A 72089-nucleotide genomic window follows, 5' to 3' on the forward strand; every position below is an offset into this window, starting at 1 on the left:
GCCATTACAAAAGGGGAACAGAGCTTTCCAAGAATATAAATGTGAGGAGGAAATGAGCTATTTATAGATGCAATTTTGTTTGTAGAACAATGTATTATATGATAATTAAAAGAAAACAGCTATCAAGTTTATCACAGAAATGCTAGTATTTTGTGGTTGAACATTTTATCGTGTGTGTTTTGGGAAAATTCACATTTTTCCCTGACAATTACAAACTAAACTAAATCGATGTTTTTGCAAATAGAAATAATAAACTCATACAGATCCACGTATGGTTTTGTTAAGTACCAATATTATCTTCTATGAAATTGACAAAATTAATTAATTAATTTCTCTATTCTCTCTGATTTGAATTCAAACCGTAAAATAGTTAATTTGGAAAATTATTACAATTCACAAGCTAGGGAAGGATTACGGAATTTTGTCATATGCAGTAAGTTTAAAATAAAATACTTCATTATTTTTAAAGTTACGACTAAATGAGATAAGAGTGCACATTCGATTGGCCTTCCGTGAATTGTCTGCACCATTGTCTGACCATACTATCACTCACACATCCGGTCTGCACACCTCACATGATTCACTTTCATTTAAGTTGTTTGCTTTACAGAGAAGAGAGAAACAACATATAATACCGAGAATGTATAAGGAGACTGATAAATTACAAATTGTATTTCTCAATCATTCAAGATTGTTGACCCTTGTTGGAAAATATCCTGTGGACTTGTAATATAACAACAACTTAACTCTTTCATATACGTGAAACAATTGAAATGTACAAAAGAAAGTGTCATATTTCCTTACATTATCAATGGGATTTCTGCTTCAGTACAGTATATCCAAGTGAAGTACTGTGAAACTGACAACATGCAGTTACACCATTAAGACTGACAAAAAGGGTATGTAGGTATTAGAAATTTAACGCAAGGAATGTATAGAATTGCATTTTATAGGTACCTGATTTAGCTAATCACACATTAAAACAGGAACACTCTAATAATAAAAGCTTCTTAAAGTTCATATACGAGGGGCATCCTGAAAAAAGCTCCAATGGTGCCTATACGCAGCACTAGTGGTCGGAGAGCGACACACACACACATGCAGACAGGAAGAAGTGGCATGTAGCTGTAATCTGGTACAGTTGCAATGCAGCCGTTTTAGGACAGTTCTAGGTTAAAGATTGTCCTGGAAAACCTGGAAAAGTCAGGGAATTTCATTTCTGTTTGTTTGTAGCCACCCTGAGTAAGTTATTTTCTATTATTTCTCACCCAACAAATACTGCTGATATGCATCCCATGTGACGGAAGGTGCATGCTCGAATTCCGCCAGAGTTGCACTGCTTTTCTTGGTGTTGCAGAACATTACATTAAAAAATGAAAAATCGTGTGAAATGGCCTTCAAACTTTTATAAGTGGTTTTGCTCATTCCATCTTTACTTTTTCTAAAAGATCTTCAAAACATATACTTTTTCTTTCCGTGACTAATGTAACATTTATATGAGGCACATTCAGGACCTTCCAAATAGCAGTTAGCAGCACAAGATTTCTTGCATTAAGGAATTTACACACTCCATGTATGTCATATTATTTGCCCAGTAATACATTTTAATTTTTATTATTAACCCCATACAGCTGAGTACACGCGGGCCCTTTGCATCACTTCAGGTGAGAGATCTTGGACCACTCCCTGTACATCCCATCCCTTGAATGTACTGAATTTCATCTCTTTGTTTAACTGAAGAGGTTTCTGGCAGGGCAAGGATTTGACAGCTACACTGCGGTAGAGATAGTTCCGGTCTTTGCTGTCAGACACATATACCATGGGCATACAAAATTTAGTGCCATGCTATGACAAATGCCACAACAACAGTGGTGATTATGCCGAAAATTAGGTTAGGACTCACTGTTACTAATGCAATAAATTACAACTGATATTCTTGTTTCATTTATGCCTGATCGGTAGGGACCTTGATATTTACTTGTTTTTTTTTTTTTTTCAAATTGGTGTATTTTCTTATTTTTTATTTTTTACTATATGGTGTTATTTTTCCCAAAATTCACATTTTCATTTTAGCGCATTTTCTGGCAAATATCTGAAATTATACCTTCATGGTGTTTTTAAACTACTGTTTCAAATTGTAAGTCACATGGCTTATGCCTCTTCGTGAGTGTTTGATATCTTGAAAGTTATTTTGGGAAAGTTATTTTCCATTCCCCTTTTTTAATTTTAAGGTAAGGATTTTAGATAATGGAATTTCCCCCATATATACTGAAGGGTGCATAATGACCATAAGTGGCGACGCACCCAAAATTGGAATTATCTTTTTTTGACTTGTTAGTGTTACGTTTCCCAAAATTTGAGTTTTTGTTTTAGAACATTTTTCTGCCAAATATACTGAAACTTAATACTCCTATGGGCTTCTAAACTATTATTTTAAATTGTAGGTCACATGGTCTACGTATTTTCGTGACAGTTTGATATGTTGGAACAGAGTTTTGAGGAAGTAAAAGTAAAGTGCTGCCCTGCACTTTTCCATAAAGGTGTATAGGGGTGTGGAGTTAGGGCCCCACACTTTCTTGATCACGGCTGAAGGTAGGGGTGATGTGATCAGCACCATGCTCCTGGCTACCTTTATCCCTCAAAGTTTCCTCAAGGTACCAGCTTCATATGATGCTGGGTGGGCGCAGAGCAGTTTGAATAGATGGAGAACATCCCGGTTCTCCCTGCAGAGAAGAGGGGGCAAACTCCAATTTTGGTTCTCCCCGGGTCTCTCACAAAGTAGTCAGATGCCCTAACGACTGAGCTCCATTATTACTCGCTCGACAAATGCCCATGGTGAGCACTTAGCTTGGTAATTCAAAACATATCTTGTGCGACAAATATGAAGATGTGGCTCCCGTGTGACGGTAGATATGCACTCGATCTCCTGTTAGAACCCTGCCACTTTGCTCTGTGATGCAAATGGTTTTAATAGAAGTTGAAAAAATCATGAGAAATACATGATTTAATGTGGCTGTCGGAATTATTCCATGTACGTATAACTCTATAGTTTACTCTTGAGTAAAATGTTGACTTGCATGTTCTATGTACACAAACATGGCCTAGAAAAGACAAGAATGTTGGATTTCATGGAATTTTTTGTTGTTTTAGGACATTTCTTTTTTAAAAAAATCGCTGAAAACGCCAACAATTTGCATTTTATGCCAAATTCGCATTATTTCGATATTTCGAACGGGCGAAAAATGTGTCCAGACATCACTGCACATTCCTAAACATAACTTCGCAGCAATTACCATTTTTTTCACGGTTTTGGAGTTTGCGAAAAATCAATGTTCCTAATAATTGGAAATTACTTTCTGGCCACCCTTCATATAAATCAGTAGATGGAAAGTGAAAATTTAGCAGGGCTGGCAGAGAAAAGTCAATTCTTGAAGAAAATGATTTGCTTTTATGATTGAATGATTCGAGTAAATATGATATTAAAATAATTACATATTTATTATTAGTATTTTATTTCATAATATTGGACATTAAGCTTACTCAGTGAGAGATAAATGACCATCTCTTATGAGTTTAAACAGACAGGACAGAGTGGCGTTAATTTCATTGCAATACTAGTGTTGCAGTAAATTTGAGATTGGGAGCATGCACTTGCCAATTTTTATAATGTTCACCAATGCAGATTTATGTTTTACTTTTTCGTGATAGTATTCAATATATACATTTTGTTGGATTCTTCTTGATATCTAAGAATAAACTTTGTATGTCATTGTAAAAAGTTAAAGAAAACCTTCGTAAACACTGCTACATTAAATAAGGTGAAGTGAGCCAGAAGAGTAATAAAATTCCAGCAGCATATTTGCAGTCTAAAGCTCTTCTTGTTTATGCATGCAATTTTTGTTGGATGTTGCAGTCCATGCAATTTCTGTCGCATGTTGAAGTGAGATACTTTGTCGGGTGGCGATATTCGACAAAAATCGTATGTATCAATGGAACCTATTTGTTTCCATGTTCCTTCAGTTTACCCAACAAAAATGCCTGCCTTACTATGACGTCCGACAACTATCTGACGGCGCCACCCGCTCTTATCCCCTCCATCTGTTGACAAGTCCCCTTACTACTCCCATACAGGCAAGAAAAATGATAATTCAATGCATTTTCCACGTAATATTTAGAGGCTTAACCTTTACTCCCCCGATGATACCATATGGTATCACCAGAGTAAGGTCGTACTTGCCCGATGATACCATATGGTATCATGGTGCTGATTACGAAATGAATGTGCTTTTTGGACCTTCATACTCTTATGTTGGGGTGGAAACTCTGACACAGGTCTGGAGCAAGCCTGGGAAATTCATATTGATGACCTCCCCCTCTCTGCAACATATCCATGCCACATTTCCGAACAGAGTTTCACATTTTGGCTCATTATTAAACTATTTTGGCACCCAGGAACATGAATAATAACAAAATTTGGAGTGAGCGAGACAGGAGGCTTCCTCGGTTCAGCGTTCTGAATTGTACATGGTTGCATGTTATGATGTTTTAGCTACAAAACAAAACTTATCCGAAGTACATTGCTCCCATAGTGCCCGAGAATTTTCCTCCAAAAATGCAAATTACCTATTTTTCGTAAAAATATATACGTATATAGATGGGAGAGGGCCTATATATCGGCAACCACTCCACCTGGCCTGAACAACCACCCTCACCCACCTTCCCTCCCTAGCCATCCCAACCCTCCCTCCCAACTCATCCTACACACTCACAGTTTACGACGAGCCTGGTGACGAAACAGTGTGTATTTTTCGTTCCATGCACCGCTTCTTCTTCGATGGGGACCTGGCAACTCTGCAGGGCCCCAACTTCCGGTTCCGTCTCTTTCTCCTCACACCGATGATGCTACGAAGTTAGCAAAAATTTTGAATTTTTCTACTGTCCGGTGAGTGTTCCCTTTTACCTTCTTTGATTTTTGCTTAGCCTTTTTGACCCTCTTTGCTTTTATCCATTATATATATATATATATAAATCAAAGAAGGTAAAAGGAAACACTCACCGGACAGTAGAAAGATTCAAAATTTTCGCTAATTTATAGCATCATCGGTGTGAGAAGAAATAGACGGAACCAGAAGTTGGGGCACTGCAGAGTTGCCAGGTTCCCATCGAAGAAGAAGCGGTGCGTAGAACGAAAAAACACTGTTTCGTCACCAGTCTCGTCGTAAACTGTGAGTGTGTAGGAAGAGTTGGGAGGGCAGGAGGGGGGGGGGAGGTTTGGGGGGGAAGGTGGGTGAGGGATGGGTATTACTGGGTGGCCTTGTTCAGGCCAGGTGGAGTGGTTGCACTCATGGCTGATATATAGGCCCTTTCCCATCTTTTGCGAACAGAGGTGTTGGCTGGTTTGGGTAGGAGATGGATGATCGCTACCAGGAAGCAGTCGTTGAAACTGATGTTGTGGTGGTTGGTGTGGACGGCGACAGTGAAGTCCAGGTTGTGGGTGGAGGAGCGGTGGTTATTGATGCGGAGGTTGAGGGCCGTTGATGTTTCCCCCAGGTAAAAATCACCACAGATGTTGCAGGTGAGGATGTAGATAAGGTTTGAGGCATGGCAGGTCCCTTTGGGATGAAGGGTAAATTTGCCAGTGGCCGTGTGCACCTGGAGGGTGAGAAGTGATGAGGATGGGGCAGGTCTTGCACCTGGGGTGGTTGCATTTATGGGCAGGGGGGTGTTGGATGTGTGGTGAAGGAGTGTTGTGGACCAGGATGTTTTGGAGGTTGGGGGGGCATTTGAAAACCACCCTGGGTTTGTTGGGAAATATGCTTTTGGTTTCAGGATCACTGTGGAGAATTGGGAGAAGAGAGTGCAGTGTGTGCCTGATTTTGTTGAGGTGGGGATGGTATTGGGTGATGAGTGCAGGTGGGTTGGTGGCAGCAGGTTTCTTGGTGGTAGTGGTGTGTGAGGCAGCTCGGGATATTTGCTTGGTGACAAGGATGGAGGGATATCCACGGTTAACCAGGGCCTGGTGTAGGCGGAGGTTATAATTCTGGCGGGAGGTGGGTGAAGTGTTCAGGCGCTGTCCCCTGAGGGCCAGAGAGAATGGAATGGCTTTTTTGGTGTGGAACGGGTGGGAGCTGAAGTGTAGGTACTGCATGTGGTTGGTGGGTTTTATGTGGATGGAGGTAGTCAGGTGTCCTCCCTCGATGTGCACGTCCACATCTAGGAAGGTGATCTGGTTGGGGGAGTGCGTCCAGGTGAATTTTAGGGAACGGAAGTGGTTAAGTTCGTCCAGGAAAGCTGACAAGGATGGTTCTCCATGTGTCCAGAGCATGAAGATGTCGTCGATGAAGCGGAGCCATAGGAGGGGTTGGAGGGGTTGGGTAGCCAAAAACTCTTGCTCAAGTTTGCCCATGAAGAGGTTTGCATAGGATGGGGCCATACATGGTTGCATGCTCTGATGTTTTAGCTGCAAAAAAAAAAAAAACTTATCCAAAGTAGATTGCTCCCATAGTGCCAGAGTAATAACTATTTTCTGAGCAATATGCAAATTACCTATTTTTCGTAAAATACAGAGTTTCACATTTTGGCTTATTATTCAACTTGTATGGCACCCAAGAACATGCAACATGTTTCATTCTCTTTGGAAACGTCCATTCTTTGAAGAGAATACTAATAATAGCGGGAGAAGAGGGGGCAAACTCCAGATTTCTATGGGGGTTTTTCATTTAAATTTAGGGGTCGCCCCCCCCCAAGCCCCCCTTCCTCGGTCCGGCATTCTGAATTGTACACGGTTGCATGCTCTGATGTTCTAGCTCCAAAATAAAACTTATCCGAAGTAGATTGCTCCCATAGTGCCCGAGTTATAACAATTTACCTCCAAAAATGAAAATTACCTATTTTTCATAAAAAAAATCACATTTTGGCTTATTATTCAACTTGTATGGCACCCAAGAACATGAAACATGTTACGTTCTTTTGAGAAGTGTCCATTCTTTGAAAAGAATACTAAAGTTCGCGCCCTCTCCCCAAAATAGCGGGGGAAGAAGGGGCAAACTCCAGACTTTTGTTTTTTCTATTGAAATTAGGGGGTCGTGCCCCCAAGCCTCCCTTCTTGGGTCCAGCGTTTTGAATTGTACATGGTTGCATGCTCTGATGTTTTAGCTGCAAAACAAAAGTTATCCGAAGTAGATTGCTCCCATAGTGCCCGATTTATAACAATTTTCCTCCGAAGAGTGTTCGAATTTAAAATTCCCGCCGAGAAGCCTGGGCGAGAGAAATTTCTCTCTCTCTCTCTCTCTCTTTCTTTCCCTCTCTCTCCTGCCATCACTGGTTTCTGGCGACGTGGTTGTGTTGTGCATAAAAGGGGCCTAAAAGTTGAGGCCGAAACTTGCGAATGAGATTTCCTGTTCCCGTGCAGTTCTACAACGATGATGATGATGCTGCTGATGATGATGATAATAAAAAAAAAAGAAGGGTCAATGAAGACGAAATTCCCTGACTTTTTTTGACACCTCAAATTCCCTGACTTTTCCCGGTTTTCCAGGTCTGTCGCCACCCTGTTACTGAGCACTGCAAATCCATAACATAATTTTCATCTCGCTTTCTACTATTACAGAATAAATAAGGTGGTTAAAGAGTGAAAGTTTTGGGATGCTAAACACAATGGAAAAAGAGATGGGGAGGTGGCATGGGTTGGAGACTTATTGCTTACACAAGAGGATATTTTCCTCTTGGTCCACATAGCAACAGCTTTACGACCTACAACTAAGAAAGCCACTTCTTGAAACTGGATTATACTGCACACTATATACAAGATATAATTTTTTGTCACTTTTACCCATCAAAAACCAAGGTGCACATTATACACGCATGCTCACTATATGCACGTAAATACGGTATATGTCCATTTATGGTCATATCCTTTCCCATATAAAATGCTCTTGCAATTTACTGTATGTACTTAAGTAGTGTCAAGTTTCCCACTTTCAACAGTAGGCCCAGTCCAGCATAGACACCAAAGAGGCACAAGTATTTGCACATTGAGATGTTCATGTCAAAAGTCCTTAACAATATTTAGGTACTTAACAAACATTCTTTTGCATAATATCTAATTTAATATCCATAAAATGTTTACAGAAACTTAAGATTCTTCCAAACGATTTTATTTAAATTTTACAGAAATTGGTCCACTGATGACACATTCTCTGCTAATGTTACATTTTTCAAAACTTATGTAACATTATTTTAAACTAGCAAATAACCTTAGAACTTTGGTGAAATTAAAGCATGAAATGAAATATATATTGTATATTCTGGACACACATTTTCTCAGTTGTATTATGAATAATATTCTGGCAAAATAAACTTTTGTTTAACACTTTCAAACATTACAGCACATAAAACTTTCACAAACTGAATGCTACTTTAACTTGACTACAATCCAACTGTGCGATAAATTTTGGTGCATTACAACCTACCCTATAGAAATCAAATTTTATCCTATATATATTATCCTACACTTTCAAAGCTTATGTACTGTGCTAGCTAAAGAAAACAATGTGTTATGCATAGTTTATATTATACACAAAAACTTAAAAAGGCAACACAGTATGGAAAAATTCACTCCAGCTCAAGGGTAGATATAACAATGGGAAAAAAAGTCACACGACACAGTACATGCACCTTATTACAGATTTACAATTGTGCTGTTTTCAGTCTTCTCACAATGATATGTTTTGTTCTCAAGACAATTATGAACAGGGGCCAAATATATTAACAATTTGCAACAAATACTAATTGACTAGACATTATGATGATGTGTTGAAGAATGCTGCACATTTTGGCAGAGGAAGGGTATGATTACATCATAAACAACCAATTGCTAGCTTACAGTTGAAAATTCAATGACAGCAAGAGAGGGGCTTTCTCTTCTTGCTCAAACTGTTAGTATTTAATATTCTCAGAAAGTTCAATGTTTTCCAGATTTCCTGAATTTTCAGGTCCTATTTTCAATCCTATTTGCATTGACATAGCCAGGCATGAACTCACTGGGCCTAGACCCCTCCAGAAATTTTACCAAATTATCTAATATTGATAACTGGATTGAAAGAATTTGCTTTTCGTAGTTTGATTAAATTTATTTAACATCACATTTCTGGTACTCTTGGCAATGGGGATGAATGGTGATAAGATAAAATGGATGAAGAGACAATCAAAAACATTTATGGATGACCCAATACGAGGCCCACAAAGGATTATACTGCTGTGATGCCAGAGCCTCCTCAGTCTGCAAGCAAGTATTTGAAGGTGTTTGCAAAGTTTTTTGTGATACATACAGTGCTATTCTTGAAAATTACACTTTCATTATTTAGACTGATAATTCAGTCTGGAATCAACCAACAATGGAAAAAAGAAAATCACAACCAACTAATGTAATGCAGGGTCAGATTTAAGACTAAACCCAGTAAGTTGTCCTGGAGGTGCATACATTTGGAGCCGAAAATTTATCATTGATCAATGCAAACGTGCTATCATTCATTCTTTTTATTTTTGCTTCAATCTTTTTCATTTTTAACTTTCCACTGATCTGTAATTTGCATGTAAGGTGTTTTGCATGTGCACAAATAAGCATTAAAATTGTTCAGATGAATTCATGAAATCTGGAAATATTGAAATCTAAATTTCTAAATAAGCAAGTAATAAGCACTAGACCTAATTAACATCTGATTACATCTCATTACACGAAGCTTCAGGCAGATGATGAATGACCCATCTAGTTTTCATTGAACACCGAGTCCTCTGGCATCAGATCAACCTATTGGAGATTCAGCTACAGTCGCCACTGTTGAATCGTCAGCATCACTTTGAAAATCTGTAGGTGGATGGAAACATGATAGTAAAAATTACATTTCATGCAATAATAATAATAATAATAATAATAATAATAACAATTAAAACATACGAAATTATAAAATATCCCATTTACATGCGCATGAAATCACCACTCCTCATCACTGAGCAGATAATTAAAGTAGGAAAGCAATTGACAATTTTGGTGTGGAGAATGTATATCTGTCCTTGCTGTATTATGCACTAATCATGGACAATGTAAATATATGTTCTCAGTTTCTGAGTGAACATGGAAATGTGTATGTATTTCTATTTTGTTCATTGATTGCTTTCTGCAAAGTTTGACATTTCAGTTCATAACTTGCCTGAATGAGAGCAGCAAAAATTCTGTTTCATTTTACTTTCTGTGCTTGTGCATGTGGTCTGTGTACTTTCTCACATTTGGTGCAATGCACAGTGATCCAGAATGCCAAAGAAGTCTGTAAAAATAGAAATGTTCACTTTTTGGTAAGGGCATAAAACATGAACACTTCTCTAAACAACTAAATGCAGCATAAAACTGTCAAGAGAAATTTCTCTCTAAATTGATTATTTATTGTTGTCTTCATGAAAATGGAATTTTCAGACTATATTCTGTACTTATTATTAAGACCTGTAGCAATATTTTTTCGCTGGACAATAACAGTGTGCTAGGCAGACTCACAACTTCTCAGTAATGAAGAGAAAGAGAACAAACATTTGAATTAAAATAAAATATAACATTTTCAATTTTTACTTGAAAATGCAAAAGTAATCTTGAGTGAACATAGCTTTCGCTGGTATTTCATGCAACGATTCCTAAATCAAAGGATACTTCAAGGTATTGCGAAAATGGTAATTCAGAAAAGTTTTGCTACTTTTGACAAATTTACCTTATTTGTGAACATGTGCTCCACTGTTAATGGGTCAGCTGGCAACGCTGAATCAAATGTGAACAAGCATGTGCACGCTGTGCAATGGGAGGTCTCTGATTTTGCTATCAGCTAATGCTTAATACATATAGCAGTAATGCAGTGTAACAGTGGTTTATCCAAACACCCCCTAACGCCCTCCAAACTTTCATCAATGCTCTCCCTATATACAGGGTGATTCTAAAGGTATAGTACAAACGAAAACCACAGATACCTCCCATGAAATAGAGACGAAAGTTCCCCTTCCACTTTGCCGAGAGATGCCTCCGTGAGGAGCTAGACAACGCCGAAAACGTGTGAAAATGAACTTCACACCTCTGTACAGCCAGTACCAGTAAAGATAGAAAGGCGGAACAAACGAAGTCAAAAGGAACACCAAAGTCGCCCATCCGAAAAACACTAGGCGGCAGCTGCGCAACACATGCACATGGGGTTCCACAAAGGAAATAGGAGTGTCCCGCAAGACAAGTGAAGGGAAAGGGTAGCGATCGACAACGGTAGGGACAAAAGAAGCAATGAAGCATGAAGTAACAATTACACAGCGGGAAACAAACACATGCAGCGCGTGGGGAGTCCCCAAACACAGTGGGGAGACACCGCAGCAAGAACAAAGCACAGTTCAACAAAAGAGAAAGGGGACCGGACGGGGAATGGTACCTGTCAAGGAGACAACAAATGCAGGACGAGGGATTCCCCGTAGCAGCACCGAGGGGATGTCACACAGAGGTCGTGCGCCAGCAGGACAAACACAGCAACTACGGGCACAGGAGGTTTATTGCCACGCAAAGGTGCACTTACAGATAGGAATAGTACGTAGTACGTAGTCGTACCCCGGACTGACGTTGTTACAAAAGTTGCTCAAATTGACGACCACCACATTCAATGCAGGCATTGCAGCATCGCAGGAAATTCTGGCGAACCCTATCAAAAATCCCTGGCATGGTACACACCTCGGCCGATGCTGCAAGTATCCGCGCTCACAATGTTTCCTTGTCAAGCACCGGGGTCTCGTAGACGAGTGTTTTCACATGGCCCCACAAGAAGAAATCCATTGGTGTGAGGTCAGGCGAACGGGTGGGCCAGGGGACGGGGCCCTCTCTGCCGATCCAGCGCTGTGGGTAGGTATGGTGCAAAAGGGTTCGCACTGTGCCATCAAAATGTGCAGGCGCTCCATCCAATTGAAACCACATGCGATGTCGCACGTTGAGGGGTACATCTTCTAGCAGCTCTGGAAGGACTGATGCAAGAAAGGTGTGATAGAGGCGGCCATTTAAACATGGTGGCAGCAGGTATGGACCGATAATCTGTTCATTGATGATACCTGCCCAGATATTCACTGCAAACTGGGTCTGATGGTGCACCTCGACTGCTGCATGTGGATTTTCATAATCCCACACATGGCTGTTTCGGCAATTGAAGATGCCCTCACGGGTGAATGTTGCCTCGTCCGTGAAAAGCACATGGCGCAAAAAACGGGGATCGTCGGTACAAAACTGCAACAGTCGTTGACAGAATTCCACACGTCGTGGGTAATCCCCAGCCTGCAACATGTGGACTCGCTGTGGATGATAGGGATACAGCAGATCATCATGAAGGACACACCACACTGTCGACTGTGATACTCCCACTGCACGTGCAATGCTACGGGTGCTAGTGGACTGTGTGTCTTCCACGCAAGCAAGTACGTCCTCCTCGACCGCCGCGGTGCGCACATGTCTTGGGTGACCGACATGATGGCCTGCACGTAACACACCCGATTCACCAAGGGTACAGTGCACGTTCGAAAACAACCTACTGTCGGGTTGTCGCCTCTCCGGATACCGTCCGCGATAAAGGCATGCAGCTGCTCGGCCATTGCCATCTGCAAGGCCGTAGACAAAATGCATGTCCCTCAGTTCTACAAATGTGTAGCGTTCCATGGTACGGTGAGGATAGTGCCAATTATGGAATACTGTACTGCAGTGCACAGGTGGCACACACACACACACACTGGTCACAACGGCTTCAAAACAATGTACTCAATTGTCGTACGTCAAGCACACCACCACCGCACCGGCTCTTTCACTGACACGCTCCCTGACGCTGCACTTCCAATCAGCCCACACGTCCGCACGGCGCTGTGGTACAATCAGCTGACGTTCCTGAGCCACCCGTGCCTGTGCTCTTCACTATCTGACCACTGCCGTCAGGTGGGGCCATGTACTCTGGGGCCTTGTCATCGTGGAACACATGTAGCGTCCTTCATTCTTGCCCCATTCACCCACAACACGTACTTCATCCGTCTTGCTCGAGCCGACGGGGAGCACTACGTACGATCGTGTGGTGTTTGTGTACACCAATGTGGGGTAACCCAGCAGTTGAACAGACGTGCATACCCCCACGTAGCTTCATTACACGATTGTCCCACGCAGTTTATCTGTCCAGCCTTGCTCGGCCCGGTCTCACACCCATGCGGTGGTGTGAGGCCACGCTTGGTTTCGGAGCAGAAGGCTGCAGCCGAGGAGGGACTCGAGTTGTTCGGCTGGGGTTGCGCTCGGAAGCAAGCAGCCGCGTCAGGTCTGGGAACGGTGGACCTTGGATCGGGATGGAAACATTCCAACCTCGTCCATTAGTGTCGTCCACCGTACGGAGTGGTGGGGTCCGTACGACACTCCAGCAGCCTTTCGCCCGCTCCCACCTAGCGATGTGCCTCTGGCTTCATTTCTAAGAGGCTGATTGGGCCCCATCACAACGTTTGTTACAACGTCAGTACGGGGTACGTGGTCCTATCTGTACGTGCACCTTTCATTAGCAATAACCTCCTGTGCCCGTAGTTGCTGTGTTTGTCCTGCTGGCGCACGACCTCTGTGTGACATCCCCTCGGTGCTGCTACGGGGAATCCCTCGTCCTGCATTTGTTGTCTCCTTGGCAGGTACCATTCCCCGTCCGGTCCTCTTTCTCTTTTGTTGCACCGTGCTTTGTTCTTGCTGCGGTGTCTCCCCACTGTGTTTTGGGGACTCCCATTGCGCTGCACCGCCAGCGCCGCCATTTCTGCCCCGAACCATGTACGCGTCTGTTGCCTGTAGAGTGTCACGGACCACTTTGCTTGCATTCTTGGTGTGTTTTTACATCCTACGTCGTCCTCTCGTGGTTCTGCAACCCCGCACTACTTTTCTCGACTGCACTGCTTCAGTCATGGTGTTTGTTTCCCACTGTGCAATTGTTACTTCATGCTTCATAGCTTCTTTTCTCACTACCGTTGTCGATCGCTACCCTTTCCCTTCACTTGTCTTGCGGGACACTCCTATTTCCTTTGTGGAACCCCATGCGCATGCGTTGCGCAGCTGCCGCCTAGTGTTTTTCGGATGGGCGACTTTGGTGTTCCTTTTGACTTCGTTTGTTCTGCCTTTCTATCTTCACTGGTACTGGCTGTACAGAGGTGTGAAGTTCATTTTCACACGTTTTCGGCATTGTCTAGCTCCTCACGGAGGCATCTCTCGGCAAAGTGGAAGGGGAACTTTCGTCTCTATTTCATGGGAGGTATTTGTGGTTTTCGTTTGTACTATACCTTTAGAATCACCCTGTATATATTTCAAAGACTTGTGCTGTGTAAATACAAGTATTGCCCAGAAGCAAAATTACTTCGTAAGTCCAAATTATCATTACTTAAAAGCATTTTATTAACAACACCTTTATTGGTTATACTAATTGTATTAATTTTGAACATCTTTATTGTGTTTTGCAATTGCTAAAAATTAGAAAAAAAAGAACATATTTAAATACCAAACTGCAACCACAGATAAACGTTTATCTGTGTTACAATGCAGGAGTGCACGTATTGTGAAATTTACACAGGTAGTGTTTCCACAGTCCTGTGGGGAAAACTGATGAGGGCCCCCATAGCTGATTCAAGGTCATGACATTCGGTAGTTTGTCTCATGCACTCACTGTTTAAGATGAAAAAATATTTTAAAATCGCTTGGGTCATTTTTACCCATTCACATGTATTTAATGGTGGTGGTGCATCATAGAAATCCATAAAACAGTCTCTATGAAAATTTTGATGAAGATAGGAATGATCAAATTAAGCATTTGTTTCATTCATGTTAGATTCTAAATAATTTAAATATCGCTGAAGATTGTGTTAAGGACATTAGTGTTGAAGTGACGCTGTTCTGCAACAAGTATTTTAAGGATATGAAAATTGTTGCCCAATAGAATATACATTTCTCGAAAACAATTTAAGTTGGCTTGAAAAAAAAATGGGATATTTGTAGTTGCTTTATCTTCTACTCTATGCACTCAAAGCAGATTGTCAGTTTTGAATAAATAAGTGAGAGAAGTAAAAAGCGATAAACTGATTAACCTCACCGTAAAAATATGTCCTATCATTATTTTTATTATGATTTAATCTATTTCTGGGAATGTATTTCAGTCTTCCAAGTGTGTTGTTTAGCACCACTGTGGTCCCAAGTGTGTATTGAAATGGGTCAAATATTATACTTTTTGTATAAAAATAAAAATAATCTTATGTGAACTCTGTGGACCCAATGTGTCCATCTTTCCTTAAAAATGCTAATCTCACACATTTGTATTGATATATGGGTCAAATAGCAAGCTCTTGATTTTTGCTGATTTCATTGGCATTCTGGATCACCATGAATGGCTGACAAAGCTGTTCCAGGTTGCTCCAGCAGATACTCTCGTAAGATGATCTTCAGCATTGCTTGAAGGAGATTGTGAATGATTCTGGGTCTGAACATGAAGAAGAGTGAATGATGTCATTCACTGAATATTAAGAAAAATAGATATATTGAATGTAATGATTTTCTAATTTTTTTTTAGATTTTTTAATATTCCTTTGATGGCAACCCTGATGCTTGAAGAAAAATTACATAAAGTTTATGTAAATTATGTTGTAAAGTGTAGTAGTATATTCACACACACAATTTAATGTTTGTACAGTACTCCATAACAGAGTAAAAAATAGAGAATAAAGGAAGAAAAAATTGCACATTCTTGAATAAGTTATATTTTAAACAGTGGTATTTTGCATTTGAACATACAATTTTAGGTCTGTATGGTACATAGAAACAGAGTAATAAAAAGAATGAACATACAAAAAAATATAATTTTTTTTACGATTGCAACAGTGACACATAAAGAAAGTTACACACAAAGTTTTTGAAAGTTCTATTGTAAACTACAGAAACACAAATTTTGAGGTCTGCACAGTACATAATAACAGAGTAATTAATTTTCAGAAAGGGGTCCAAAATTGTACATTTAGGGCTAAGCCTATACCACTTTGAACCAATACCAAATACCACAGATATCGACATCAATGCTTGAAATTTGTAATAATTAAAAGTTCTTCAAAATATAGATTGATATTAGTACAAGAACTTGGATAATGTAAGGCAAGGTATTTTTCAGACACAAAGTACAATAAAACCACAGAAACTGCTGACAAACAAATATGTACTAAGTTCTAATATTCTTAATATCAATACAGTAACACAATGCATTCATTTTGGTTTGGGGCCAAGATAGCACATGACTGCAGAGCGGTGAGGCATGGTGCAGATGACAGCATTTTCATCCCTTAAAGTCTTACTTACTATACACATACATCTTTAGCATCCAGACAATTATATTTACATTGCATCACAAGTACTAACCTGTGTTACAATAGTTGTTCAATGTAGTGGCAAACTGCATACACGCATTCTCAGCATCTTTCGATGAAATTTTGATTGACATATTTGTTCTGTTTGCAAGTTGTTTTGATGCCATTGTTAAACACTATTGTCTGATTAAAAATTATGGATACTTGAGTTTACACTCCAATTAAAAATTAACCAGTACACCTACATAAAAACAAGTTACATCAAAACTTAGCTTATTCAATTCTGCATTAATCTATGCTAACCAAATTTTCTTTTGAGTAGGTCTTCAATTTTTTATCGTCGTGAGAACAAAAAAAAGTGCCATTTTTTGAGTTTTGTGAACAATTGCACTCTTTGAAATTACACAAATAAAAAACGGGTGGTCAGAACATGATGACATTTTAATACAGTGCAGGCAGAATGGTTTCAAACACAATTCTGAATTTTCAGATTTTAAAAATTGGTCGAGATACAGTCCTCAAATTGTAAAACAACTTTTTCTTAGGATTGGGTAGTCCTAAAAATATGACCTTGGTCTTATTTTTAAACCACATGCATCTGTTCTTAAAATCCATCATTGTCAATTCACACTGTGAAACAGATTTTATACAGGCAATTATTCAACAGAGTAAAGATGGTTGTGAAAGGTGGCAACACTGCTTGCACTGACTCCCAGTGACAACCTGCAGTTTCCACTGGTTCAACAGACATTGCTGTGTGCAGATTAATGCAGAACTGAATAAGCTAAATTTTGATGTAACTTGCTTCTATGCAGGTCCATTGGTTAATTTTTAATTGGAGTCCAAAATCGAGTATCCATAATTTCTAATCCGACAGCAGACACAAGCTGTCAGCATTCTCTGTGTTGTTATTCTTGATCATTCTGTGAAAGAAAACACCATCGCATTGACATGCTAAAGTTGATTTTGCTTATGCGCTGGAGATCTTAGAAAGCCACACTGTCTAAAGCTCACATTGCAGGTGTAAGTGTTGTTGTTGCTCACTTATCATTACTGTTCTGTTCATCTTAGCTTGCAGTGTCATTTCTCACTGTTTTGTAGGCAATTTATTATTTGTGGGGAACTCTAAAAAATAGAGTCTTTAGAAACAATACTCACACTACAGATGAACTGAAAGACAATGTAAGAACAGAACTTACAAGAATTACGGAAGCGGAACATTTGCGTGTCAATTAAAATTTCATCAAAAGATGCCAGGAATGTGTGAATGTACTTCGTCACCACTTTGAACAACTCCTATAACACAAATTAGTATCCGTTAGGCAATATAAATATAATTGTCTGCATGCTAAAGACTTGTGCATATGAAAAAGTGGGATATTACAGATTGAAAATGCCAGCATCTGCACCATACCTTGCCGTCTGCAGTCCTGCAATTTCTCAGCCCTGAGAAAAAATGAAGGCAACGTAGATTTGCATATACAGTGAAAACATAGAAATAAATTTCACGATAATGTGTTTTTCTCACTAGTATTTTTTTTTCTGGCAGTCCCTGCCAATTCTCCCAAGGTTGTATACTATTATATTTCAATGAGACAAGTTTCAGATGCATGATTTTTTAAGTTATAAATTCAACGAGTTCAATCCCAACAAGAAAAAGACTTAAGTTATGCATTTCAAACAACTATGCGCTTCCTCATAAAAATTATGCTCTTGGAGTTCAAGATTTCCATGAATATAACACATTCCACCCATTCCCATGCAGGTTTTCTTATCAAGTAGAACCATGCAACTAGACTCTCGATTTGGAATTATATCTTTGCTGCTAGCATAGGAGGAGCAATGTCCTGCACTGTGGCCATGCAGTCTAAGGGGTCATGCTTTGGGCTCTGGCTACAGGATGCATGCAGGTTCGAGTCTCCTGGGGGAAGTGTACCAACCTTTCTCCTTAGATTTCGGCTTGCGTATGGGACCAGTGGCCACCCATCATGAGGAAATTGGGGAAACAATACTGGTACAACATAAATGGAAACGTTGAATTTTGCATGATTTCCATGCAAGAGGTGCATGGCACGTTTTGTAGACCCCATGAATAATCAAATTCAGTCAGTATTGGTACATTAGCAACCAGTACTTTCTGATACTGACACCACTTGTATCCAACTCTGTCTTACTTTACTGGGATTAAAAACCACATCTGCGTGTAATGGACTGGGAGAAAAATTTTACCAAAAAATCAGTACTCCAATATCAGATGATACAATCAATTAGGAAGGTAGTAGGAATGGGAAAAGTTAATCTGTATTGTATTGATATCTGCTGATCCAGGAATATAAGTGCATTACATTGTTTGTAAACTTGCTGATGTGTCTGATATATATCTATAAATGGCATGCAATATAGTAGGAATGCTGCCCTTTTTGGTTTAAAAAAATACTTACCTTGAAATGTTATTAAGTTGGTTATATTTTACCTGCCTGAAAATAAATCAACATGTACACATGAAAGAGTTTATCTTAGAAATTTTCAAATTGTTCACCTGAAGGAAGGACACCATCATTCCTGGCTGCAACTGATGTTCCTTACGAATTCTCCACTGTAGAATCTGAGGAAGAACATTAGGTAGTAATTAGAAGTTTGCATGCACAGGGTGGCCACTCCAGGACCATGATAATATTCAAGCATAATTTCCAGTTTTCAAAGCGTCCTTTACAAAAATTCAAGGTTACAAGCAGCTGTTTTCTATATTTCGACCTTATGTATTCCTGTCTCTCACCAAACCCCTACACAAATATATTAACAATATAAAGGGTCTGTGTGATTCCAACTGTATCCGAAAACACTAATTCAATTCAAATCAACAATATATATACACAGGGTGTGTTTTTTAGCTTGACACAACGAAATATCTCGAAAAGTATGCATCTGATCAAAAAAAAGTTCAGAATGAAATTGATAGTCTTGAATGGGCTCATCCAATGATGCCACATTCCACCTGTAAAATCTCAAATGGGAACCCCCATTTTTCATTGCAGATTCGGATTCTCCACACAAAAATACGTAGGTTTTGTCTAAAACTGTTTTTTGGGATTTGTGATAGCTGGCGCTGTAATCAAAAAAAGTAAGATTTGTCGCAATTCTCAAGAAATACACTGCCCTCTTCGTCAGGCTTTGTGGCAGATTATGCCGTGTCTGTTTGACCAGGAAACAAGGTCAAATGGTTTGTAAGATAAAACATGCCGTCCTGAAACATGCTCGGCAATCTGTTAAAAACGAGGTTAATCAATTATAAAACTGTAAAAATGTTGAAGAAAGGGAATGTAGAGGAAAGATGGGTAAAGATGTTAAAAAAAATGGAAGAAGATAAAATCAAATAGGCTTTAATGTAACGAAAGAAATGACATGAGCGTTCATGAGAGGAGTTCCAAGGCAGACGGATGACGTAATAATGCAGGAGTAGCGGGGAAAAGGAGGGGGGAGGGAGGAAGCAAGTGGGCTGGTCCAGTACCAGCCATCAGCAGCACAACATTAGCTGTGGAGATGACTAACTCGACGATCCATTCCGTGGAAGTGAGATTGTTTATTTTCACATGGTCAAAGTTTTTTTTACGGAGCTTTGAAATCTTCAACGTTTTACAGTTTTATAAGTGGTTCACAACATTTTGAACAGATTGCCGAGCATGTTTCAAGACCGCATGTTTTCTCCTAAAGATCATTTGACCATGTTTCCTAGTCAAACAGACACGGCATAATCTGCCACGAAGCCTGAAGAAGAGGACAGAAGTAGTGTTTCTCTTCCTTGACTCTATTAGTGGTTATAACGCAGGCTATAATGGTGCAAGAGAAAATTGAAATGGTGTACATTTATGGAGAAAGTGGCAGGAATATCAATGATGCTGTGATTCTTTATGCTCAACGTTTTCCAGACCAGGTGTGCGATCGCACGCTTCTTTTTGCAGAGTTGTTCAACAGTTCCCCACTGAGGGAACTGTACAACCAAGAAAAGGGAATCGCCGAAGAACAATTGTTGGAGAAAATAATGAAATTGCGGTATTAGCTGCGGTGGCTCATAACCCCCACGACACAACATGCATTATTGGAGTGTCGAAAACCCGCATTGGTTACGCCAAGTTGAACATCAGCGCCCTTGGAATGTAAATGTTTGGTGTGGAATAATTGGCGATAAACTTATTGGTCCATATTTTATTGATGGGAACTTAAATGGTGAGAAATATCGAAACTTCTTGCAGAACGAACTTCCAGTATTGCTTGCAGACCTTCCCTTAGACGTGCAACAAACAATGTGGTTGCAACATGACGGTTGTCCAGCACATTATTCCATTGCAGCACGGGAAGTATTAGATCGCGTGTACAACCGTCGGTGGATCGGAAGAGGTTGTCCAGTCTCTTGGCCTGCAAGATCGCCAGATCTTACTTCGCCTGACTTTTGTTTGTGGGGCTACGTGAAGAGTGAAGTTTATAATGAACTGCGAACAACGTGTGAGAACATGATTGAGCGAATCACCAATGCATGTCGAAAGATTACACTGGGCATGCTTCTCAGTTGTGTCCAATCATTCCAAATGCAGATAAATCAGTGTATCGAAGTGGGTGGTGACATTTTCGAGCACTTATTGTAAAATGATTATTAAAGACAAGCACCCCGATGGTGAGAGGCAAGGGGCCTCACCTAAAACAAGCACCCCGATGGTGAGAGGTGAGGGGACTCAACTAAAACAAGCACTCTGATGGTGAGAGGCGAGGGGACTCACCTAAAACAAGCACCCTGATGAGAGGCAAGGGGTACCTAAGAAAAAGCACCCCAATGGTGAGAGGAGAAGGGACTCACCTAAAACAAGCTCCCCAATTGTGAGAGACAAGAGGACTCACCTAAAACAAGCACCACGGTGGTGTGAGGCGAGGGGACTCACCTTATAAAAGCACTGCGATGGGAACAAAATACTGCTATATCCACGTCGTTGTTCCTGAGTTATGCTAAATGCAGTTTCTTATAAAAATTCAACATGCCTCACATCATTTTGCGATTAAAAGTGCATTTTGTACCATTTCCACAATATTTCATTTTTGCGATTACAGCGCTATCTATCACAAATCCACAAACAAGTTTAAGACAAAACCTACGTATCTTTGTCTGGAGAATCCAAATCTGCAATACACAATGGGGGTTCCCATTTGAGATTTTAAAGTTGCCCCTCGCCGCAGCCCCAGGAGGTGGGGTGGGGGTGGAGTTTAGCATCTTTGGATGAGCCCCTTCATGATGAACAAATTTCATTCAGAACTTTTTTTGATCAGATGTGTACTTTTCGAGATATTTCGTTGTGTCAAGCTAAAAAACTCACCCGGTATATGGAAAATATTTAATCTAAGGTGCAGAGTTCACAGTTGCCATTTCACATATTCAGACTCAAAATATATCCACAAACACAAGTCACAAATGTTACGGGATTTACCAATCTATGAAAGAATTGTTAATTGCATAAGGATTTCAAACTCAATTTTACCTAATCAACTTCAAAGTATCTTATCTTGCAATAATCTTCCATCTGTCTGAGAGATTGTTCTGCAAAGAATACTAACAAAGTAAACAAACTGCGGTGGCTCAGTCGGTAACGCGTCTGACTACCATGCTAAAAAGGTCCCGGGTTCGATCCCCGGCCGGTTCAAATCCGGGAACTTTTCTAACGGTGGAAGCGGCCACGGCGCCTACCCAGCGTCGAATAACATGGGTACCTGGGGGAAACCCTGGGGGGTAAAGGCGGTCAGGGGCGTGATGCTGATCACATCACCCCCACTCACGACCGGATCAAGAAAGTGTGGGGCGTTACCCCCACACCCCCTATACGGCTTCATGGCGTGGTGCTATGCACAGGGGAGCACTTTACCTTTTTTTTTTAAACAAACTGAGGGAATTCTGTTTAATTCTCCACGCAGCTTTCCTTTCCTTCCTCCATAGATATAAAAGATAAACTGTGAAAAACTTGAATCAAGGCATTTATAAATATGCATAAATTCAATGGATTTTGGATTAATGAAAATCGCAATTTTTCACGTCTACGGAGAGAAATTCACGCAGAATATATGCATAATTCCCGGAGCAATAATTCATGCATAATTCCTGGAATTCCCAGTGAGTAACCACCATGATGCAATAAAGAAAGCACACCAACCAAAACTAACTAATTCTCTCTCTCTCTTTCTCTCATACACAAGCACACAAGCATCTACTAGGGATCCCTGATATGTCTACAAGTATAAATAGCATGCAATTTCATGTAAAATTCTGCCATTTAGTTATCTTTCTAAATATAAAGGTATAATTTACATGACCAGGTTTCGTAAACTAAAATTCTTCACATGGAGTTTCATTCTCATAGATCAAACCCATTGTAGCTGTAAAGATAAAACAATAAATTCAGATTCTTCAAAGAACATTTGCAATTTTTCATTGGATTGGTAGACAGAGGCCTGCATAATCGGGCTTTTGCCTACCCACTGCTTCTTGCCCCACGAGAAAAGGTATACTTGCTCTCCGGCCCAAGGCAACAAGTCGACTTGAGTCTTTAACAGGGTTCCTCATCTTCAAGGTGCTCTGAGCTTACAAGGTAACTGGGCATTCAACAAGACCCAGACACCTGCAAAACCTGCTGGTAGGAAACAGCCCTTCGGTAGCATGTTACTCCAGACGTTTCTTCACCACGTGGACAGCAGCAGCCAGTGTTGCCTACTTATGTAGCTCCTAAATCCTATGAAGTCCTAGAAGGAGGTCTCTTGTACAAGGAGAATTTATACACTTAGTAGGGATGGGACCGATTAATCTGTACTCTATCGTTATCGGCCGATATAGGCATATCAGTTTATTGGTAAAATTACTGATTATTCTACCGATCTGATATATCGATAAATATCTCATAATTTAGTGCAAACTTCTGCCATTTTGTTGTAATTTTAATGGCTAATCTCCATGCCCTACTTTCTAAAAACGTAAATGTCTAAATATGCAATTTTTTTTTCACTGCAGAAACCTCAAAACATACATTTATTAAGGAGGTCAATGAAACTTTCAAGTTCTTCAAGGACCATTTCTAATTTTATATCAGCTCGGTAGAATGTCGGTTATCGGTATCGGTAAATTTTATATCGTTACTTTATCGGTATCGGCCAAAATTTCATATCGGCCCATCCCTAATACTTAGCGATTTCAGTTCAGTGTAAGCAGATTTTTTCTTATTGCCAGGAAATGCATGCAATATTACAGCTTCATTTATTTAAATGAATGATCAAGCAAACAAAAATCTCCTCACTGAAAACTAATTGTTTTTCATTGCGTGGTGTCCTAACCAAGCACACAGTGGTGCAACCACAGGGAGGAAGGGGCATTGCTCAGCATCCTTGGATGAAAATTAAGTCTAGCTGAGGGACAAGGGGGGCAAACATTAAAGTACAAGAGAAACGAGGGTAGCAGAATTTAAGAGTAGCAGTGCTAAAGGATACTCAAGATGGAATGAGTTTTCATATTTTTCTTGCATTTTCCTTCCAGACGGCAAAGGGCAGCTGCAGAGTGGAAACGAAGGGGCAATTGCAACCACTTAATTTCAAATGTTATGAAAGTAGAAATATATTATAATATATCATACAGTCTCATCAAGTTCAATGCCCTAGGGGCTAGCGGGAGTTGGCCCTGGGCGCCAAACGATCTAAATGAAAAGAGTTTTAAAACAGAGAATGCCGTGGTGGCCCATGATATTATTTGCTATCAATGTTGGTTTGTTATGAGATGGATGAATTGATAATATAATGTATTTAAATAATATATATGCATTAAAGAAACTATGAATACGTACACAATTTAGTGTTAACATGTGTATTTCTTATTTTACGTCGCTCCATGCGAAGAGAAAATATTGTACATGAAAATTGTACATGTCATATGTATGTACATTTGGAATGCATTTACCATGCACTTTCTTTCTTTCAAAAATAGTTTGTGTTCTTGTTTTCTATTATTAGTTAATGTGAAATTAACGTGTTGAAAAAGTATTTCTAATCCTCTGTTTCAACACAAATGCATTAGAACAGACTGCTACCCCTTTGTGCATGATTTATGAGGATAATAATGCCTTTGATGCTACTTTCTTACTATTATTGTTATTGTTGGCACGTTTATCCAGGTATTTGCCCCCCCCCCCCAATCCAAAATTTGTGGTTGCACCTCTGCAGTCCCATGGCCAGAATTGATTGGCAGGTGGGGCTGGGGGGAGTGCATGGGTTATCAGGGAGGGCTTCATAAACCAAGTCCATTTTCAAATGTTTAATAGTATTGTATGAAAGTAAATAATGTGTGTGTGTGTGTAATCATTAAGTAAATATAGGACACAGCAAATCTAATCTAGAAATATCGCTCAAATACTTACAGTATATTTTCAATATCTTCCCATTCATAGCTGAAGCTGAGAGAATATATTCTAATTACTTCCTGCTACTTTAACTTCGGCTCGAAAATCAGATGAAATAATTTTACATCTATCTGTTCTTTGTATGCTGTGAATTTAACAATTATCAAGTTTTTAGCAAAATAATATCTGCAGTCTACATCTTCACTCGCCACTGCAAACAAATTTTACAAAGTAGTTTACCAAACTTCAAAAAGGGGAAGGGCAGGGTAACGGCAATGCCCCTGGCCCCTATCTGGGTATGGCACTGGTGTCCGCAGTAGAACAGTGCGTTGTTCGACTTGCGACCTCAGCGTCGAACGTGACATGTTCCAGTCCTGCCCTAAATCCCTATATATAGGTATATTGGTTGTTTATGACATATTCTGATGGAGCCTATACCACAGAAAAGCTATTTCAATGTGTGTGTGTGTGGGGGGGGGGGGAGGAAGTAGCAACATTTGTAAATCTCATTTCATTGGTGATGTGGTTTACGCTTCAAGTTCCTTTTCTAAGTAGTGGAAATCTATTGCATTTGGCAACACTGCAGACAGGTGTGCGACCGGTCCAGTTTCTACTTGAAGCAACTACATCATGCAGAGGAAGGGGCGTGCAGTTGATTGAAAGAATGCACTGAGACCTACTAGGTACTGTAGGACTCTGAGTACTTGGTGGGTTTACAATACCTGCCAGCAACGATCTCGGCAGATGATCAGGCAAAGTTATGTTCAAGTGAGGGTGTTGCGCAAGTTGCATGGGATTTCAGGAGTGATCGTCTTGCGAATGGGTCTGCCCCACGTCTTGTGCAGGCCTCTGTTGGTAGAATATTAATTATTTGGGAATTTTATAATGGTCTCAGATATTAGCTTAGCAACACAAAGTACACACTTGGAAAATGACACTATATTCTATATTTTGCCCAGATTTTAATTTTCAGTGATAAGAGGAATGTTTCAGATACATGCATACAGAAGCAGCTTTCTAGATGGCTGTGGTTTATACAATCAATCAATTTGGTGTCTGTAGCCAATTTAGGGTCCAAATGTGTATTGAGCTGTTTAAAAGTAGAAAAAGATGTATATCAATAAGGATAAGTTTTCATGAGGTCAGTTTCAATTTTGGTATTCAAAACTAAGTAGGCTTGCTCAAATGTCTTATGGAGTAATCCATGTTCAGAGGGAGAATGTGTATATGGTGCTTCTGTTTGGTGCACATGCAAGATGTCTGTTCTCCTCGAAAATGACACGCCAGTTGAAATTCTGCATATTCTCCAAGAGCTTTACTGAGCTACTCTTTTGTCATATTCATCATTGTACCCATTTATACCATAAATCATGTCAACTTTAGAAGGTGGCTCCTAACTTGGTGTTCAAAGTGAAGAACTTATACCAGGGAGAAAGAATACATCAATCATTGCTAGTTGAGCTATAGAAGTGACAGAACAGGGTTCACACATGAACTCTAAATGTATATTCCATGATATTTCCCTGAGTTTTCAAGAATTGTCAATTTTCCTAGGGTACCCAATACACAGTACATTACTACTTTAAATGTTTTTTACAATGGCCTCCTCCATTTTCCATCATGCCGGACACTGTGGCTGAGTAGTTAGCACATCATGCTGTGACGCCAAGGGTCTCGGGTTCGAATCTGAATGTCTATTCATAAATTTCATCATTTCATCACTCATCCCCATCTTTGCAAATTAGCCAAGAGGCACAAAACATGAAGTAAAACAAACTAAATCAATCAATCAATCATTATCCATCATATCTATATTATCCTCATCTTTATTATCAATACAGTGAAACCGCAATTTTATGTTCCCACATTATACATTTTCCCGCTTAATACATTCATCCAGTCAGGCCCTGGCAAAAGGCAGTGTTAAATAATAGGACCTTCACCTCGATCTTATGTTAGCTTTAACTCCCGTTTCCGGCGTTTCCGGTATTAAACATTACAAGCCATGATGATGTCTAAAAATTTGGCATAAACCTGTTCTGTTGACTACGTGACTTCACCCTCCTTTTTCTTGCTTTTTCCGCTGTTTCATTCACCACACGACCTTGAACTTCCAGGTTAGGCTTTCGTGGGAGAGGAGGGAGCGAAGAGGCATGGTCAGTGGAAGGTGGAGGAGGGGGGGAAGCAGGGTACAACTTGCATTTTTTGCACCTTCCTTGATGGACAGGAAGGGAAATCTTCAATGTCTGTATTCCTGGTAAAGACAGAATGGGCCAATTCTTCTGCCTCAGAATCAGACAATAAGTACACTGTTGCCAAACTGATTCTCACGAAATGGTAATTTCTGTAGAATTTGGACAAGACAGAAGTTCGCCCTCACCTTCCCCCCTACTTCTGAGTGGAAAATTGACAACAGGATTTGATCACCATTTGCTTCTTTGCCCACACAGATTTAAATAATCCTTCCTAGTTGATGGGAACAGAAAAGAAAAGCAGGGAGGGGGGTTGTTTGTGAAAACCTTTATTTTCTTTTGGCTGCAGCTTTAATAAGAAGGGTTTGCCAACATCCCCTATCCGATACTGAATAAGAACTGCACTACTTCTTTAATGCGAAGTTGTTTTGATTTCTAAGGAAATACAATTGGATCTAGTCTATATTTCACTGTAAATTATTTTTTAGTCTGAAGTTTTTTCATAAATGCTATATCATTTGATCATCAGAATGAAGCTGAAAATACATAAGCTAAAGTGATTATTTTTTCTATGGCCAGATGGATGATGTTTTACTCACTGACGGAAAAATATTATTGTCAAATCAATTGTTTGATATTTATTTACTTTCTCTCATTCCCTGAGGAGCCGTGGTCACCTAGTTAGTAGGGTGTCTGACTGCCCCACTGGAAACCTGGGTTTGATTCCCAGGGTGGGTGATCTAAGCTGCCTCATAAAGCAGCTCTGGAACTCACCTAGCCGCAAATAAATGGGTACCTTGGGGAAACCTTGGGTGGTAAAGGCTGCCCAAGCATGGTGCTGATCACATCACCTCCAAATTGGCAGAGGGGTAAAGGCAGCCAGAGCATGGTGCTGATCACATCATCTGCCACACACCTCTATATATGCATCCCGGCATGGTGCAATGTGTACGGGGAACTTTACCTTCACTTTTTCTCGTTTCCTTGGGGGAGGGGGCATTTGCCCTTTCTGCCCCGATTTTCTTGCTCGTGTGGAAGAGACAATCTTATTAGCTAAAGGTGAAAAGCTATCGTCCCTTCTCCTTTCTTCTGTGGTTTACAATTAAGCAGTCACTCCTGGATACGTAAATTCTACGAACATAGCAACATAGCATATTACAAGTAAAGCTATAGCTCATTAATCTGCCACTGGTGTGAAGGATTCAGCCCGTTTATCTTTTTTAAATTTTTTTAATGCCTCTATCTGCATCGAAAACGCTGCTCGTATGTCAGTAGCATTGAGGTGACAGCATGGGAGAGATTAAAGCAGTGATCTCCTCCCCCCCCCCCTCTTTCTTTCTGCAACTTGGGCAGGAATGAGCACACTTCTGATAAGACTCTTCTTCAACAGCTGCATTGGTACTGCTCCACCACCTGTTTGTCTTCCCTTTCCCTCCCTCCTGTAATCGCTGGTCGGAGTGGTGCCTGCGGGCAGCTGGCAGCCGGTGCCGGTGTTTTGTCTCGTGGCTCCAGAGCAATGATTCATCCATCGTAAAGGGAAGAAATTCAGCATTGTTTTGAATCTCGCCTCAGAAGGTTGTTTTGCTTTTTAAGATTACGAAACACCAGCACAAGACACAAGGCGACTAGTTAAAAGACAAGCTATTTTTTCCTTGATTTGCCTTCTGATAAACATCTTGAACACATAGAACAGTGCAGGAAGGAAATGCACATGATGCTAACAATAATATACTCGATACTTTTCTTGGGAACCATTCAGGTGCTGAAAATAATTCGCGAATCTATTAAACGTGGACGGTGAGACAAAAAAAAAACCGGAAACACGTTATTTACAGGGAAAACTATTGGTGAAGGGGTGTTTGCCCTCCGCAACACTGCTAAATCCAACAATAAATCATCGATTAATATGGACGTAATTAACAATCAGTGGCATGCCCAGAGGAGGGGTTGATTGGGGTCGTCAAAAGCAGGAAAATATGCAAAATGAGAGCTGACTATTAAAAGCCCTCACCACACCTTTTCCAAAATCATGGGCACGTCACTGATAACAATCCCCCTATTGTGACATCTAAAAATGCATAACTTTGACAAGGCTTGTTTTCAGTTCACTTTATGCTGTTGGGCTGATCGGGACTGGACACGCATCTAGCTTAAAGTGGGATCTGAATCATTCTACATGTCTCCACTGTGAACTGAATCCAGGACACACTGATTACGGTATATAAAGATGCTTGACATCCAATTATAAATGATCACCCCCCCCCCCTCCAATTACCCGATACTAATAAATCTAGCAACAAATTACAGAGTAATTGTGGGGACAAGGCTGAAAATAAAATGGAGAACGTTAGAATTCTTGTAAATTTACCTTCACCATAGGTAAGACAGATGAGGGAATGTTAGCATGAAATACATGAAAAATAAATTATATTTTTATGATAATAAGTTAATCAACAAAATTAATTTGCACTTGTTTTCAATGATTTTTCTGCCAACAATAGTAGTTAGATTTTTTATTTGTCTTTAGTAATAACACCTTCAGCCAGACACATAAGCATATCTTTACTTTGCAAGGCACTGCATGGGAACCATGCTATTCCAGTAATTTCTCCCTAAGATTTCATCTTTACCTGTCCACCTTGAAACTTTCAAGATCTCTTCTGTCTAATTAATTTTACTTGAAGGCAATACACTACATTGGATAGTGTCTGCACACTTTGCACACATTGCTTACAGTATGTAAGTACAGATTGTGCGTTTGTTTCAATGAAGAGTTTTGAGGTGCCAGGTTAGTGTTTTTAACTCTAAATAATCATCATGTTCGATCATCCATCAAATTGATTGATTGATTCAAATTTGTTAAGTTTACCTTGATTTTCTGTTAATTTTGGCTAATCGCGACCATGAGGATGAGTGTTGATATGATGAAATTGGTGAAGGGACATCTACAAGGAACATCCATGCCCACGCCAGGGCTCGAATCCGGGACCCTTGGAATCGTAGCAGGCTGTGCTATCCACTCCACCTTGGAGGTCAGTCAGCTTCCATCAACACAGCAAATTCTGCTGTGTGACTTCGCAAAGAAGAGTCATTATTCAGGAATCTCTGAAGACATTAATTCAGCCTGTATTAATTTTGCGAGGTTTATCATCATACTTTAATGTTCAATTTCATGGTAGATAAACAGTATGCATACGATTCAGAAGTCACATCACTGGAGCCTTTACAGAAAGAGTGCTTTGTATTGATTATTTTCTGCCGTCCACATCTTGAATGTCTACTATACTATTACTTTATAGTAGTGGAGGAAGGGCTAATACAATCATCATCCACTCCCTTCTTCTTCCAAATAAAAATGAGCTTTCCCTTAAAGTGAAGTGAGGTTTTTTCTTTTCTTTTTCTTTTTTGTGTACTTATTGGATATTTCATTTTTCAAACAATTGAATTTGAATCCATGACAAAGATGGTGGATCGTACTCGGAGCATGTTTCTCCTCTCCGCAAACGGTGTTATTGTTCTTCTGGTGTTTTGTTATATTTGTGTGCTTCAACATCGTATTTGTGGGGAACAGCTTCCTAGTGTGTCAGTGTTGAGTATTGACTCTAAGTTTGATGGATGGAACCTGGGAAATAGGAGCTTTCTATCTCCTGCAGCTGGATGTGTACTTGGACTCTCCGCAGCATGTTGCGGTCACCGATCCAAGGGGAGCAACCACGAGGTAAGCAAACAGTCACCCGGCACTTTTACCTGCTCTGCCTCACGCTCATGTGCAGCGACATCCACCTGAACGCCGGTCCCTCAAATCAAAATACAACTACTTTCTCTGTATATTATCAGAATATACAAAGCATAAAAAACAAGCTCTCTGATTGTACTACAAACCTCAGTGAATTAATACAATATGACTGTTTAGTTTCTACCAAGACCTGGCTGAATGATACTGTGAGTGATGCTGAACTTCCGTTCACCAAGCACTTTAATAATTTTAGAAATGACAGTCTAAATCAACATGGGGGGTGGTGTCATGATTTGTTTAAACATGAAATGGAACTGTAAACTATGTGGTGATCTGAGTCGAGCCTGTGAAATAATTTGGGTGGAACTTAATACTCAGCAAGGCAAAAAACTTCTTCTTGGTGCCTACTACTGCCCTCACAAAAACTCTCCCCTGCATATCCTTGAAGCTTGCAGGGATTCGGTGTTGGCAGCCATGAAGTGTGGAAATTTCCTGTTGTGTGATGACTTCAATCTTTCAATTGACTGGGAAAATCCAAGCACTGGAAGTGCAAATTGCTCAAATGACAAATGGTTTATCGACACTTTCATACACGGCATTGGGTTGAAGCAACATAACATGCACAAAACACAAGGTGAAATTAATTTGTACTATCTGCTGGCAACACTGTGTGAAATGGAGAGAACTCCACAAAGGAATTTGCTACCCTCAGACCATGCCTCTCTCGATGTCGCTGTGCACCTCCCATCCGCTGAGAAGGTCAAAAACCTCCAACCCAAGAACGGACCACTCTGCCTGTGGCAAAAAGGCCCCTGAAATGAAATTCACTGAGCACTAGATGCCTACCCCTGGTTTCTGCTGGAACAGGAAGAGATCAACGACACCGTGGAGATGTTTGTGGAAGTTCTGCATGCCGCAATAAACGACTTTGTTCCCACCAAGAAAGCACGCTCTGCGAAATACCCAGTTTGGTTTGATAGTGAAATAATTCTTATTTTGAAAAACAAAAAACAGGATTGGAGCTTGTGGAAACAGTACCCCAATGAACACACTTAAAACATTCTGCGATATTCGGAGGCACTCAAAAAACCTATTCAAAAATAAGTATATTGATTATGTAAATAACTTAACACCAGAGTGTATGACTGATCCAAAGAAGTTATTTTCATTAGTTAATTTAAAAAAGCAGAACCCACATGTGCCAATGAAAATTGTGCATAATTCTACCACCGCTGTAGAAGATGAGAGAGCGCAACTTTTTAATGTGTTTTTTCATGAAAATTTCTCCCCAGAGAAAATTTCTGAACCCTTTCCTACAGTCAAGTCTGTCAGTTCACACTCTCTCTATTGGATTAAAACCTCCCCTGAAGAAGTAAAATCTCTCCTCTCCTCTTTGCCATTGCACTAGTCCTTAGCCCCAGATGGAATCCTGACAATTTTTCTTCACAAAACTGCTGTTTCCTTGGCTCACCCTCTGTGCCTCTTACCTAATAAGTGTTTTTCTACAGGTGTATTTTCCTGACTTGTTCAAACATACCAATATTGTACCTGGAGACAAAAATTCCACAAATTCGTATAGAATGATCTCTCTTTTGTCACTTCTCTCCATTGTCTGTGAGAAAATAACTAAAGACAGGTTGGTAAAGTTTACATCTCTCCTTATAAATGAGGCTCAGCATGGTTTATTTGTAGGCAGCTCTTGCTTGACCAATCTATCAGTATTACTTTCACATGCTACTCAGTCTATCTCAAATAATTCCCAGCTTGATGTTATATATTTGGACATTTCAAAAGCCTTTGATAAAATATCATAATCTCCTTCATAAATCACAATCCACATTTATGGGAAATTTCTATCCTTACTACAAGACTATCTGAGTGCACGAGAGCAGCGTGTTATCCTTCCTGGCACCTCTTCCAGCTTTCTTCCTGTTTCGTCTGGAGTTCGCCAAGGGAGCATTTTAGGAAAACTTTTGTTTCTTCTTTACATGGATGATCTCCCGGGCAGACTGTCCTCTCTCCCTATAAATATACTTCTGTTTGTAATCCTACAGCAAGCTCTTACAGAACTACTTGTGTGGTGTCGCCAGTGGAAACTTCAAATGAATCCTAAGAAATGCTCCTGCCTCACCATTGTCCTAAAAAGGAACAAACTCGATTCTGCTTATTATCTTGAAAACAATCCCATCAAAAAAGTTTTCTCTCAAGAAGATCTCGGAGTTATCATCGATGAAAAACTAAACTTTAATGAGCACATTACGAACACTACTAAATGAGCAATGCACCTTCTCGATCTTCTGTACAGATTCACTGAAATCCAAAACTAATCATTCATCAGCATATTTTACAAATCTCTTATCAACCCCATTCTTGAATACTGCTCTCCTATCTGGACCATGGCTTCAAAAACAAATCTTTCCCAGATTGATTCTGTCCTCAACTTTTTTCTCATCATTGCTCACCACAGAATACCTTCTCTGAGGCAACTTCACAAAACAGATATTATGTCTGTCTTCAATATCCAACCAGCACAACACTCATCGCGAATTAGCAGACATGAATTTTTTGCACAAAATCATGAATGACAAAATTAAATGTGAATTTCTCTTCAACAAATTTAATCTACACGTCCCCACACAGCCAACCCACAACGTTAAGCTCTTTCACAATCCCACCACAAATCTCTCCCTTCTACAGCGGTCTCTTTTCTACAAGCTTCCTCACTCATATTATAACCTGCCTCCAAATTTGGACTTATTCTTGCCAGAACAAAGTTTTAGAAAATTGTTAACGATGTATGTATATTTTTTTTATTTGTTTTCAGTCCCATTTAGTACTCTATTTTGTTGTTGTTGTTGTTATTGTTATTTTCCTGCTGTTACTGTTTGTGTAAAATGGTCATTAAGTACTGCATCTGAAACTTTAGGTAAAATAATAAAAAAATAAAAAAAATAAAAAATTGTTTGGAATTTTTCCCTGTCGTTAGAATGTAAAATTGGACATTGTACAAATAGGTGGTACAATTCATAGCTTTCCTTAACAGTTTCCCTACACTCTGCAAGTCATAAAATTCTCTGCACATGGCGAAAAACATTTGAGAGTCAGCAACACTGCAGAGTGCTGTTCTCAGAACATATACTTCAGGTGTTCCGCCACCAAAGCTGAACGAGTGTGCCATTTTATCTGAACAGAAGTGTAGCAATAAAAACTTCTTGCAGTAGATTTCTACATGATAAAAGAGTTCAAAACATGAGGCCTTTTCCAATACTATTTAATTGATTGATTGGTTTGTTGTTTCAAGTCCACTTTATGCACAGGAAGGCTAATCGGGGCTGGACCTACAGATTAAAGTGGGATCCGAACCACTGTGCCATGTGCCTCCACCAGGTATCGAACCCAGGACCCCTTGATTACAAGGCGACGACGTTACCACCCAACACTATTTAATATAAAATGTATAACCACTGGTAATACTCAATGTAGAAACTTACCAAATTTAGAAGTTATTATTTGTTCCTTTCTTTGTTCAAAAACCTAATTTAATGCAAAAATTGCATTGGTACTTTTCAGGAAACAATCAATTTCCCCTGGCATTTAAAGAAAAAGTAAATTCCCTGACTTTTCTAGAATTTCCAGGTTTTCCATGCAGGTAGACACCATGATATGCAGTGGAGTCCAAATATTACGTTCTAGATTTGTACATTTTCCAACATTATACATTAGGATTTGATGGTCCTTCAACAGCATATTTTAATAAAATTTTCTCTAATTTTACATTTTCCTGCATGTTAAGTTCTTTCAACACTGGCAGTTAAAAAACTTAGAAGTATCACAATCAACTTACCTGCAGCAGCAGACACAATATTTTTCTTCGAAGCCCTCTTTACACCTGTCCCACCCAGTACAGCAAGAAACTTGGTTGCCTTCGGAGCTGGATCAAGGGCTAAAGGAACCTTGAAAGAAACAATCATTCATCTAGAGGGTCCAGTCGGTCTTGCAACTATCAATGCATTTTCACAACAATCCTCAATCTAGAGGTAAATACACAAGATAAATACAAAGACCACTTTATGACATATGCAAATTAGAAATGCACCCACAAAATGTATAAAATGTACATATCTGTCATAATCAGATGTATCATTCTCCCAATAAAGCTATTCAATACTAATGGACCAACATGAAATTCTTCTTATCAATACCAACAGTGCACTAATGTATTAAATTTAATTATAATGCTAATGTACAGTTCTGATATAAAAAGCCCCAATTTTGTGAAGGATCTGATCAATTCATCCACGAATATGTCTGCTAACTTGTCACTGCAGTGACAATGTTACAGATTCCTGAAAATTGTAACAATTTAAAGTTATTCAAAATATTAATATTTTGAGTATTCCATTCCAATCATAATCATCGATTTACTAAAGTTTCATTTCAAGATATTTCAGAATTACATCAGAATACTAATATACCTATTATGTAATCACAAAATACAGGTTTTCACATAATACTGGTTACAACTTAATGTAAAATTTGAATTTTGCAAACTTTCCATGCAAGAGGTGAATGACATTTTTTGTAGACCCCATGAAAGACCAAAATGAACGAAGAGTTATCAGTCGGTATTGTTACATTAGCAACCAGTACCTTCTGATACTGATACCACTTCTATCCAGCTCTACCTTACTTTACAGTGATTAAAAACCACATCTGCATGTAATGGTCTGAGAAATTTTTTTTGCCAATAAATCATTACTCCAATATCAGATAATGCAATAAATTAGGAAAGTAGTAGAAATGGGACAAGTTAATATATATTGTATTGATATCTGCTGATACAGGAATATTAGTGTATTAGTTTGTTTGTAAAATTGCTGATGTGTCTGATACTGTATTTACGCATGTGTAATGCGCGGGGCCGAGAGCGAGTGAAACACCCTGTATTCCATATATACTTTTAATTCATTCTCTCATCTGATCATCTTCTAGGTCAGTTTGGTTTGTTTGATTTGATTTATTTTACTTCGCTTCTTGTGCCACTTTTGGCTAATTTGTGAAGATGGGGATGAGTGATGATATGATGAAATTGATGAATAGACATCACAAACGTTCATGCCCAAGCCAGGATTCAAACCCGGGACCCCTGGCATCGAAGCGCGATGTGCTAACCACTCCGCCACGGGGGCCGACCATCTTCTAGGTCAACGTGACGGTACACATATTTTATGTTAAATAAATAAATATAAGTAAATATCAACATGACAAAGGCGTTCTAATGGAAGTTAAGAAAATTCAAACCATGGCTTAAATGGCCAGAATTAAGATATAGTTTAAAACAGTTTTATCTAGACATCCCAACTGACAATACTAACAGCGATCAGCCTCCAACGCATCACAATATCCATCAAAATAATATTATCTGATGCCATGCAATGGTGGTGGTAGATGCACATTGCACGGTGGTTCGGTTTCCACTTTAAACTGTAGGTCCAGTCCCGATTAGCTTTTTCTGTGCATAAAGCGGTGTTAAGAACTAACCCAAACAAGTAACAATTCCATGTGATGAAAATTCAAATATTTTCTTTTTATAAGAATAATTTTTCAATATACCACAATTTAGTCTATCTCCCTAAGATACAACTCCCCATTTATGTCCTTTCACCTTACGTCGACTAATTGCGCGAGGTAGAAAATGGCCACCGTACGTACGTTCCTCACCTGTCGTACCGCTTGCACCGTTACTAAGCCATCCGAAACCAGCTTGTTCCACCTCTTTTGGCGTGGAGACGCTCTCGCACATTGTTGCAACATTTATTCCCATATGTTTTGGTATGGAGGGCGGTGCTTGGGTTGCCGCGTGATCGACGGCAGATTACTGACAGGTAGCGCAGCCAATGGGGGCCGAGTTATGACCGTCAAACACCAGCGCGCGCTTCGAATCACCCATCACTCATCATAACGTCACACGTAGTTCCTCTCTATTCATGTTTTACAGACACTATTGTGTTTAGTTGGTTCCTCGCTTTGGGGTTTGGTGCTTGTGGCTTCCTCTTACATAACGTTTCGTCAATGCAGTGTGTGACCTAAGAAATAACAAATGAATAACGATTCCTCGCAATACTCTTAAGTTTGCACCTTCCTCCCTTGGGGGTGCTGTGCTTGTCCGCCCATTCATTGTCAATATCTCAACTTCCATGGAGTGTATAGCAGCCACACCCAGATTCCCGCTATCCTCGGGAGTACCTCTAGTACGTATAAAAATTTCGGTCCAATTAGAGCACTTTTAAAACTTCCTCGCTTTGGCGTGAAAAGTCCAGCTTCCTCTTAATGGAGGGTGGGAAAACAGGGGTGTGTGTGTGTGTGCGCGCACTTCTACATTTAAATTTAAAATCTAATGATCCATATTCTTTGTGCATTAACTGAACAATATAATCTGTGGAGGAAGCCTCGAAATGTAAAACAAGATTCTGCAAAGAAATGTCAATGAAGCACACTTCTAAGCAATCACATACCTTCTGGGCTTCACAACCAGTGTTGTTCATTCCTACAGATGGACCTGCACGCCTGCAATCTTCAGATGTCATTTGAGATGGGTGAAGAGAACAAAATACCTGCAAAAAAGCAAGGTAAGGTTGTGCTTTCGAAGACGTACCAATACACATATTGTTACACGTATTATACGCATCATAATGTGATTTATCTTTGAAAATTAGTTAAGTAATTACTTCATCTTTCAGACATATGTTTACCTATCAACTGATGTACATGCATACGTATAACAAGTCTATTAAATTATTGAATGAATATAGACATATCTCACCAGAAGAACAGTGACTTTTTCCCATGAAGACTGGATGATAATAATAATAACAATTACATTATTATTATTATTAACAAGAACAATAATAACTTGAGGCGTAACAGCCTGTGAAAGTCAGTGTCTACCTACGGACTGCTGGTGCGACTCCCATCAGATTTGGGAAATCATTCAACCAGTTACGGGGTGACGTGTGGTCAGTATGACAAACCCCCACTCATTGTTGTACTTTAAGTTTCACTTTCTTGCTACATAACTCATCGTGAAAATCTCACGACACCTTTGATCTGGATCTACAATCAAATATTTAATTCTACAAGTTCTTGACACTAAATTAGCTACTCGCATAGTCTTGCATATAGAAGAACGTATTATGCATGTTAAATAATTTATTTGATGCTTCAAATTTATCGTTGTACACGATTTAATTTCTTAACTATAGGGCAAGCGAATATAATAACATGTCAACGTTCACATTCTCATGTAAAAGCGAAGGATATCAAACTAGATAGAACATTATCTGAAAAAGGAATTATGAATATCCTGCTGGAAGAAAGCTTGAACATATGTATTTTGTTTCCTTGTTTTATAAGAACTCTTATTTCTTTACTACATATTGCACACATGATTTTTTTTAGCTTATCCTATAATTTTTCATGAGGTTTCTATTGTCTTTAAATTGAAAACATTGAAAAGGGTTTTGTTATTGAACACTTACCTCAATTATCTCAGGTTTGATATCCTCATCAATGGCTGCATCTGATTGGTTAGGCCCCTCTGGACTCTCGTTGACTGAAGGAAGTTCGACAGTACTTGGACGGAGTTGAAGTCGTTCTACTTCTGCAACAGAACTAAGTTTCTTGTGATATTTAATCACTGGCTCCGACTGATTTAGAGGTTTTGCAACTGAATTACCTTCTTGAAGTGTTGTCTCAACTGTTGGTTGTTCACGAAGATTACCTTGAGACTTCTGGATGCACAACACTGCTATTCCGTCTTGAAAGCCGGCATTTTTTACATGACCTTGATTTAAATGATGTTTATGAACATTTTGTGTCGTCTGTGAAATTGACAATTTGACACTATCAGGACATCCATTATTCTTAGAACAAATAACATTGCAATGAGTTGCCGTCTTGCCTTTTATCTGACGGAGATTGTACGGGGATTCGTGTTGTGCAGACTCATTACAAAATTTTACTCTGTGGTCAGTTTGATTTACACCGTCGTTTGTTGGATTTTCACTAATAGTATTTACATTCCTCGAGCGTTGAGTGAGCAACGTACCCTGATGTACAGTTTGCAACTGTTCCTTCTGAACAGACTTTTCACTTTGAGCTTCACTTACGTACTCCGACTGTTTCCAGAGTTTCCTAATCGAAGTGTCCCCTATCTGAAACTCGATCAAATGCTCTGATTCATTTACAGGTTTCTCTTGGAAGGACGATGCCCCTATCCTTGCTTGTTTTCCTAAAGTATTTCGTTGCATTTGAACAGACGGAGCTGATATCTTATCATGGGAAACAACGGTATGATTCTTTAGTTGAGAAGAGCAAAGATCGTGAATTCTTATTGCCTTTGGTACCGGTTTATTTCGATTTCTTTGAAACACCGATTGTTCATGTGCATTCGCACAAGGATTTTGAATTGAGACTTGACTAGTCATGTAGTTTTCATTTCCCATCATCTCATGGGAAGATAAACCCTTGTGTGAAGTTTCACTCTGGTGTTTTAAAAGGCTCTGAGACTGATTTGCCTCCTTCTCGTGTGCTGTCTGTTCTCCTAATTGTGGTGCTGATATTAATTGTTCTCCAACCGTAGTTTCCTCGCTATGGTCACGTGGTCCTGCTGTTCTATCTTCCAATTCATTCATTCTGTCTTGAACAATAACTAAAGAGTCATTTTCGGCATTATCCAATTGACGTGGCAGTGGTGGTGACTCGCTATGGTGACGCGGTCCTGCTATTCTATCTTCCAATACATTCATTCTGTCTTGATCTCGAACTAAAGAGTCATTTGGTGCATTATTCAATTGCCGTGACAGTGGTGGTAACTCGCTATCATCACGCGGTCCTGCTGTTCTATCTTCCAATACATTCATTCTGTCTTGATCTTGAACTAAAGAGTCATTTTGGGCATTATTCAATTGATGTGGCAGTGGTGGTGATTCGCTATGATGATGCGGTCCTGCTGTTCTGTCTTCCAATACATTCATTCTGTCTTGAGCTCGAACTAAAGAGTCATTTTGGGCATTATTCAATTGCCGTGACAATAGTGCTAACTCGCTATTGTCACGAGGTTCTGCTGTTCTATCATCCAATACATTCATTCTGCCTTGATCTCGAACTAAAGGGTCATTATTATTCAATTGACGTGGCAGTGGTGGTGATTCGCTATGGTCACGCGGTCTTGCTGTTCTATCTTCCAATACATTCATTCTGTCTTGATCTCGAACTAAGGAGTCATTTTGAGCATTACTCAATTGACGTGGCAGTGGTGGTGATTTGCTATGGTCACGCGGTCCTTCTGTTCTATCTTCCAATACATTCCTTCTGTATAAGGAGTCATTTTGAGCATTACTCAATTGACGTGACTGTGACGAAGGCAATCCCAATTGACTTGTTCTTGTATTCTTGCCTTGACCAGCATGTTGTGGCGCTTTTGTCTTCCTTACTGGCTGTTTTATTTCACGTAACAGTGAATTCTGATCCAACATACGAACCCCGGACTGCTGGGGAGAAATCTGATTAGACAAACGGCTTTGATATACACTCTGATTAGGAAGAAATGGAACCCTGTAATCTGTGAGTGAAGGTCTCTGTTGTACTGGGTGTTGTGGCAATGGTGGTCTATGCTGCGTTATACGTTGAGGATACCTGAGAGATTGATCATAAGGTTGTTGCATATTTACTGGTGCTGGTGTAGGTTTATAATGAATACCATGGTAAGGTGGAGGTTGTTTTTGAGGTACCTGAACTTGTATTTGAGTTCTATATCTGTAATGTGGATGTCTATCTGGGAACTGATAGATGTTGTTCACATCTCTTGTCAATTGATGCATACCTGGCCTTTGGTTTGTACATAAACTATTGGCTTGAAACAATGGATTATTATATGCCTGTGCTAGATATGGAGTTTGAATACATTGTTGAATATCTCGATTTGAATAGTTTCCATAGTTATGTTGCGGTATTGGGCCTTGAGCTGCTTGTATAACTTGATACTGTTGATTGATATTTGGATACATGTTCACCAGTTGAACTAAATAATTTTGTTGGTTAGCAGAGACTAGTGCGAAACGAGAATTAATGAGTTGCTGACTAGTACCAGTGCTAATCGACTGCCTATTATACAAATGTTGCCATTGATTTGCGGGTTGGTTAGCATATATCATCCAATTAACGGCTTGTGTACGACGTGACTCAACTCCAGGTATTTCGGACTGAAGGTGTAATTGTTGGATCCCACTAGGTGATACTCTTTTGCTATTGCCGTTTCTGCTTTGAGAGCACAAAAACTCCTGTTTATCATCTTGGAATGACGTAACCAAGTTTTTTCTTTGTGAGATTGCCTTCTCTACTCGTAATTTCTCTCTCCCATTATTGCTGATGGAACCAAGTGTGCTGTGTCCTGTCTCTTCATTGCTGGATGATAATTCCGGCATTGGAGAATCTGGGAAATTTAATGAAACTGGAAGCGTTTCATGGCCAGTTTTGTTAGTAATAGACTCTCCCAGTGTACTGATGAAAACTCCATCTTCAGGATCCTCACTAATCTGCTCAGTAGTGTGCAAGCTGCTGCAATTTTCCACACTTTTGCTTTCATTATCTGAAGGAATGATCACTACAGTATTTCTAGATTGAACACGGGTCTCGACTTGTTTGGTCTTTTCATTTAATTTACTTTCTCTATCAGATTTTGAATAGTGAGGACTTTCATTATAATCATCCACATCTTCTTCCGAAACCCTATCGCTTATAGAGCAATCTACTTTCCGTTTCTTACCTGCTGCAGTATTTCCATATTCAACATGGGGCTCATCCAAGAAACTCTCGTTCCATTCTATGTGACCATTGGTAGTTAGTTTCTTAACTGTATTCATTCCTTTAGCAACTATCACCTTCCTAATGTGTTCAAGCTGAGCAACTGTATCATTGTCTGACGACTCATTTGTAGGTACTGGAGCTAGGTTACCAATCATATCATCTGAGGAATTTGAACATGTCTCCTCCAGTTTCTTCTCCATCGCCATTTCATTATCATCAATGCTCGTTATCGATTGGTTAGTGTTCATGTCTGTTGTAGTTATATTACTCCTTGACTGCTGCATGTCTCCATGCATTTCCAAATTTCTCAAAAAGTCATGTTTATGTAGATTGGTGATACGATCTTCATATTTAGCCTTCTTTTTATCTTGAACGGCATTCTTCATGTCTTTACTTTCTCTTCGTTTTATACCTTTCTCAATGGACTTTGAATGCACATAGCAATTTTTCCTTACATCATCATCTTCGGTATTGACTTGGAGTTTTCCATTGTTATCGCTTTGAATTGTCCTTTCCTGCCTCGAGTTAATGAGAATATTCGAACTTTTCGCAAGAGAACTTCCAAATATCTTCTTTATTGCTTGAGACTTATTATTTCCTCGCCTTTTAGAGATTACTTCACTATGTTCTTCCTCACTCTTCTCTTCCATATTCAATGTTTTATATGAATGTTTAGGTACATTATTTCATTTTAAGAATCTGTAGTTTTTATGAGGTAAAAGCATCACTTACTTTAGCTGCTGTAGTCTGAGCATTACACGTTTATTTGGACATATTCAATATCTTCCCGAATCTTCTAAGAAATTCTAATGCATCTAATAATACTCAACGTATTATCCTCTTATTCCTGGAAGATCAAGCTCTGGAAAAAAACAGAAAAATAATCAATGTAGCAGGAAGAAATGAAGGGAGTGAAAATACAACAACAAAAATAAAAAACCCATGGCGCCTCAGAAATTCGCATCTAACTGCCCTGAAATATTCTTCATTCCATAATTTGGAAATATTGCAACATGACAATTTTTGACAACTGTGGACATCCGACCACAGTCCAGTCCACCCCAAGTCCAGTGACGGTGCCAGCCTAAAATAAGTGAGGGGACTACAGATTTCGGAATCAAATTCTCGGGGGGCTGTGGTACAGAGTAATCACGGTCCATGGAGGGAGATTTGCAAATAACTGTTCCCGAATATACTTGTCATACGTCTTGCTGTCCATTTTATCGTGTACGTTGGCCATGTTTTTTCCTTTAATGTCCACTTTTTGCACAGAAAGGCTAATCGGGACTGGGCCTACAGTTTAAACTGGGATCCGAACCACTATATGCCTCCACTGGGTATCAAACCCGGAACCCCTTGATTACGAGACCAGGACGTTACCACTGTGCAGTGTTGCCCACAGGACGAGACGGGACAGGCTTTAAGAAATTCGAGACGAGATTGATCATTTGTCCCGAGACAAACGAATATTTTCGAGACGAGACGAGACAGGCCAAAGTCTCGTCTCGCGGGCAACACTACCACTGTGCTTTACATTGGAGCACGATAGGATGGCTATTCAAACGTTATTTTCAACGAAGGTAAGAATTTCTCGTGTAAAGATAACAAAAATGTTTTTAGCAAACCTTTAGTATTATGTAGCAAGTTGTAAGTTTCCGAAAATTACACTCTCCTGTACCTAAGAACTAATATATTAAAGTGCAACGGCAGGGTAGCTCAGACGGGCTAAATATAGTATGTTTATGCACAAAGAGCGCTAAACGTGACGTAATTTTGGTCGTCTCTAGCTGCCATCGGTCTATAATAAAAAAAAAATAGATTTTTACACTACGCTTTTATGTTTCCTCTTGTTGTGACTTGCGAGTATGTGCAATTAAACGGCGGGAGTAGGAATCGGAGAAACTACCCAAATTACAAAGAGAAAATGTATTAAGTGGATAAGCGCATAACATTTATTATTATACACTATGCCCTATCCGGTAACTTAATATTAACATATGTTTTCTTTGTATTAAGCAGACATTTCCCCCTCGTATTTTCGTCCATTTTGTTTAGCGTTACAACAATTTTAAAATTATAATTCCTGTAAATAAGAAAGTCCTAGAGGTTGCGAGATATGAAACAGAATGTAACATATTTTTTGTAATAACTATTCTTCTCGATAAATGTGTATGTATAAAATAGAGAACCATATCTACTAGCCATGAGGAAAAGTATGATATCACGTATAAAAAAATGAGTCAGGTATTAATAACAACTATAAAAAAAAGTACAGGCACGTGGAATTATTATGTATTCACTTAAATTGTGAAAATTGAAAGTGACGTAAACAAGTGCTGCGCAAAATTTAAGGCTTTTTTGAGTTCCGATATCTTTTCTGTTGTTGACGATCGTCTTATTAAAATTCTTAGTTTCACAGGACTGATTATTCATCTATCATCTTCCGACATAATTTCTTAGATTAAGATGAAATTAAACTTGCAATTTAATGTAATAGCAGCACGTTCAGCATCAAACTCCCCATGTATTTTTTTCTTTTATATAAATGTATATTTGGTTGTAGCTTTGCTGCTATGTTACATTTGTTTTACATTTCATAATTTTATAAATGGGAGAACAATTGCCCATCTAAAGTGTGGGGACACAACAGGGGTGCTTCCACCTACAATAGTTTGCTTTGATCAGGAACATACAAGAATGCATGAATTGGTGGGAAGCTGCTCATTCTTGCAGCTGTTGGTCCAGAATAATGACGGTCCGTGGGGAAAGATTTGAAAATAACTGTTTCCGAATATACTTTTTATACGTCATGCTCTCTATTTTATCACATGCGTCGGCAGTGTTTTTCTTTCTTTTATGCAGAGTATGGGATTTCTGAGGAATGATTTCCGCATACTCCTATGTGATTCATTGTTTGCAAGCAGCCATTTGTTTACTGTTGCCTTTCATGCAAACTGCTTCTGCAATCTATGTATTTCACATGTGTGGGGCGTGGAGGGGTATTACCATTAATATTACCATTTATCAATGCTAAATGCTATTGATGTTAGGTCAGGTGGGTTAGTGTTCTTGGCATTGAAAAACAACCCTATATGCTTTAAATATCTGATCACATAATATCTGGTCTTTAAGCCTTGCATAAAAATCTACAAAAACCTGAGACCAAGTCAACTAGAAATCAAGAATGCTGGCTCGCGCAAGCTACATATCAAATTTATGTGGTAATTAATACTTATTGAAGCTCTTAACAGTACTAATTAGTTTTTTCTCAAACTTCGAAGGCACTACCACATTCATTTCCAATATTCCAAGTACTTCCTAATATTCTCATAAAACCTGTCCCCACTAATTAACAGTTAAAAGATTCACCAAGAGAATAACCTGGAGAAATTATGATCTGAAAAGTCTTTTAAGTGAGCATCTGCACTTTGCTCAGAGCAAACATTTTTGATTTACCGTCGTCTAAAGACATGCAGTTCCAGCAATTTTCATGTTGAAGCTTGAAGGGGGGAGGGGGGTCGTGCTTGAGATCAGACATTACATGGTCAGGTGTTGGAAGTATTTAAGGAACTTTTATTAATGGTAAGAGCCCTAAACCTAACCTGCCTAACAAACAATGAAATTACAGATGCAATACTCCTTCACACACTATGCATATGAAGTAGAAGGCAGCAGCAGTCCACATTCAAGACAACAGTGAATGGCAGCTGGCAGCAAAAACTACCACATATAAGTATGAGAAAGAGTAAAATCATTCTCCAGGAAACATGCAATAAGAAACCACCAATACTCTTAAGTATATGTTAACTGACATAAATAGAAATGAACCATGTAAAAAACTGTGTGAATTATGATAATTCCGAAGTAAAAAATTGGAAGTTGAGGCCAACAAACTTAATTTAAAAAAAGTTAATAAATAAAATGAATAAAAGTGCAAAATATATAATCCCAACATGCAGCTCACATCACAAGGAGCTGAAAATGATGTCATGTCATAGTAAATACTATCACGTAAAACCACTACTATACTATAACACATCCATCACTAGCACCAAAGTGAGGAAATATTGAAGCAATCAAACAGTGTCTGCCTAAAATTCTCCAGTTGCGATATTTCTATCGATTAAAAAAGGAGAAGTAAGACAAAATGGCATGGTAATATGTCCTTTTCACCTTCCTAACCCACTCAAACAAATATTTTCATGGCGGTCTTATTATTTGACAGGAAAAAAATGGATGGAATGTGTAAAGCAAATTGAATGGGGTAACATTTTGTTATATCGGACACACACTAAAATCGGATATTTTGTGTTTCGCATGGTTCGTGCTTACCAATTGTGTATTGCGGAACATAGTTCAAGGTGCCATTATGCATTTTACACAAAAACAAACACAATTTTTCACATACAGAGTGATTTTTTTGATTCCTTCCTTCGCTTCTGTAACACACAATATGGCGGGCACATTTTGACTAACGTTGTAGTTATGCAGAGTTTCCAACCTTCTTCACCGATAAATACCTACTATCGTGTTCGTCACGTGTGAAAATTTTACAGTATGCACGGGTAGCTGACGGATAGCCCCACAAACCATTCGTGGATAGCCCCATGAACCATTATGCATGGTAGCTGACGATTCGCCTACGAACCATTCACGGATAGCCCCACGAACCATTTCCGATAAGGTTAGGTTAGGCAAGCATAGCTGAAAAAATGGGGCAAACATAGTGAAAAAAAGGGGGTTGGAAACACTGACAGGGGCTTATGTCATCAAACGTACGCAGCATGCAGTTCACATAGCGAAAGCAATGGCAATTGTGCGTCGGTGAGATATCTCTCTTGAAAAATTCATGATTTCCCGGTCAAGTATATTCCACGATGAAAGAAAATACCTCGACGAACGTCGGAAAGCTTGGAGAAACTCATTTCCGTAAGTAGTTTCTTCTGTAAAAATGAAGAAATATGTCTCCGATATAAGGAACTGTTACCTTGAATGGGAATGTACAAGGCTCATTCAATATATAAACGGAAATATGTTGTAACACATATTTATTACAAGCACCAAAACAACTATAGTACTATGTTTCAATCAAGTCCCCCTCCCCGCTAGTTCAATGCACCTATGCCAGCACTTGATAAGGGCACTGATTCCACAGGAAAGAAAATCATTTGGATGCCTGCGTGACCACTCATGCACCGCTCTCTGGACTTTGTCGTATTTCTGGAAGCCCGATCCACTTAGACCATCTTCCAGTGAGTGGGCCAAAGGTGTGGAAATCGGGAGGTACGAGATCAGGTGAATATGAAAGGTAGGTAAGCACTCAAACTGTAGGTCCTCCATGGTAGACAATATGACACAGTCGCAGTGTGGTCTTGCAATGTCATGGAGCAAAAGCACACCAGTGGACACCAGACCATGTCGTCTCTGCAGAATAGCTGGTTTCAGTTTTCGTGCAAAAGGTTGGAGTAGGTGGTACTATTTACATTATGCTTCAATCGAGGAAGCAGTTTCACTGACAGTAATATGCAGGTTCTCCCGTATCAAATCCTCCACTTGAGCAATGTTGCTTTCCGTGACAGAGCTAACTGGATGCGGAAAATATGCAACACTGGTTATGTCCTATTTGATCTTATCAGAACACTCATACACTTGTCACCACACTGAATTGTCATGCGGCGATGAATATCTATCGATTTCACGCCTTCACTCAACAAAAATCTAACGACATTTCGCTGTTCAAGTTTGAAGCACTCCTGTAAGGGTGCCGCCATCTTGTGTAACTGTTTCTCAGCATCCCATGCGTGAGGCAGATGTGCCTCATGAACAGCTTACAGATGCCTTCACAAAATAACAAGCATACAACAATCACGGTTGTAATTTAGATTCTTTATACAACTTTTCCGTTTATTTATTGAATGCACCTTGTAAATATTTGTAAGCAGAGAAAATAAAAATGCAGAAAATAAGCACACTGAATGTTTCAAAAATAGCAGCATTAGTCTCTTAGAGTGGCAAATGGCCAAAAACAAAAAATGTATGTGGAAGTACGTGAGATAGAAAATCTGTTCCTGAACCTAGCTGTAGTGAGTATTCATTATGTCTCAGAATCATGCGTATGTATACATATTGGAAGAGACACATTCATAATGAGAAGATTGGGTAATGTTTCCGAATGTTTTATTAATTTTTTATCAGAATTTCACAGGGGAAAGACAAAGTATTTCTTAAATGTGGAAATTATAATATTAGTAAATTTCAAGCAGTCTTTACAAATACATTTTAACAAGCCATTCACTCACTGTTGTCTTGGTTATGGACTGCTACTGCCATCTAGGAGTAACATGTGTGGTGTAAACGGATTTTGTAGTTATGTTAATTGAGTCAGGTTGGGGGCTCTTGGCATTCAAATAATGTTTCCGTAACAGTTCAGAAAACTTTGTTTTTCAAAGCTTCATAGGTGAAAGACAAAGTGCTGCAGAATTATAGAAATAATTGTTAGAGTAAGTGCAAGTTATACACAAAAAAATGTAAAAAGTACCTTCACGCAAGCATGCATGCTTCCCATCGACAAGGCATTTTATATTCATAGAAGGAAGAGAAAGTATCGCAGAATAGTGGAAGTGATTGTGAAAGTAAAATTGAAGCTTGTGAAAATAATCATCATTGTTTGCAGATCCAATCCAAAAAGCCCTATTTATCGGCATAAAGAAGATGTAAAAGGTGGATTGCCGACACGAGGCTCAAAGCAGTGTTGTGTTTGAGACCAGTATTTAATACAATACTGCCCGAATGGGCACTGCTACTAAAAAAAACCTGGGTGTATCCAAGAGTATGAATTTCTCTCCACGTTGCAAGTGGAAGCATTTCTTTATGTTGATTATTAACCCTTTGACTGTGGAGGGTTTTTTTTCTTTTTATACCCCTGTGTGAGGTTATTTTGAAAAATAATAAATATTGCATTTTACAACTTTTTACATTTTAATCCCAAATCATGTTTTCCAATAAAGAAGAGCACACATCTTTGGTACGATCGATACTATATGTGTCTAACGTAAGACCAACTTCCCCCCCCCCCCCCCAAAAGGGTTAAGCTGGACATGATATTTCAAAAATATGATGAATAAGAATTTTCAGAATCCCATGTATTCCTTATGGGGAATCAACTTCAAGTTACGGCTAAACAAATGAAAGTTTCGACTTTTCCGCTGGTGAAATTCATCTTCAAATTGACATCTTCCCATACATATCTTTTTCTATTCCATTGGAAGTTTGATATTCCCAAGAGAAAAAATCAAATGATTCTCCCATAAGCTCAATGCAGTTTTCATTGCCTCCTGTTGACAAACCTGATGCACATAAGAGAGCTAAATTTCACCTTAAATGGAGTTAAAACTGACTTTCAAGGAGCTATATTTAAGAAGGCTGGATAAAGTGCTTTCTAGGGTAATGTTAGTTGTCAAAGGGGAGGGGTGCTGCTATTACCGTTAACTCTAAATTGATGACAATTTATTCTTAGATATCACCATTTAGATCCAGCAGCATCCCCCATTTCAATAATCCACCAATGATCGTATGAAATGGAAAATAAAGGATTCCCGGATAACAATATTATATCAATTTCATGTCTCCATGGCGCTATAACAAAGTCGCTGGGGATATAAGAGGGAGTGGGGCGATGCTGCCAATATAACAATATTACGTCATGTGCACAATGCATAAACACGGCAAAAGTTGGTCCATGCAGACCAACCAGTGATGGCATCACACTGGGGCATGAAGGCAGGCACCCCAGTTCACAGCCAAGAGCCAGATCTGGTTCCAAGCGAGCTAAGTTGGCAACATTGTCAGGGAAGGGGGGAAGGGAGCACCTTGGAAACTGTTCCACAATGACAAAAGTTCCAAATGTTCAATTGTGATTCTGTCATGGTGTGCATGCATTTCTTACAATAGCAGTTCTCAATGTAAAATGATTTTTTCAGTTTCATAGAAGAAAAATGAAGTATTGCACAATTACAAAAATCATTGTTACACAGCAGCCAATAACAAAAACGACAGTAAACACATGGTTGGTGGCAAGAAAGTATTATGTGGGAGTGTACGGAAAGTGTAAAAAACATTCTCAAGCAAACACACAGTAAAAAATCACTAAAGTTAACAGATGGCCCAGGTACCATATGTTTAATTGCAATTCCGTCATGGTGTGTTCGCTTGAGAATGATTTTTTTTCTTCAGTAGTCTCCCACATAATACTTTTTTATTTTCCACCAGCCATTTGATTACTGTCTTTTTAGTTAGGAACTTCTGCTGCCATCTAGGTCACATGAAGGGTATGAAAGAGTTTTCTGAATTACTCTGTTACTCTGAGACTTTGAAAACATTTACAGATAGCTAAATGCTCTAAACCTGGCATGCCTAATTTAACTATGAAAGCATTTAGTGACATTGGCCCAAGTTCCATATGTTCAATTGTGATTCAGTCATGCTTCAGATGCATGTTTTACGGTAGCAGTTCTCAAAGTTCAATATTTTTTTCAGTTTCATAGGAGAAAAACTAAGTCTTACAGAATTACAAAAATGATTGTTACACAGTAGTCCATAACAAAAATGACAGTAGACAGGTGGTTGGTGGCAAGAAAAGTATTATGTGCAAGTGTACGAATGTGAAAAAACATTCTCAAGCAAACACACAGTAAAAAATCACAAACTCTTAAGTATGTGTTAACAGATGGACCAGGTCCCATATGTTTAATTGTGGTTCCGTCAAGGTGTGTTTCCTTAAGAATGATTTTTTTTCACTTCAGTAGTCTGCCACATAATACTTTTTTTTTCCACCAGCCATGTGATTACTTTTGTTTTCGTTAGGAATTTCTGCTGCCATCTAGGTCACATGTAGGGTATGCAAGAGTTTTCTGAATTACTCTGTTACCATGCAGTGAGGTATTGTACAGTTGCCAGATGTCAAAAACGTTCTTAAATGTTCTGGCAGTTAGGTTAAGTGGATCATGTTAAGCACTCTCAGCATTCAAATAATGTTTCGGTAACGGTTCAGAATGTTTAATGACTTTTTCAAAGTTTCATAGTTGAAAGACAAAGTAGTGCAGAATTATTGAAATGATTGTTAGAGTAAATATGAACCTTGAGAAAGTGATAACCACTGTTGGAGTTCCAAAAGTGCAATTTATACACAAAAAAATGTAAATAGTACCTCATGCAAGCATGCACGCTTCCCATCGACAAGGCATTTTTCGTTCGCAGAAGAAAAAGAAAGCATCGCAAATAGTGGAAGACAATGTAAAATTTAATTTGAAGCTTGTGAAAGTAGTTATCACTGTTTGCAGTTCCAAAAAGCCCTTTTTTTCAGCGAAAAGAAGATGTAAAAGGTACATTGCCGACACGAGGCTCAAAGCAGAGTTGTGTTTGAGATCAGCACCTACATGATGAGACAAAAAAAAAGGTAAAAGGTAAAGTGCTCTCCTGTGCTTAGCACTACGCCTTGAAGGCGTATAGGGGGTGTGGGGGTAACGCCCCACATGATGAGACTTTGAAAACATTTACAGATAGCTAAAAACTCTAAACCTGGCATGCCTAATTTAACCATGAAAGCATTTAGTGGTACTATTATCGTATGGGTAAAACACCTATGAATCATATATTTCGGACTTCTTTACATTGCTAACGTGTTGCGGAACATTGCTGAAGGCGAAATAATGCATTTCTAACTAAGATAATGTTTATTTTCTCTATTTACGAGTACTTACTGTTACTTGTTGTTTCGAATCTGTAACACATTATGGCCGTGATAGCATACTGGTTTAGGGGCCGTTCTGAGAGTGTTTTGTCGATTTATGCAGTGGTGCAACCTCGTTCACCGGAAAATATCTACTTTTGTGCCCCTATTTGAAATTATGCAAATACGTCGCATTTACGTGTAGAACTTGTAAAATAACCTTGCGATTTACCACGTTCATTGTCCATACACAGCAATTCGGAACCATCTTTCTTTCGCAATTCGTTAATGCTCTTCCTTTACGCACAACACTCTTGCAACCTTGAATATTGACATCAGACGAGGAATGCCTACATGGTTAGGTTAGGCCTGTTAGGTTAGGTTCCATTAGCATAAATACAAAGAAAAAATAATATTATCGCTAAGAGACGCGTTACCTTTGTATTGCCTAACATGAAAAAGGTCTCTCCTGTGACGTCAGAACAAAATGTTGCTAGAGTGTTGTGCGATAAGTGACACCCATTCGGGTCGGAACCATCTTTCTTTCGAAATTGGTTAATGCTCTTCCTTTACGCACAACACTCTTGCAACCTTGAATATTGATGTCAGACGAGGAATGCCTTCCTTCAAAATGCTGTGTTGAATTACAAAATCAACAACATTTTCAACACCTGGCAACAACTTCACCACGCATCCTCTACACGTCATTTTGAAGCGACACTCGCTACGGGGTTTACATCATCTTACCCAGGGAACAATGTGCTCTCGTGCTAGTGAAAACACGGCCAACCTTGAATATTGATGTCAGACGAGGAATGCCTACGTGTTAGGTTAGGCCTGTTGGGTTAGGTTCCATTAGCATAGATACAAAGAAAAATTATTATTTTCGCTAAGAGACGCGTTAGCTTGTATTGCCTAACATGAAAAAGATCTTTCCTGTGACGTCAGAACACAATGTTGCTACAGTGTTGTGCGATAAGTGACACCCATTCGGGTCGGAACCATCTATCTTTCGTAATTCGTTAATTCTCTTCCTTTACGCACAACAATCTTGCAACCTTGAATATTGACGTCAGACGAGGAATGCCTACGTGGTTAGGTTAGGCCTGTTAGGTTAGGTTCCATTAGCATAAATACAAAGAAAAATTGTAAAAACAGCTCTCTCCTGTGACGTCGGAACACAATGTTGCGCGATAAGTGACACCCATTCGGGAAAAATGGCTTGTTCCGAACTCGACAGGTGGTTCTAGTGAAAACACGGCGAGGCTGAAACACTGGCTACGGGGTTGCATCGTCTTAACACACGGAACATTGCACTCTCATGCAAAAAGCAAACAGCATGTCGGACAGAGATTTTCGCAGAAAACAAAATGCATTCACATTAAAATGGATCAAATCTACATTCAGGAACTTCCAAAACGCTTGAGAAAATGATTTCCGTAAGTACTTTCTCCTGTAAATTTGAAGGAAATTTCCATATGTTCAATTGTGAATCAGTCATGCTTCAGATGCATGTTTTACGGTAGCAGTTCTCAATGTTCAATAATTTTTTCAGTCAGTTTCATAGGAGAAAAACTAAGTCTTGCAGAATTACAAAAATGATTGTTACACAGGAGTCCATAAGAAAAATGACAGTAGACAGGTGGTTGGTGGCAAGAAAGGTTTCATGTGCGAGTGTACGAAAGTGAAAAAACATTCTCAAGCAAACACACAGTAAAAAATCACAAACTCTTAAGTATGTGTTAACAGATGGACCAGGTCCCATATGTTTAATTGTGGTTCCGTCAAGGTGTGTTTCCTTAAGAATGATTTCTTTTCACTTCAGTAGTCTGCCACATAATACTTTTTCTTTTCCACCAGCCATGTGATTACTTTTGTTTTAGTTAGGAATTTCTGCTGCCATCTAGGTCACATGTAGGGTATGCAAGAGTTTTCTGAATTACTCTGTTACCATGCAGTGAGATATTGTACAGTTGCCAGATGTCAAAAACGTTCTTAAATGTTCTGGCAGTTAGGTTAGGTGGGTCATGTTAAGCACTCTCAGCATTCAAATAATGTTTCGGTAACGGTTCAGAATGTTTAATGACTTTTTTCAAAGTTTCATAGGTGAAAGACAAAGTAATGCAGAATTATTGAAATGATTGTTAGAGTAAATATGAACCTTGAGAAAGTGATAACCACTGTTGGAGTTCCAAAAGTGCAATTTATACACAAAAAAAAAATGTAAATAGTACCTCATGCAAGCATGCACGCTTCCCATCGACAAGGCATTTTTCGTTCGCAGAAGAAAAAGAAAGCATCGTAAAATAGTGGAAGACAATGTAAAATTTAATTTGAAGCTTGTGAAAGTAGTTATCACTGTTTGCAGTTCCAAAAAGCCCTATTTTTCAGCGAAAAGAAGATGTAAAAGTTACATTGCCGACACAAGGCTCAAAGTAGTGTTGTGTGAGACCAGCACCTACATGGAGACGTTGAAAACATTTACAGATAGCTAAAAGCTCTAAACCTTGCATGCCTACTTTAACCATGAAAGCATTTAGAGACATTACCCCAAGTTCCATATGTTCAATTGTGATTCAGTCATGGTTCACATGCATTTTTTATGGTAGCAGTTCTCAATGGTTAATGATCTTTTTGGTTTCATAGGAGAAAAGAGAATTATTGCAGAATTACTAAAATAATTGGTCACATGTGGGGTATGCAATGGTGTGCTGAATTAGCTCATTACCATGTAGTGAGGAATTGTAGTTTCCAAATGTCAAAAACGTTCTTAAATGTTCTGACAGTTAGGTCAGATGGGTCATGTTAAGCACTGTTAGCTTCAAATAATGGCCCTGGTAATGGTTCTGAATGTTCAATGATATTTTTCAAAGTTTCAAACGAGAAGGATGAATTATTGCAGAATTATAGAAATAATTGTTACACAGCAGTCCATAACTGAGACGACAGTAAATAAATGGTTGGTGGCAAGAAAGTAACATGTGGGAGTCTATGGAAGTGATAAAAAATTATCATGCACACACAGAAAATGGTCAATGCTGACCATGTATCTTATACTTTTGGAATTACACATGCAGAACTTAGGGCATGGGTAAAATTTTAGTATACCCAAAACGTATTTCTTAAATTTTACAGTACACTTTTGAAAGGACGTGGAAGTGTTTCTTTTCCCATCGCTTAATTTAGTTTGTCGGTAAATCATGTATTTTTGAAGATTAATGTCTCTCCAATGCAAAAAAGTGTTCGATGATGTAACCCCCAGTCAGTGTTTTCAACCACACCATTGTTTTCCAAGAACTTGACAATTTTAACTATGTTTGCCTAACCCAACCGAACCTAACCTTGCCGTGCAAGGTTCGTGTCGTTTTCGAAACTGGAAAAAAATACAAAATCAGTAACACGAAAGTAGGTATTTTTCGATGAAGAAGGTTGCAACACTGCATAACCAATGATCATGGACAATGCTAGTCAACATTTCTCCGCCATATTGCATGTAACGCAAGCAAAAGCAAAAAAACAAGAATTATTCGATATGTCGAAAATTTAGATCATTTGAATGAAAAAAACGAAATGGCACCATCAAGAATCCTTAGGAATGCAGAATACATAAGTACCAATGTGAAAAAAAAGAAAATAAAGGAATTTCAGAGGTTTGGGGGATACTAAACTTTTAATAGGCCATATAAAAACTGCATGTGGATAATGACGGAATAGCAATTAAACATGTGGAACTTGGTCCGAAGATTGGCATGCAGAAATTGGAAATTGAGCTGCCCACAACACTACATATAATGAGGCAGAAAAATTCACCCTTCACTGTCCACATTCATAATCTTATTGGACCTATTTCGATAACAGTATGGTATAGTGAAAACACATTTCACTCATTTATTTCCTAATTATTTACATTTGTACTTACCTGTTATGCATAGCGGAACATTTCTGAACATGGGATTTTGCTTTTTTCACTGAAAAAAGCGTAATTTATCACATTACAAGTATTTATTGTTTGTTGCTAATTCGCGGGCAAATCTTGACTCACGTTGTCTATCGTCAGCTGATATGCAGTGTTTCCAAACTTAATAACCGAAAAATGCCACACAAACTAATCACAGGTTTTTAAGCGAAAATTGATCCACAAACCATTCACAGAAAGTTAGGTTCAGTTAGGTTAGGCAAACATAGAAAATTAAATTTGAAATAAAAAAAACCTGCTCACACGTCATCTTGTAAAACTACCGTGTGGTTGCTACAGGAACACTTATTAACCAAAAAATGCCGCACAAACTATTCACAGAAGGTTTTTAAGCAAAAATTGATCCACAAACCATTCACGGAAGGTTAGGTTAGGCAAAAATAGAAAATTAAATTTGAAAAAAAAATAAAAAAAAATGCTCACATGTCATCTTGTAAAACTACCACGTGGTTGCTACACTAACAGGGGGTTACATAATCGAACGCGTGGAACATTTGATTCATATAGTCGACGGTAATGGTGGCAAGAGCTATCGTGCATCAGAGATACATTAATGACGAAAAATACATGATTTACCTTCCGAATAAGTTGCACAAAGGGAGAAAACACTTCCACGAGCTACCAAAAGTCTACAGAAACTCAATTCCGTAAGTAGTTTCTCCTGTAAATTTGAAGAAATGCGTTTTCACTATACCATACTGTTACCCCTATTTCAACTCCCATATCACAACACACACGCAATATGAAAACTGTCGGCATTCCAAAAATTTGTGAAAATGGTACTAGTTTACTATCCTTCGGACAGATTTCTTCAATTCTACAGAAGAAACTACTTACCGTAATAAGTTCCTGTAGTATTGTCTAACATCTGGAAGATGTTTTGTGTGATGTGGGAATGTTTCATAGCGGAAATTCAACCATTGACGCATAGCCCCACGAACCATTTCCGGTAAGGTTTTAGGTAGGGTCACAATAGTTAAAAACTGGTTTCGAAAAAAATATGCGTAGCCCCACACACCATTCTCGCATAGCCCCACGGACCATTAACACATAGCCCCACAAACCATTTGCGGAAACGTACGTTCTTCAGTTACAAAAACACTTTTTTTTAAAAAAAAATTGATTAAAAAACCGTGAATACACGTTAAAAAATGATCCGCGAAGCAGATAGGTAAGTACAAATGTCAAAAATTGACGAAACTCAGAAGTTATAGGTGTCCGAAGGATAGTAAACATTTACAGTGAAAATTATAACATCCTCGAGCAAAGAAATGAAAAATGTAAATAAAAAAATTAATTGATTGTGGATCTTAATTCAGTGTACCTATCTGATGTGGTGAATGCTCAACATTTCATGTAATCTTATGCCTCAGCCTGAAGAACATGGAGTTCTTACCAATATTATAAGTAGAAGTTCACTAAAGTAAAAATGAAACCCTTAAAAGCAAATTTTCAAAATGCATAAGTCCGTAATTATTAATATAATTATAGGCTATTACCAAAAGTGTGATTTGAACACTTAGGCACTCTTTACTTACATTTAATATAGCAACAAATGTTTTCTTTTGCAGGAAATAATTAAAATAAATATACACACAATTATTTAAATACTTTCGCTTGTGATTACCAAATGAAAATTATTAAAAAAACACCTCTAAAATTAACCAACTTAACTGTATAAAAATCACTAACCTCCTGCTTGCAGACAAAAAATTTTAACTAGCCATAGACCTTTGGATCAGAACCAACCAGAGATATGCAAACAGACTACTCTATATTTTTTGTGGAATGTGATGCGCAACTGCTATTTACACTAAAAATAATAGAAATCTCCCTTCTTTCCATTTATATTTTTCAACAATTTCAAAATATCTAATAAAATCTGTAATCACAGAAAAATATTTATTTTTATTTCAAGACTGCGGAAAGGAGAAATAATGTTTAAGAACTGGTATATTTTCAAATTTGTGGGCGTGTGTCCTTGTATTATTTATTCTTCACGTAATTTACATTATACCAGGATTTTATTTAAAAACCGTAATTTTAAAATTGAGCAGGAGTTCGTCTGAGGAAATAGAAATCAACGTATTTACCTTGAATACAGTATTTCACGCAATGCCAATTGCGAATTTTCAAATCATACCTTCAAATAATTATTATTTTCCACCAATTTTTTTTCCTCCGTCGTTGGTAAAAGAACTTCCATCTTCGTCCTGAGGGTTCATTCCTTTTCTTCGACATCGGAGGGCAAAAAGTGGGCATGGCCCCACCAAAACTCCTGGCTAAATAAATGTTAAAAATAACTTTCAATCTAGATGTCCAGGCAAATATTGCTAAATTTGCGTTTCCAAGTTAAGAAATGCCACCGATTTACACTTGCACAGGCACATACACACAAAACTATTTCACATTTTAGAAAGGACCGCAATAACTTCAAACACAGAAATGAATTATTTTCGTATACTCATAAGTCTGTTACAGTATAATGTTTAAAGCACATGGAAAAATAAAAATTTCAGAAATATTAGAAACTGAAATCTTTTAAACGAACGCGTAGCAAAAGCATAAAACAAACATAATATAAAGTGGCGCCACACGGTGGTAAAATCTGAAGTTGCGAACAGTCAGTTGTCCGGAAGACAGAGACCTTGTAAATAGACCACTGGATGGCGCTGATGTCAGAATCTTTTCCAATGGGCCATATTCGAGTGACGTCACAGCAGACGACGAGCTGGACTGAGTCTAAACAAATAAATATGTCTGAAGTATCAATGCGAATTGTTATTGAAACGAACAATACGTAATGATGGAAAATAACACATTCATTTATGTTTTATAATTGTCACAATTAACCTCGGTTATATGTTCTTTGTCTGTGTTTAAACTGAGGTTAATCGTGACAATTACAATTTGTCTGTGGTTTTAACCAGTTTTAAGAAATAGAAAAAGTGTTAAACGTGGGTGGCCGTGAGCATTATTAGGACCCCAAGACATCATCTGTAGTACGGGCAAATTATTCTAATAGTGGATTGTCGTTGGCAAAGCTAATTAGTCAAAGGTGGTTCAAGAACCTGACACTACATGCCAGTTTTTGTGGATGCATCGCGGTATCTTACTATTCAGGGACTTGCTTCTCGAGATGATGATTAGTCTGAGGCATGGGTGCCTACAGGGGGGTTTCATATATAATTCTATATATTTTCACGCAAAAATGGGGGGATCGTTTCGTTTGATTGGCTTGTCATTGATTTTTAGTTTTGGTAATTATGTATAGTTTTTCTACCTACCTGTGGGTGATCGCGGCGATAGGGTTGCAATGAAACACCACTTCTTATGCCTTTAAAATCGGTTTGGATGGAGGGGGGCGTGCTGTTCGCATTAATACAAGGTTAGTCGAGCAGGCAAACTGTGAAGAATAAGGTTCAGCACACTAACAATGGCAGTGGCCTGAGCAGTTTTGTATGTTTTATGTTAGCAAACATGAAAGTGAGCCTAAAGTATTTAAAGTAAACTTATATTGCTTAAATATGTCTATTATACAGTGGCGCAACAAAAAGGAAGCAGGGGGCATTGACTTAGACGGAAGTCAGGGGGCAAACATTGACGGCCAAGGCCACCTGCATGGAGGGCACAGAGGAGCACAATTACCCCTTCGATTTCAAAATTTATGCAAATAGAAATAAATTTGAAAAATTTTCTAAATCGCTTCGCTCGTACTTTCTACTTTTCTCGTTTTCGTCAAGTTCGAGGAGCGGCGGGAGTCGGCCATGGGCACCGGATGATAAATGAAGGTTTTTTTTTAAAAGGGATTATGCCATGGCGTCCAGTGAAATTATTTGCGCCCTACTGAATATATATTGTTTTCAATTGCAGAAGTTGGATCTAAAAAAATTCTTGTTCGCTTCGCTCGCAATATACTTGTTCTCCGGAATACAATGTTTTTAAATAATATGTGTTGTATATTTGTATTGAAAATAAGCTTTGAATAAGTGCACAATTTAGTGCTAGCTTGTTCCATATGTATTTTCTTATTTTACGTCGCTCCATGTTGCATATGTGTGTAAAACATATATTGTACATGAAAGTTACACATGTATCTTCGGAATGCATTTATTATTCATTTTCTGCCATTCAAAAATACAGTTTGTGTGCTTGTTTTCCATTATTTGCTAATGTGAAATTGACGGTGTTGAGAAAATATTTCAAATCCTTTGTTCCAAACAAATGCTTTAGCGCAGACTTCTGCCCCCTTTTGCGTAATTTATGAGGATAATAACGTCCTTGATGCTACTACTACTATAGTGGAATCACAAGCAAAAAAACCTGCGCAGAAGCACATCGCGCCGGCGGGTGCGGGAAAGGGCAGGGGGAAGCAATATTCGCGCTGGCTCACGTCAGCGTTGCCAGGACTATTGATTTCTCGGGAGAATTCCTTAATAAACTATTGCTATGGAACCTCCAACGGCCAGTTTAAAAACACGTTTCCTGCTCATCTTACTTGAACATGGAGGGGAGATGTGGAGTGGAACTCCACTCAGCCGTGAAAAATGATGTTTGAACTGTGAAATTATGTCAAACGCTACTTACTCAATTGTGCTAGGACATTATTTTATTACTTTTACTACATAACTATTTTTAGATCGCTGTATTTTATTTCACCCTAAACTCTATTTCTATTTTAGTTATTTTACGACGCTTTTGTGCCTCTACGGGTAAGTATGACAATATGGATGAATGAAAAACTGATGAAATGGATGATGTGACACAAACACAGTGAAACGTCCTTGCCTTACGAGGTAGAAACACTGACTTCGTAGCGTGGGCAAATTATGTTATACATGTATGTGTTTGTGGGTGTGTGTGTGTATTTCTAGCAGATGGGGAGGATGGGTGGCACCCTAGCATAAGCGTTGTTATCTTGAATTATTGAGGAAGACATGCTGTCTAATTCACCAAATATATTTCACATACGTAATGCATTTTCTCATTATGGTGCAGGACGCGTGCCCACCCCTATCGATAGTTGTACACCGAACACCAGCAGAAGGCAAATTGATTTGTTATTGTTAGCATTCGACTTGAAAGATTGTGGAAAATCGCCGACAACGAAAGGGTGACCTGACCTGGCAACACTGCCCCGAACACCGATAACGGCAGGGAAGTTGCGCGAACGCATTGGACGGAAGGTTTTTTTCCTTGTGGTCGAGCTATACTAGTAGTACTAGTATTAGTATTATTATTAATAATAAAACCATTATTAATGTTGTTATTATTATTGTTCATCTGTGAACACAACTTTCTACCATTTCCTGTCATAAAAATTCCTCGCGATAATAGAGGCATCGCAAACCCCTTGTGTCGGTGCTGAGAAAGGGCAAATTTGAGGGTGTTTTCCACGCACCCTCTAACCGGAAAATGTGGAAGAGATGAAAGATGTTGGTCTTTCCCTCGGGCGGTTTACTTTCTTTTGTTTGAAACTTGTCCACTCCTGAAATGGAGATCTTCGGTTTATTTTCGCCAAACACAGGGTTCTGGGTTTAGCACCATTGTTACAAAAGTATATGTGACGTTTACACCGTAAACAATGCGTGCCACTCCCCTTGCCCCCCCCAGTGCACACGCATATGCCGCCCCTCCGCCCCAAGAACGTCTTTCATCCGTTATTTATTTATTTATTTATTTATTTAATAGAAGATTCCAAATACAGCGTTAGCCATTTTACATTGGAACGTTTTTTATAGAACATAAGGACAAAAAAATAATAACATAATACATCAAAAATAATAACATAAAAAAATTACATGTGGTTAAAAGACTTACATATTTTTTGCTAACTTTCTTCTAAAACTGTCCAGATCATCGGATTTTGTAGCAGATCTTCTGGTTTCCCAAGGAACAATCTCCCGAATTTTTCAAATCTGACCTGGCAACACTGCCCCGAACACCGATAACGGCAGGGAAGTTGCGCGAACGCATTGGACGGAAGGTTTTTTTCCTTGTGGTCGAGCTATACTAGTAGTACTAGTATTAGTATTATTAATAATAATAAAACCATTATTAATGTTGTTATTATTATTGTTGGTACGTTTATCCTGGTACTTGACCCCCAGACAAAAATTCGTGCTTGCACCTCTGGTATTATACAGGGTGTGTCAGAGCGAACTAGACACTACCTTTTTCTCGAGAACGGGAGATCGTATCAAGTTGAAACAAAAAAAAAAATGCACCACTAAGTTGGGCCCAAAGAATCCGTAGAAAGTATTTACAACAGTCCCAAAGCCACCCTTTGTGGTTTTAGTGGGGGGCACATGACCCGTTTGTGCGATTTTCAAATGGGAAGGGTATGTTTGGAATGCAGATTCGGAAAGGCGGGGAAAAAATACGATTGTTATATGAAACATTTGTCTGTACCACCTACCGTTTTCCGTGTAGAAAATGGTTTTGCAAAAAAGGGAAGGTGAGCCAAATCGAGTATACCGAGCTTAACAAGTAAGGTAAGTGCAGCACCATAACAGTTTCGGAAAGTGCAGGACACAAGCTTTCCAACGATATGCCACATGATGACTGCGGGACTAAAAAAGGATGAAACCGCGTGACCCAAAAAAGGGGGTCTAAAGTTAGGGAAGCACTCGAAAATTTCAAATGGCAAAGGGGGTCGAGTAATACCTCGTTTTAAAGGTCACAGAAAACGTGAAAAGGATGCTACTAAAACCACAAAGGGTGGCTTTGGGGCTGTTGCAAATACTTTCTACGGATTCTTTGGGCCCAACTTAGTGGTGCATTTTTTTTTTGTTTCAACTTGATACGATCTCCCGTTCTCGAGAAAAAGGTAGTGTCTGGGTCGCTCTGAAACACCCTGTATATATTGAAGTGTGACTCAAATGAAGATCGGGGATCAAGAGTCACGGCGATGTATGAAATTATAAAGCGAGAAGTTTACGGTTCATAACTACTAAAAAGGGTCCGCCCCGGTCAATGAAGGAAAAGATGAGTTATAACTGAGTGAGAATGCTCTCTCCACACTATCATACCTGCCCGTTGTTTCTGAAGATGTTTTCCTAGATGAAGGTGTAAGTTGCGTCCATAACGTGTCAGAGTCAGTACTTCGACTCTGAACAATGTTCCTCCGTTATCCCGCGCCAAGTGTATCGAAAGAAGCGTCTGAGTAAATTGAGAGCGATGTCCTTCCAGGCTTCTCTTTTATACTTCTGCCGGACTAGAGGTGATTACTCTTCCAGTCCTCTATTGGCGAGGCTACTTTCGTAACCTCCCGTATAACCTCAGCAATGAGGCATTATCCCAGCGCATTCTTGGGATAACTAAAGGCAGTTGACGGAGGCGACAGGTTATTGAACAGCGCAAGGAGAGCATGAAACGATTCTCTTCTCCATCTTCACTCATTATACCTCATATATATATATATATATATATATATATATATATATATATATATATATATATATATATATATATATATATATCAGAGATCAGAGGCGAGGCGTCCGGTCATCGGGAGATGCGGCGATGACCAAGCAAGGTAATGAAAATATTGAATTTTGGATATTTTAGAGAAGTAAAAAAGTAAGTAAGCATACTCGCATATTTGTGCGAAATATGCCAAGCGACAGCATGAAACAGCTGGAAATACGCAAGAGATTCGCTAATCTTAGCGCATCGATATGAAGCCCCAGTACTACCCCTCGCGCCGAACCCTCCCGCCAAGTTTCCTATTGAAGGCAATTGTGTTAGAAGCCTCAGCTCATCGCAGAAGTGGTGTGACTCCATCTGGTCTTTGCCGGTGCCGAGAACAGCCGAACGCTTCCGAACAGGTAGACCCTACGACAAGGTACAACAACATCTACTTTCCCCCACTCTTGAAGGTCTGGGTCATAACAGGCCCTTTTGTCAGCCGCCATACCCATGCTTACAGCCACGGCAAGGTTTCTCTGGAGTCATCAAGATTCTTCCTAGTGTCCAGTGCCGTGCTCAAGGAGGGGTTGGTGAGGGTCATAATCCCTGCTTAGGATCAATAATTTTACAAAAAAAAAAAAAAAAAAGAACGTCAAATGCAGGAAAAGATGGCAAAATGAGGAATTCAGGACTACTAAAAAGTACACGTAAGCCCTTCAAAAATCCTGGGCACACCACTGCGAATGTCTCCTATTTCCACGTGTTAAGAGGAAAAGCACACATTGAACGATATGAAATCGCCTTTGATTATGAAAACAACAATTGACGGCGGTTATAAAAGTGCTTACCTTTAAACGTGACAATTGAAGTGTTTTCATTTCACTTTCGATCATATTTAATAATTCTCATCGTATGGGATAGAATTATGTGTATTTTGTAGTCGTAAGGTCCGTGATATGAGCTTTTACATTAAACTGGTAACATAGGCGTGCGCACGGGGGGGCAAGGGGGCAATTGTCCCCCCAATCACGGACATTCGCAGGTTCTTTTCCACGGAGGGACGAGCAAGGTATTTTTCCATGGGTATATTACCCCGACAATAGTGTTGCCCCCTCAAAAAAGACCACTTCAATTTGAAATTATGACATTAATGTAAATTACTATGACTGAAATAAAGTTATAATGTGAAATATATACTTTTAGGTTCACATTCGATTTCTAAGGCGGAGGTGTGGCCATCCTTTGCTCCCCCCTTCTAGACGTCTATGTCCTTACATTATTATACTTTCACCTAGAAATTTAGTGTAGAGGAATCTTCAAGATGGTGTTTTAATTCTACTTTATGCACAGTAAGGCTAATCGGGACTGGACCTAGAGTTTGATCAGAGCCACTATGTGCCTCCTCCGGGTATCAAAACCGGGACCCTTTGATTACAAGGTGACGACGCTACCACTGCGCCATCGGGGAGGTCTTGTAGAGGAATCTTATCGCCGCTATTAAACGATATTACCTAGGTATACTCTTATTGCCAATCCCCAACCTTGGACGGAAATAAATTCTAGGAGGCAAGAGGGCACATACCTTGAGGTAAAAGAGAGCAAGCAAATTTAAAATACTCAAGATGGAATTTGTTTCCACGTCTTTCTTGCATTATTTCTTCAAGACGGCCAAGAGCACCTGCAGGGGGCACATAAGGGCAATCACCCCCCTCCCTTGAAATCAAATTTTGTACAAATAAAAATACATTTCGAAAAATTTTGTTGCTAGCTTCGCTCGCAATATATGCTTTTCTTACAGTCTTGTCAAGTTCAGAGTGTAGCAATGGGGTGGCGGGAGTTTGCCCTGGGCGCCAAAATTAAAAAAATAAATGAAAATGCCATGGCTGTCCATGATTTTTTTGTGCCATATTAAATTAATATTGCTTTTAGCTTGCATAAATTTGGATCTAAAAATTTTTCTTCCTCTGTTCGCTCGCATTTTCATTTTCTGTAATGGATTGAAAATTACGAAAGTACTTCAGACTCTTGCTGCTAGAGAGTTTTGTCTTAAACGCATGAACACATTTGTTTGGAGGAAGAAGCGCGGCACATTTCAGAGACAATTTATTTATTCGTTATGGTGCCTCTATGTTGCTGCATTAGATCATACGCACATATACATACACACACACACACATTAATGCAATGAAACCAAAACAGTGAGATAAAATGAAATTTTTCTTTCCCGACTGAACTTTCATGAAGGCTTTGCCCCCCCTAATCAGAGAAACCGGGAAAGACAAGCCTCTGACGCCGGGCCGCTTGCCGCCGAGTCTCGTAGCGAATGTCAGGGAATGCTCTGTATATAAAATACACACACACAAAACCCCCCACACCCATATATATATATTGATCATGGCCGAGGGTGATGTGATCAGCACCACGCCCCTGGCCGTCTTTAACCCCCCCCCCCAGAGTTTCCTCCAGGTACCCACTTTACACGATGTTGTGTGGGCGCCAAAGCCGCCTGAAGAGGTGGAAAGAAATCGCGGTTTTCCTCCATCGGGGTTCGAACCCGGGTCTCTCGCATTGTAGTCAGACGCCTTAGCTATCCTTTTTTATATAAGGAACGCAGCCTTCCCTACACATTAAACTCACATCAATTTCTATCAATTCACATATTCATTCAGGACAGACGAATACAAACATCCATGTCCGAGTCGGGATTCTAACCTGGGATCTCTGGCATCGTAGCGCGCTGCTGTGACTACTTTTTTTTTTTAATAGAAAGGAATACCCATAAGTGGTGGGATACACCGTTTTTCTCTTTATTCTCAATTTTCACATATCTCGGTTTTTCTCATTACGACAAACACAAACATTCATGTCTTATCCGTGACCCCTGGCGTCGCAGCTCGCAGTGCTAACCACTCAACACGGAGGTCGACACCCACTGAGCTACCACGGCTCAATACACATACAACATATTTATGACTATTGGATAGCGTAAGCACTGTTCGTCCAACATTAGAATGAATTTCTGCAGTTTTAGAAAAATATCTTATAGCTAATACAATGTTAGTCTTTCAGTTAGTCCATTAAGTCAAAGCAGAAACCTGAGCAGCAAGATTTTGCTCAACTTAAGGCAACATCAGATAATGTAAACGGTCTGATGATGATCGTAATTTAATTTTCAATTACACCAGACACCAGAACACTCTTTCACACAAATAAAGTGTCACCGGTATATATATATATATATATATATATATATATATATATATATATATATATATATATATATATAAAACATCTTCAGCACTTTACAAAAATTAGTACATGTTGCAGTTGAGGTAGTATCACAATCACCGAAGCACCTAAACCGTTCCCCACAAAATGGATTTTCAGTTACAAAGCTGTTTAGAAGATGTCGAACTTCCACGTGTAGCTCAATCTCGTACACACTGAACTGAGCAGTAATAAGGCTGACATCTTCTTCATTAGGTTTTAATGTAAAAAGCCTGTCACTGCATTCACCAGATTTACAGTTTCCTGAGCGAAACGTTTATCGATGAAAATGATAAGAGAGTCAAGGAGGGGGCAAAGTGTTTCTACTTTGAACTCTTCCTCCATTGATTTGAATTCACTTCGTATTGCTACAGCGCCTTGAATAACGTAGTGTGGAAAACGACCAAAGAAACTGGTTCCCGAAACGATAAGTGAATTGATGGAAACAGTTATATTTGTGGAGTTATTTGCAGTCACGAAATGACATTAATTTGGAAAGAAAATTAAAATAAAATTAATAAATAAATAGCATGCATAACACAAGAAGAAACATCGCAAAGTGATTCCGGATGTCAGGTGTTGGATTGTGTACTAGAGTTTTATTTTTTTATGTTATTAGAATATAAATAGTATCCTGAGAGATATTTCATATCGAGGCGACAAACCACAAGTGTCGCTTGGAAGTCAGTAGTCAATGCAGCCTTTCGAACCGTAGGGACACAAGCTCTGACTGCACCGTTTCCTCAAGGAGATTTTACACCAAAGCGACACGCGACAAACGATACGAGGATTCCACACTAAAGCGACACGGGTCCTTCGGTCCAAGGCAACTTTCATACCGAAGCGACACATGTTGCTTGGAAACGAGCCAATCAAGAGCAACATTTCACATCGTAGCGGCATGACGGGAAGCACAGGCCAGCGTTCGGTTGGTGAAATCCTCAAGCGATAACGATAAGTGTCGCGTGCCGCTTGTCGCTTTGGTGCGCAATCTCACTAAAGCAAGACACTCATTGCATCGCGCATGCGCGAACAACAAACCACGGCAACATGTTGAAAATGTTGAGGAAATGGCCCAGTTTGAGCGACGCACAAGCGACAAAGCGACACGTGTGGCTTATCGTGTCGCGTAGATCTGTTGTTGTAATGTGCGGTTTATCGTGTCGCCTATCTGTTGTTCGCACAGTTAGCAGCGAACGCTTGCTAATAGACTGAAGGCACCATGTCGCTTATTACTTAGTTGGGAACTCCCCCTGTAGCGCGTCGCTTCGGACTGAGCACCCTTCCTTTAAGGAGCTTTCCGACCGAAGTAAGAAGTAGCACGCGAATACGCCATATGAACGTGTCGTTTGCTGTTTGGATTTTCATGTGCAATGAATGCTATTTTACAGTCTTGAATTGTGTGTCACTAGTGTGACAGTGTGAACATCCCATGTCGCTTGTCCCATTGGTTTGAAAGTTTCCTTACACTCATGTCGATGGCACTAAGAAAGTTTTGTGGGGTTCCCCTTGTCGTTTCATGCAATCATCATTATCATCATCGCCACGATTAGTTTGAAGCGGAAGAAAAGAGACAGTAAATATCAAAAATACAAATGCTTCAGTGTGTATATCTTTAAAAGAAATGATGGTGATGATGATGATAATATTAATAATGAACCTAATTCATACACAAAAATGTATTTGCCAAAAGCATTCCATTCGTAACGAAAGTATGACGATAACAGGACGTGGTCGACTGTCTAGAATGTTCGTTAATATCTTCTCGACCACTGTACCAAATATCATAGCAATTATCACATTCATAGAAATGCTTCATGTAAAAGAATCAGACGTTGCAGTGAAAATTCCATTTACTTCCGTTATAAGCAGACGAATGCCTAGCACGTGTACCGACACCAGCGCCTCTAGCGGTATCATTTTCGAGTGGAACCAGCCAGAGATGCCAGAACAGTTCCGTTTTCCACACTACGTTATTCAAGGCGCTGTAGTATTGCCACGTAAGATTTAGTCGGTTAGACACTTTTTTCCTGACTGAAGGAATTTCTACATCCAGGTCATTACATATTTCAGTAGTGTTTGTGAATGTGGTTTCGAACCATGGATCATCTTCACGTAGGTTTTGTAGAGTGGCTTTAAGATGTTTCACGCCTGCCCCCTCCTGAGATATCTGGAAAAACGTCTTTTCAATTTCAGTAGTGAAATTCCATCTTGAAAACATGGACAAGGGGTGCCATGAAAGACAGCAATTAAGTGGTATCTGAGATCTAGGGCTCGTGAAAATGTGCAAATCGACATAGAACTAACTGCACATCAGTGTTTATGAAAACGAAGGAAGTCGAATCCAGATTCTACTGTATTTAAATAGTGGACTCGTGTCTGAACCTGACAACAATTCCAAGTTATTTTATAATCAATTTCAATTGTATTTGTTAAATAATAATAGAAGGTAAAACATGAGCTATCATGACTGAAGGACAAAATATGAAATATTCAGTGCTCAAAGTGGAAATTTCTATCTGGGGGATGCTTTGCTAAGTTTGGGGAAACGTTTCATCACCTTTATGTAAAAATATAAATATATGAAGACCAAAAACATAAAACATATGCAAGTCTTCATGTATATATTTTATTTCAACTAATAAATATTGATTGTGTGTAATTTATTTGCAAGAAAATTTCCAACAGAAAGTAACTGAAAAGAGTAACTTGTAGTTACTTTTTAAATACCAGTAACTCCAGTAACTGGAGCTAAATTGTTTCTAAAATAAGTAACTGCAACTAAAACTGAATTACTTGTTGAACCAAGTAACCCTCTAACTAAGTTACTTTAAGAACCAAGTAATTACAACCTAGTTACTTTTTTAAAAAAATGCCCTTTCCGATCACTGGCAAGGAAAAATCACAATTTTTTAAAAAAAATACCGTACAATTTTCTGTGCTCATATCTTAGTTATACCTTACCTGAACTAGCCGGTTTTCCTCGATCCTTCCATCAGAGACTGGGTACAGATTTTGAAACGTTTCTGCATTCCGGATAGCCCATCGAAAGCAAGATTTGTTGCTGCATACGCACATTCTTCAGGGCCTAGTATCTAAGGAAAATGTTGTGATATTGTTGAAAATGTTTTGATACTTTGAATTTGTATTATATTATTATTATATTAACTGTGTTACAGTAATAAAGTAATTGAATTTTATAAACAATGGTGAATTTAAAGTAGAAAAAAGGACAGTAACAAACAGGCACGCGATTTCGCTTGCGCACACACACACCCTAGGCGAGCCTGTAACTTCGTAACAGCCTAATAGCTTCAAAATGATAATAGGCTGCAAGAAAAAAAAACCTATCAACTCCACCTCATACAAACATATGGGGAGAGTCAGGGTGTACGCTATGAGTGTACTTGGAGATTGCCTCAAACATTTCAAACTGTTGAAAGGGTCCAGTGACATCTTGTTGTACAGATCCTAAATCAAGGTATTATTTTTGTTTGTTATTGTTTTTATGTGCTTGCAATTGCACTTTAATGGGGACTATAAAATAGAAAATATTTGAAATTTGACATTTTCTCGTTTTCGGAAACAGTGGCGGAGTGATTAGCACAGCGTGCTACGAAGCTAGGTGTCTCAAATTTCTAATCCTGGCCTTTGCATGGGTGTCTTTTTTGAGTGCCCTTTATCAATTCATCATAACCTCACTCTTCCTCATCATCGAGATTAGCCAAAAGTGAAAAAAGCGACGAAAATAACAAAATAAATCAATAGGAATCAGAATAATACTTTCTTTCTAATTTAAGTATGCAAACAAATTTGACCCACACCGAAAACGTTTCCTACAAAAATTATATGAATTCGAGGCCTATGAATGGAGGTGTCATTCAACAACCTATACCATTTGACATTTTCAAAGAACAATTTCCACACGAAGTCACCCACTCCGTAAACCGAAACTGGATCTCCAACGGGGCAGTCGAACACCCTACCAACTGGACCGCGGCGGCTCTTAACAGTTTCTACAATGCATTATATTGTAATTTTAATTATTTTGCTTTTTAAAATATAATGCAGAAGTGTAAAAAAATACAGTAATTGGGATTCAAAGAGAGAAAATTGTCAAAAAAAAACTTTTGAGGTTACTGTTTCCACATATTGCTTCCAATTGTGTAATAAAACTTACCACAAAACGCTTCAGCGTATCACCATCCACATGATCGTCAATCAATATTTCAGCATTGATGGCAGTCTTGTTGACAAATTTGATGTAGTATCTGCCGAAAGGAGTAGAGTAACGGAGCACTGGAGGAGCCATTACAATTCTTATGCTTCCTATGCTTAAAAAGAGAAGAAAATAAAATCAGAGGTCAGTTCTGTATAGTTTCCTTGCCTATACTAAGATGTTAATGACAGTGCACTGAAACCATGTACTTTTTAAAGTGCATCTAGCAAGAATTGGACATGCACGCTGCCAGTTAGTGAGAAACTCAAAGTTCCAAGCGCCAGGAATGTTTATAACATATGTGGTTGCAGAGGCCGGTGGGGGTATCAATGTCACCCACCAATATTCATCATGATTACAACAAACTTCTAAGTGGAGTAATATTATTTACTTTGGCACGCTACGACGTCAGGCTTCCTGGGTTCGAATACCGGCCTGCGCAGGGTGTTCTTTGTGAACGCCCCTTCATCACTTCCATCATATCACCACTTCGCAATTAGTCAAACCTGGCAGAAAAGCGAAGTAAAAAAATCATGCCTAAATACGTAACAAGAAACATATCAAAGCACCAACAGACGGCGAACACAGCACGGAGGTGGGATAGTGAGGAAGAGGAGGACGCGTAGGTGACGAAAGTGAACATGAAAGTGATCACGTGACCAAAAGTAAACATGGCACTGGTTCGATTATTAAGTGTTTGGGCGTGTGGGTGACAAGCTGACAACTATCAGCCAAGCATGCAACTGACGTTAACTTTAAAAAATTACGTCACTTAGAAGTGCAACGATATGACTGAAACCAAAAGAAATGGTCAATACTAAATGATGTTCGACCCTTCCTTTCCGATGTCCAAAAACGTGATCCTCTCCTTGACGTCTAAAATTAAGCGATCACTAGGAGACGTCTTGCATTAACTGTGGAGCCTAAAACCTCATTGATCCTAGGGGGCACAGAAGAGTAGCCAGATTTCTACTTCCGGGAGAAAAATACAATTGCAGTCTTCTTTGCTTCATACGCACAAATTGTATTATCTTTGTTCACTCTTCTTCTAGGGTATAAATTAACAAAAGCTAAAAAATACAGTACTAAAAAAATTGTACTGACGATAATGTGCTTCTGCAGGACCTGAAGACAGGAGCACAGAATCCACTGCATGCCATGGCCAGCTTATTCACCCTACCTCAACTGTATCGAAAATCCATGGCCGCTCCCGAAGACAGCTATCACCATTCTTCCCAACCCACCACAGCTCACAGAGGCCGCCATACAGGAATGGGAGCGTATACGTCGTGTAGAGAGGTGCACACGTGCTCGGAAAGGCCGATTGGCTTCTGAAGACAAGGAGCAACTGCATCAGCGACGGTTGTTGGGATTGTTGACACTCATTATGCACCTCGGTTGTTTTGGTCGCTTTGTGACAGTGTATCTTTTCTCTTGTTTCGTGTAAAACATTCCGCCTTTGCTTTCAAATAAAGGTGATTGTTTTGCCTAATCCTATTTCCTTCAAGACCTATATCACTTTCCATTTTGTAAATATCAAATTATGAAACTTTTTTGAGCACGGTCACGTCGGTCCACCAGTGCCAACAATCACAATCTCAGAATCTATCCAAATATAATGACGAAATGTGGTCGATTAACAGACCTACAAAATACAAAATAGGGCTCAAAGCAACACAAATTAACTCGGCAGTCAGCCGTGAGGAACAACAATCTTTCCAACGTGACCCGTTGATGTCTTGGAAAAAGACAAATCAAGATCTATTTTCTTTTTTCTAAATTGGAAGACCTAGAAAATGGTAGTTTAACAGGACATAAGCCGGTAAAATAATCGAACGTCCACAGTCGATTCATTCCTCATTGTTGCGATATCTTCGAAAC

General features: G+C 39.1%; 1 protein-coding gene across 1 annotated transcript; it reads right to left on the reverse strand.

Annotated features, from left to right (window-relative positions):
* Positions 1 to 8186: 8186 nt before the first annotated feature.
* Positions 8187 to 57886, reverse strand: LOC145984070 (uncharacterized). Its single transcript, XM_083117457.1, has 6 exons — positions 57456 to 57886; positions 38282 to 42471; positions 37259 to 37357; positions 34588 to 34696; positions 18941 to 19006; positions 8187 to 9865 (listed from the first exon to the last, which is right to left on the reverse strand). The coding sequence occupies exons 2-5, from the start codon at positions 42257 to 42259 to the stop codon at positions 18984 to 18986; spliced, it is 4209 nt and encodes a 1402-aa protein (XP_082973583.1). The 5' UTR covers positions 42260 to 42471; positions 57456 to 57886; the 3' UTR covers positions 8187 to 9865; positions 18941 to 18983.
* Positions 57887 to 72089: the final 14203 nt, after the last annotated feature.

Source organism: Lepisma saccharinum, chromosome 2 (genome assembly GCF_977018435.1).
Source record: "Lepisma saccharinum chromosome 2, izLepSacc3.1, whole genome shotgun sequence".
In the NCBI taxonomy this organism is placed as follows: domain Eukaryota; kingdom Metazoa; phylum Arthropoda; class Insecta; order Zygentoma; family Lepismatidae; genus Lepisma; species Lepisma saccharinum.

Excerpts from the sequence above, each read along its gene's own strand:
- LOC145984070 (XM_083117457.1), bottom strand. The coding sequence starts at position 42,259 with ATGGAAGAGAAGAGTGAGGAAGAACATAGTGAAGTAATCTCTAAAAGG. Across the intron at positions 34,697-37,258 it reads CTGGTTGTGAAGCCCAGAAG|GTTCCTTTAGCCCTTGATCC; the intron begins GTATGTGATTGC and ends GTTTCTTTCAAG. Across the intron at positions 19,007-34,587 it reads TATTGTGTCTGCTGCTGCAG|ATTCTACAGTGGAGAATTCG; the intron begins GTAAGTTGATTG and ends GTTCTTCCTCAG.